The sequence below is a fragment of the Oryza sativa genome, chromosome 9 (genome assembly GCF_034140825.1).
Source record: "Oryza sativa Japonica Group chromosome 9, ASM3414082v1".
NCBI lineage: Eukaryota > Viridiplantae > Streptophyta > Magnoliopsida > Poales > Poaceae > Oryza > Oryza sativa.
Window position 1 is genome coordinate 20,981,886 of NC_089043.1, and position 67,972 is coordinate 21,049,857.

The following is a 67,972-nucleotide window of genomic DNA, read 5'->3' on the forward strand; positions in this document are numbered from 1 at the left end:
CTGGTCAGGTCTCCGTGGTTCAGGCAGATTCAAGGCGCGATGTTCCATCAACTGGTTGAATATATCTTTCACCAACTCCCGGCGGAAGATGTATTGCTTTTTGAGAAGATCTTGAAGCGTGGAGCGTTGCCTGCCCCCAACTTGCTCATTCTTTGCTCCAATCATGGGCACCTGTCCTTGAGGTGCGGTGGAGAAGACTTTTGTGGAATTAGCTTCGGTTGGAACTTTGGGTTTGTTCCCACTACCACTAGGCTTTGTTGCGTTAAAGCGTTTGGTAGGGTCAAAGGTGCTTGCATTCTTGTAAAGCTCCATTATCTGGGGTGACTTCTCAAACTCGAGCTTGGTTGCTGCCATGGCGGAACTGAGTGCGCTAAATGTTTTTGGTTCACGTCGAGACACTTCAAGAGACCAATGTTGTTGCATCCCATGAACGCACATCTCGATTGCGTCTTCAAGATGCATCTCCCTTGTGAGACGCACGAAGCTATTCTGGAAGCGGATGACATAGTCGTCGATGGCTTCATCTCTCCGTTGTCGAACTTGTGATAGTTCAACAATAGAGAAATCTTTCTTCATAGCAACAAAGTGCTTCTTGAATACTTCCTTCATGGTTGCCCAGTTTCCAATGGATCCCATGGGAAGGCGACTGTACCAGTGGAAGGCTGGCCCAGTCAAGGACCCCGAGAATTGACGGAGGAGGAGAGAGGGGTTGTTGGCGGTGTCGCCGCATGCAGCTTCAAAGTACGCAAGATGTTCTCTTGCATCTCCGGTTCCATCGAATTGACGGAACTTGGGTGGGTGCCACCCTGCCGGGAAAGGTACTAAATCGTGCCAAGCTTCATATAGCTTCTCAAGCTCACTCTCCATTGGTCGGGGTGTTTGCTCGATGGAGATTTGCTTCAGCCGCTTGTTCACCAGGTCTTCAACCATGTCATGATAGTCTTTCAATGTGGTGGGAAGTGGAGCAGAGGCAATAGGAATGTTAAGGAATTGAGGGCGAACGCTTGACGTCGACCGTCGCTGAACATCATGGGTTTGCGTTGGGTGATGTGCTATGGCTTCCACTTCTTCAATCTGTGGATCCTCGATGACCAGAGCATCATGGTTTTGGTTCTGGTTCGGATCAGGACCCGTCATGATATCAATGAAGCGATCAAGCTTTGCTGCTAATTGGTCTACCACTTGTCTTTGTTCTTGGACTTGTTCCTCTAAACTTAGAGGTTATCTTGATGTACTTGCTATGTTCCCAATGGACGGATTCTCACCACGTGGAGCGTGTTGTCTAGCATGTTGCCTAGGATCGATTTCTGCTGTCACATGGGCAGGTGCACTATCAAAGTTATTAGGATAACCCTCTCCGTCTGAAGGCAGGGATGGGTTGAGTTCATTATAGCGAGGGAGATCGAGATTCACTTCCAGCGATGACGATGAGGTAGACTCTAACTCATCAAGATCTTCAACTTCAACATGTTCTTCCAGGTCTTTTCTTGCTTGAGAAGGAGTTGTCTCAACATTCTTGATAGCGATAGCCTTCATGCGAGTGTTAGCACCAGGTCGACTTGCAACCTAAAGTAGCTCGCTTTGGTCATGGGGTAGGCGTGTCGTAATGTCGATGTAGCGACGAGGGGAGACATCTGACTGGAGTGCTTTGCCCCTATCAAATAACGATCCTTCTCCTGTACCGATAGGAAGACAAGGGGCCGAAGCTCTAGTTGCTTCTTGAGAGCAAGATGTGCTTCGTCTTGAACCCTCCGAGCTGAATCGTGGGTGGACTTGATCCAACTAAGGGAGGAACGTCTTGGAAAAATTTGCCCTTGGATTTGGCACGATCTCTTCATCAGAAGGGTAGGTGAAGTCGTGAGTAATCGGCGGGGGAACCCATGCGGCATTGGGCTTGGTTTCGTGGTGTGCGGCTAGTGCGCTGCACATGACAATGCTTTCCTTTGGATCTTCTATGTTCTTGCTTCCCGCCACCTGTTCAACTCTGGCTGGAGGCATAGAGGATGATTCCTGCTAAGGTAGAACATCAACCATAGGGTTAATGATAGCTTCTTCTTGTCGAGACGCCTTGTCGACTTGCTCTACTGGTGTCTGCTCGACTCCCTCCATCGGAGTAGATTGGTTCTTCTTGGACTGTCTTACTAATGTTGATGGCGACGTGCCCAAGGTAGCTTGAACTTGCCCCTTCCCTCGCTGCAGGATGGTTACGTGGCGAGATTGAGTTAACGTCTGCTCCCTATTCTTGTCAGCAACGTCTTGTGTTCTCCGGGGTTTTGGAGTTAGACGAGCTATAAGGTAGTTATACCTCGCATCCCTCTCCAAACTGGGGGAGATACGGAACACGATCCTTTCATCTTCTTGATGCACTTCTCCATCTAGACGAACACGAACTTGAGTGTGTTTTAGCACTAGGTCTTCAAGCTCTCTGTAGAGAGCGTAGCGGTTGTTACGACGTCGCTCTCGCTTGCGTTGATTCTCAGTAGGTGCATGCTGACGTCTTGGCGGAATTGACGGCGTCGGGAGAAGAAGTGGTGCCACCTGCCGTGTAGCTGGGGTAGGTGCGTTGGTTTCATGTTGCCTTTGTGTATAGACCTCTCGTCTTGGAGAAGATGGAACATGAGGCGGCACTTGAGAAGATGGAGCTTCTCGAACTCACCATTCTTGAGCGGGATGTGAAGATGTGGGATAATCTTGGCGTCTTGACCACCGGTTCCAGCGTGGAGGCAACGCTGTTTGTCTCTGGTGCATCACTTGAGTTGATGGAAGCGTACGTCGAGGAGCCAGCGTGCGGCGATCATGTTGAGGACGATAACTTGGCTGGTATCGTCTTGATCTGCCCCCAGCTTGTGTTGATGATGATTGTGGTGCTTCATGATCCTAGAGTCGTCTTCCAAGTTGGGCCATTCGGTCTTGCAGCTTACGAAGTTCTTGTCGTAAGTCTTCGCCTCGAGGAGCGGGTGCCTCAGACCGCAGGACAGCGAACCTGTTGTTGTTGTAGTCAGACGACCCTCCTACCGCAAATAGGTGGAGGCATGACTCCCACGTGCTCTGCTGGCGAGGGGTGTACGTGTTGTAGTCGAAGGAGATAGTTGAGCCTGGAAGGACGAGGTGCTCCCTATCACGCCGCTTCCAATACTCCTTCATGATGGCTCGTCTGACTTTCTCCTTGATCTTAGTTGGCTCACATGCCCATTCGTCAGGGAACAAGTCGTAAGGTGGCTCTAGAATGCTTGGGAACTTGAACACCTTCTTGATGAGGACAGATGTGTCAAGAGACCAGTCTTCCTCTGGGACGGAGCTCTGGGCGATGCGCGAGCTAACGAGTTGGTGTAGACGCTGCACCTTGCGATACTTCCTCCTATAGTTGCGCAGGGGATGAGGACTGTTTGCCCGTCGAGCATGCGAAATGTGTCGACGAAGATTGTCGGAGACAGCTTCTAGAGCCTCAAGCAGCTCCACCTCTGTGTGTTGCACAGTTGGGGTAGGCCGCTTTGGAGTAGCGGCTGGATCAGGGGCACGCAGGGATGCAGTACTTGAGCGCCTATTGGAAGCTTTGACACGCAGCTTCTGTGCAGCTTGGATGTCTCCCTTAATCTCAGCTACAACGGACTCCTTCAAGAGGGTCCGGGCTTCAAGCATGAGGGTTCGCCGCTCCTTCTTCGTCTTGGCAGAAGCACGCTTGCATTGCTTCTTAGACTGGGCCTCCTGGAATTGGGTCACATCTTGAGCTTGTTGCATGTAGACCTTGGAGCCATACTCGAAGAATGTCACCGGTGGTAGTGATCCAAACTGAATCACAAAGGGCGTCAGGGTGTTCTCGATGATGGAAAGTCCCCCTGCAAGAAGGAGCCTTGGTCAGGTACACTCCACGTTGAAGATCATCATGCAGCATGTTGGTGTTGGTTGGATGAACAGCGAAGACGAGCTTGACGACCACAGCATAGCGAAGATGGGAGGAGAACCAGGTCCCACTGGGCGTGCCAATTTGTTTAGGGTGGAAAATAACATCTAAGATCTCGTTTGTTTAGAGATACATATATGTGCGGGCGTGCCAGTGTACCTAAATACACAATGTAAACAAAACATAGGGAACATGCTCTTTATTAATCTTAAAAGATCATAAATACAAATTCCCAATGTAATATATATGTATGCGCGCTCCATAATCTGTCATTGGACAGATCTGACTTGTGCGATGTGGTCTCCTGGTTCCTGGGGCCTCGAGAAGCTCCCAGTTAATTACCTCCGCAGGTCTAGGCCTGCAAGAGAACCTCCGATTAAGCTGCTTGTGGTCGTCTCGTCGTCTTCGCTTCGCGTTCTTCATGCATGGTTGTGATGATGATATAGATGTGTGTGTGTGTGTGTGTGTGTGTGTGTGTGTGTGAGCGCCGACAGCGATCCATGGCCTCGTCGGTCCGTGCGCCTGTGTTGGTCGCCCACCCTCCGTCGTCTAGCCTCGTCGGTCTTGAATAACGTGTCGATGTAGATTGTTGGTGAAGACATGCATGGAGTTGCATAGCTTGAACGACTTGACGTCACAACAGTTGCGTCGAGATTATATTAGAGAAGAATTAGGGAGGAGTTATTGAAGATGGTTGATGTAGACGGCGGCCGGATTTAATCAAAGCTCGGCATCTCATTTGGGACAAATAAGAAAAACCAACAGGACTTCTTCAGCCCACGCATTGGTTTGTGCATGGCACTGTAGCAGCGATGACATGTCGTCCTCCGATTGGTTGGCCACGTTGCCACAATAATTAACTTAATCAACATGCATTAGCTAGCTTGTTGCCATCCAACAGCACTGGCTCGCCATCCTCCCGTCGTCCTTCCTCTGTACTGCAGCCATACTTGCCTCCATCGTCATCCGCTGGTTTCGACGCCATGCGTGATGCTTGACCTCCGGCATGAGAACTGATAGAAGTCTTGGCAGTCGGCGGCAGCTCCGGTGATCCTCGGCGCGCTCCGGCAGGGCGGCTTCCCGATGACCTCCTCCATGGTTAGCCCGCTCTAGTGCGGTGAAGCTTGCAAATCAAGGATGTCTGGTATCTCGGCGAGGTCGCAGCTTCGGGTAGATGCATCACCAACGGCTTGAATTAGCAGCGTCGAGTCCAGGGACAAGTAGCACTGCGTCGGCTTGAACAGACACCGGCATCGATGAGGCTTCTGTGGCACGTAGATGAATCGGCCACCGCGACTTCCCCGGCGACGACGATACGTGCAGATGGATCCCTATGCATAGATGTGTGCGTGCTGTTTAGATGAAAGAAAACGAAACAATCTTGCTAGCTTTTACCTGGACTAGCCATCAAGCTCCTCTCCTGCGCTTGCTGATGATCGGATCACCGCGCACGCCCTCTCCTGCCGGACGCCGGGACTCCGGCCGAAGTAGCTCGCCGCCGCCGGTGCGTGTCGTCGATGGATGGATCGCCGATGAGAGTTGATGGATGGATCGCCGATGAGAGTTGATGGATGGATGTGTTGATGCTGGATGGGTAGATGCGTTGATGATGGGTGGCTTGTGGATGCTAGATGCGTTGGTGAATGAATGTGTGGATGAGTTCGTGAATGCCCCTGGCTGCCGAGGGGTCGACGCCTTATATAGGGGTCTGGGGTCGGTGCTCGCCGCGTCCGCGCGCCGTTTCCTCCGCGTCAAGTTCGTTGCAGATAAGGCTTGATCGATCAGTTTGTTATTTGTTCATATCCTTATTTGATTTTATCTCTTAGCTTCTCCTGGCGTCAAATATCTGATTTGTAATTTGCTTTGTTTCTCTGCTGCTGGGCCACGGTCTGGTGATAAGCGCCTCACCAGCGCTCGCGCGAAGTAACTAACTAAATCAAGTTTGTTATAGAGATAAAATCAATTGGTTTGTTGGTTATCTCTTAATTCATCTGGTTTTATCTCTTCCGCATATTAACTTCTGAAATCTTGGCGCGTAGGCAGCTACCGTCTTCGGCCATGGGCCGAGCCCATGATTAATCACTCGGATATGCATAGGTTGCTTAATCACCCAGGCATGCACACACATACGACCGTCTACTGTAGTACATGCATGCATGCACGTGATTGCCTCACCAGCCAATCTTCACACGGCTAGTTATTGGTTAATTATACATGCATATATACTAATCCAAGTATATATATTCCCAGCTGCCTGTGCATGCATGTATTTGCGTGTATATACATGGCCGGGCATTGCGTAGAAATGATAAGCTAGCCAACTTACAAACTGCTTGTTTGCTTTGTCCATCATGAGTAAGTCTTGTGTACACATATAATCGCCAAAATACCATCAAACAGTTTGTCATAACTATTTCGTGAACAACGAGGGAATGTCTCCTCGAGAGTTTAGGATGGTTTCCGCTACATGTATGCCATTTCAAGAACTACCTCGTTCTTCTCCATCACAAAATAAAGGTAAAATAAAATGTAGCTACCTTTAACTACGTTGTCTATCTATTTATGCCACGAAAATAACAGCGGCAAAACTGCGAAAAGCTTCAGTTCTTTTTGTGGTCTGTGGCCATTTTTCGTGATGGAATTTAAAGCAGGTCGCCATTTAAATGGGAAAGTGTGCTTTTCGCGTTCGATCCATCGTCGTCGTCAATCAGGCTGTTGCCTTCGCGGCCGGCTGGTGAGAGTAGCTAATGCCTGCACTGCTAGCTAGACGTACGATCGTCCGGCTGTGTGATGCAACAGTTCGCGAACGGTATTTAATAGCCTGATAATCGCATATACCAAGAGGTTTTAATTTAAATGGTACGGATCCCATATATGCTGCCCTGATAGATAGATAGCCACATTTATCTTGGCTTTAGATCTCTCTTGTGCCACAACTACTAACATGCCCGGCATGCATGTCTTGTGCCACAACCACTAACAATAACATGCCGGCATGCTAGTTCGTTTTCAGTTGAAGAACTAACAACATCTAGTTGAACAGCACTGGTAGCTAGTGTAGTTGAGTTGGTTCTCTTTTGATGTAATTGATCCGTACGCATCACAAAACTGCAGAATATGGATTCGGTTTTCACTTAATTTGCACATAGTTCTTCAGTTTTCTCTCAGTGAGTCCACTGGATTGAGAATACAATAGGTTTTGGACCAAAATCTTAAGTTAGTTCACATGAGCTAGGCTCTAGCTTCCCTGGTTATCGGCCAAATCCTAGCCTTCATTCTCGTTATGTTCAATCAAAATTAAGAACTCAAGATTATTGTCCATCAGCACTGATATGTGGAAATCAAGTCCCTATTCTTTTCTTAATTTCTTATTTTGTCCCACCACTAATTCATAAGTCCAAACAAGTAGCTTTTCGTTGTGTCAAAATCCAAATTTTGTGTTGAAGTTTTCCAAACATCACCATCAGAAGAATATAATACTAATTGCATTTCTTTTGAAAACATAGTTGAATTGGCTTTCGTGTCTTCAGGACATGAGCAATGTGCACATTATGATATTATGTAGCGGGTTTGCACCTTTTGTGTTAGGATCAGAAACCCACGGGACATTTGATAATATGTTATATATCCTTAACATATGAGCGGCATATAATTTACCATTCTAACCTATATTTAGTGATGACTCAGATGATCTTATATGTCATGAGAGCGAAAATTACATTCTCCATAAGAATAGCAAATTATAAAGAATCCAAAACCCGGGGTTAGCAACATGTTACATATTTATATGTTGAAATCCCAAGGAGTATGTATGTGTCCTATTACGAATCCAATTATTGTGTGGCGGCTAGTGTGCTAACAAATTAAGTACTAGTTGTCTCACTACCATTACAAGATTTAAAATGGAACACCGAGATTTTTCTTGGCGTTGTAACAAAATTATTGTACTTGGTTCCAATAGGAAAAGGCATACATAACAAGGTAGCGGCCGATTTACACTACTGAGTTGAAAAGTGGACGGTGTTGATTGTGTACAGTTGATGTCATGTGTTGTCCCAATAGCAAATACGCTATATCACAATTCTTATTTTGCATGCGGTTCAAGTGGTTACGATAATAGTTTTGATCTCGATAAAAGTTTTAGTTTGACCCCGACCATGCGAATGTGACTACAACCGCGTTTTCATTGTTTTTTTTTTTTTGACCTTTTGTTCCCGTTCTCCATAACACAACCATCTATTTGCCAACATTCAAGAGAGAGACCTGCACCCAACAAAACTTAACATTGTTTCCTGATCGTACCATGACAGATGCACCAAACACATATAGAGCACAAAATGCAAAGCTTAAAACGCATCAAGATTATAAGAGCCAAGAGAAATTGCACACACTGCATTAAACACACTCGTTGTCAACCCTACCATCCCCAAACTGGTCCCGTTCGTTCCACTCCCCCACTCCGAACTTAACCCAACCCATTTGTTCTTAGCTAGAGCCACCACCACCATTGCCAACACACATGGCCATCAGATCACCTTGAACCTACCTAGCTAGCGAGCTAATCTCCTGTAGTTCAGTAGCTATCTAGCTAGCTTGCCCTAGCTACCTTGCCGGCGAGCTAGGCGGTGGCCGGCTGGCCGGCGATGAGCGAGCACGACGCGAAACACGTCGGAGACGTGCCGGCGGCCGCGGGCATCGAGTCGTTCTCGCAGCTGCCGTTCGTGCGCCCGAGGCCGGCGGCGATGGCCGGCTCCAGCCCCGCGTCGTCCATCCGGCTGTTCGGGTTCGAGCTCCCGCCCGACGGCGTCGTCTCCGCCGCCAGCAGCGACGTCGTCACCGCCGCGAGCACCACCGCCGCCGCCGCTGCTCTCGGGCAGGTGACCGCGTCCGGATTAGGAGGCGGCGGCGGCGGCGGCGGGCGCAAGTTCGAGTGCCACTACTGCTGCCGAAACTTCCCGACGTCGCAGGCGCTGGGCGGGCACCAGAACGCGCACAAGCGGGAGCGGCAGCACGCGAAGCGCGCGCAGTTCCAGAGCGCCATGGCCATGCACGCGCACTACCCGGCCTACCCTGCCTACGCCAGCTACTACGGCTCGCACCGCTTCGGCCCCTCGCCGCCGCACATGGCGCCGCCGCCGCCGCCGCCGTACCCCTCGTGGTCCAACCACCACCACCTCCCGCCCGGCGGTCCCGCGCCCATGGTGGCGGCGAGGTACTACGGCCCGGCGCCGCCAGGCTCCGTCTCGCACCCGATCAACGGCAGCCCGGTGGTGCCGGCCGCCGCTGCGCTGTGGCGTGTCCCCGCCGCCGCCATCGCCGTGGCGGCGGCCGCCGCGCCGCTGGCGCGCCAAGAACGGCAGCCGCCGCTGTCGCTGGCCGGTGGACGCGAGGAGGAGGACGCAATGGTGGAGGTAAGGAGAGGGAACGGGGTAGGCGGCGCCGCCGCCGCGGTGGTGCAACTGCAACCCGGCTCGCGGCTGTCGCGGTCGTCGTCCTCGTCGTCGTCGGCGTCGTCGTCTTCGCAGCATCACCACGAGCGCCGCCGCCTGGGAGACCTGGCAGAGATTAACCGGGAGAATGTGAGCTTGGATCTCACCTTGTAATTCTCCATGAGAATTGAGAGATGCGTGCGCGATTAATTAGCGGGTTCTTGCCTTCTTGGTAAGTGCGAATTAAGAGAAAAAAATAATTCTTTTTCTTTAGTTCGTGAATTCGTTTAGCTAGAGATGCTCACAAGAGAGGGATTTTCTTTTTCTTCAGTGCCTTTTTTGCAGTCCTTTTTCGCCGCTGCACTCATTCAATATTCCAACCTCGTTCTGTAACTTGTAACTTCTGTTCATCACATTAGATTTCTTTGTTAGAAATAGAGATAAATTCAAGGACAAGACGTATGGAGCATGAAAGATTGTGGTCTCATAATTAATTACTATCTCCCTAATTTTCTACTACCATAAATTAATTCATTACTACTTCCGTCCCAAAATAAGTGTAGCCATGAGTTTTCGCGCTCAACTTTGATCGTCCGTCTTATTTGAAATTTTTTTATAATTAGCATTTTTGTTGTTATGGGATAATAAAACATGAATAGTACTCTACTCGTGACTTATGTTTTTAATTTTTTTCAAAAAAATTTTCAAATAAGACGAACGGTCAAAGTTGGGCGCAGAAAATCATGGCTGCACTTATTTTAGAATAGAGGTAGTATTAATTATTTTATTCTGATTTATTGGAATATGAACCGATGCTTCTTCTGTTCCATTGGAATATTTGTCTGTTGTCAAGTTCTGTCGATGGCCAGCATCTGTCAAGTCGAACCAAATAATTACAAGTATCATTATTTCATTTTCTTCCTAAGGTGTCTATGTCCCATGATGCTATTCATCCACCACTTGGACTGACATGTCAAATTTCTGTATTTGACACATCTGAATTCTGACCTTCCCAAGATGCATGGCATGTTGGACTCAAGATATGGTGAAAATTAACAGTGCTACGGTTAGGGGGAAAAAAAGTTAAACAGTGCTAAAGCATATGACTGCTTCTTCCCAATTGGTATTCTGCAAATTCTGAAATCTTTTATACTTTCTCCTACTTTTTTATTAGACATAAATATTAAGAAAGTATATGAAATGAAATAGGAGAAGTTTCTAATTAGTTGACAAGAGAAAGAGAAAGTAGGTTAGAAAATTAAATAGAAAAGAATTATGATTGGTTGATAAGAGAATTCATGTGGAGAAGTTGTTATATTTTGGGACGGAGTGAATCTTGTATTAGCTTTCATTTTAAACCTACTCCCCAAGTCCACAAATATAGTGGATTTTGGAGGTCACAATTTGTCCACAAATATAATAAAATTAGGGTATTATCCCATCAATCACCCATTATTCAATTTCTTTCTCATCTTACCTCAATCGTCCTCCAATTCTCAACCACCCCTCTTTTAATAAGTGGATACTATTTTTTCTCTACATCCTTAATCTTTCCAAAAGATTCTAACATCCATATGATCCATTACACCCATTGTGGACGGAAGGAGCTGCTATTTTGGACAGTTAAAGTTAGGGTGCACTATTGGATTAAGTATTTTAAACTCTCGAGGAGATGTTTCCTATTTGTTCAAATGTCACCCAAATAATTGTTAAAAATTCTAAAAAATAACAACATTCAAACTCTCTCTCTCTCTCTCTCTCTCTCTCTCTCTCTCTCTCTCTCTCCACACACACACACACACAAACTACTCAAAAAAATCAAGTTAAAACTTAACTCACAAGTTGAGAAATAAAAAAGACAACCCAACATATATGAATAGTACTATTGCATATGTTGTGGTGAAGTGGCACATGTTACTTACTCTATATTGCCAATTTTTTGAAAATTATTTTTACAACTATCTACATTAATTTTGAGAGAAAAAGCTATACGAGTGGACATCTCCTCGATGGATTATAATCCTCTCCCGAACTATTGGATCCTGGTACTTTTTATTGCGGCAAAATAAACTTTTTATACAGTTGGTTGCATACAGCTACTGCAATATTCTGTACTTCATCAGAAAGTATATATAAATCTGAAGAAGCATAACAACATGTCCGTACAAGGACCTGCCCATGTACATCGTTTATGCGTGAATAAGAGAAGCGTTTCATAACCTTCATTCTCAATATGTACTATGCCTTCTCATGTACATCACTGGTGTACTGCCTTTTTAATTTATTGACAGCAAAAGTGTGGTTGACAACAATGATATACGAACATTTCTTCACTTTCAGTTAAGAAATATAAATTCAGAGGTCGCTCATGCAATTCTTTTCTCCCATTATATATATTGAAAAAAAATACAAGAGACAGATCCTCGCAAAATAAATGGTGTGTTAGCTTATATATATTGTGTCTTAGGAAAAAAATGCTTGATGGTATGTAATTTCATTTACGCCTGAAATATACATGCAAATTTCTAGCAAATATTTTTTTGTGTTTTTGCGGATACATACTTCTAGAAAAAGAAAGGCTCAATCGTGGCTTTGGAGAAAGGGTTCTTTTCAGTTGTAGGCGATGTACCCGTCAATAGTGAAACACTTGTGATGATTTTGTCAATCTGATGATAAGTTGGCTTAGTCTTTGAGGTGCTTATAAGATAGGGTTAAGTTCATATGGAGTGAGATATATATATGTATATGTATATATATATGTATATGTATATATATATATATGTATATGTATATATATATATATATGTATATATATATATATATATATATATATATATATATATATATATATATATATATATATATATATATATATATATATATATATATATATATATGTATATATATATATATATATCTCACTCCATATGAACTTAACCCTATCTTTTGCGTCTGTATTGTGTGTTTAGATAAATAATTATGCTTTTGGAAATGTGGCAAAAATAATCTCACCAATAATCCAAAAGGAAGGGGGCTGAGGCTGCGTTCAATTGAGCTTTAGATTAGCTTTTTACTTGAACATTTACACGCACTAGTATATGATTAAGTGAGTATTAATTACTGTAAACTTAAAAAATATATTTATTTGAACTTCTAATAAATTTATATATATAACCTTTTTAAAAGAATCGTATCGTTTAGTAGTTTGGGAAATGTGCTTGTAGAAAATGAGGTAATAACTAAAATCTATGTGTACATTTACTTAAAAAAAATCCATTGTCCTAAAATTTGCTTTCCTTGGCGTCATAACTGGATAGCAATGATGTTCAGTCTACTGCAGATTCATTTTTTTTATATGCAAATGAAATTGTTTGGTCAACAGAAACGTGGCTCTTTCTTGTGGTCACCCTGATTAGTGACGTGCAGGCTTGATAAAATTGAAGTTGGCAGCCCTTTTTTATAGGCCGGCCCATGATTTGATGCGTCAAACCTTGACACAAAATGGTGGCCCATTAGGTTTGATCGACAGTAGTATCGCTATATCATCAGCTTTGCTTCTCTTCCCATTTTTATTCTGTATTTGCAGCATGAACACTTGATTTATTCTCTCTTTTTTTTAAGTACATCGTCTTCACAATCACAACAAGCCGCTTAGCACACGTGAACCAGGGTCAAAATGGTCACAAGCAAATTATTGTTGTTTTTTACTCCCTCCGTCCCAAAATAAGTACAGTTTTGCACTATTCACGTTCAACGTTTGACCGTTCGTCTTATTTGAAAATTTTTTATGATTAGTATTTTTTATTGCTATTAGATGATAAAATATGAATAGTACTTTATGTGTGACTAAATATTTTTAATTTTTTCATAAATTTTTTAAATAAGATGGACAGTCAAACGTTGGGTACAGATATCCACGACTGCACTTATTTTGAGACGGAGGTAGTATGTGGTAATGGTTCCTAGTTGTAAGTTAGTAGTAGCTGCTATTCGCATGATTTGATTATCATCAACGAAATGATTTGACGTATGGGAGTAGTGTTGGACTTGGGAAGGGAGGCTCAGATATTTTGTGTAACTAGTAACATCTCCTGTGATTTGTAATGAGTCGGTCCATATGATTGAGAATTGGCTACCTAGGTGGATTGAGATTAAAGGCAAGGGCGAATGAGGGAGACTCGAGCGGACGATGGGGGAGGGGACGGAAGGACATTCCCGCTTTCACAGTAACGAAGAAATAACATCTTCACACGCTCTCCTCATTTAGTCACTTTGCAAGTCTATGTCATATATTATAAAAATGATGCATTGTAGCTTAAGTTTTATATGGGTTATACAGGTTGCCACTACTTTTTACAAACATATCTTTTTTTACACACGGACTAAAAGAAAACCCGTATGTAAAAAGATTTCAGAGGTACCGGGTATAAACCCGTAGATGAAAATAGGTCATAGGAGGGCCTGTTTAAGAAGCCCACCTACAAGGCCGACCACCCCTCCTTTCCTTCCTTTCTTCATCTTAAAATTTACTAAATCTTCTCTCCCTTATCCTTATCTACTCACCATCTCGTAGCTCCACTTCATTCTTATCATCTCGCCTTCTCTCTCTCTCTCGCTCATGGCACGTGGACGTGTAATAGCCCGTTCTCCAGAACCGCCAATCCAGCCCATCCGATGAGCGAGCTCACTTACATATGTCATCCCACTTACACATTTGTACTCGCTTCATGTAAAATGGTTAACCCGATGGTACTATGGTTGGAGGAACAAGCCCTTATTTGTTGGTTCCGTTTGTGCTAAACTAGAAATGTGGTATTAAGCATGCGCACATGGCTCTCATGGACCACACACGTATATAGGCAAATATTTAGGAGCACGCCCTCTCTTAACACATGTCCGTACGTCCAGTGTCAGCTCCATATGGCATGCCATGTATACTTTACACAGAGCCCACAAGCGCCATATGCCTACGCATTGACAAGTACGTGCAACCGTGAGACCCGGCTCTAATACCATTTGTAACAGCCAGCCCAGTCCATTCGACGAGTGAACACACTTACACATACTACCTCACTTACACTTTTGTCCTCGCTTCATGTAAAATGGTTAAAACAGAGGTGGTATGTTTAGAGGGACAAACCCTTATAAGTTGGTTCTACCATGCTAAACTAGCAATTGTGGTACTAAGCATGCGCACATAGCTCTTATGGGTCACATATGTCAAATCCTAATTGAGCCAGGATGTCACAAGACGCGAGTCAGCAATGCAGCGTGTGTCGACAGTGACCTCGGTAGCGACCGCCCTCCCTTGCCTTCCTATCCCTCGTGGATTTGGTGGCGGCGAAGTGGTTGGGAGGGGTAGTGGTGGACACCCCAGATCACGACGAGAAGGGGGAATGATGATGACAACAACGACAACAGCGATGGCCTCAATGGTGGCGGATCAAGTAGCGACGCCCTTAGGAGGTGCAGTCCGCCGCAAGCCTCTTCCCCTCCCTAGCACGTGGATCTATCGGCGGTGGTGACAGGAGAGGCGGATCTAGAGGCATCTCCCCTCACGCATGTAGATCTGTCATCAGCAGTGACGGGAGGGGTGGATCCGGCGGCATCTCCCCTTCCCATGTGGAACCAGAGGCCTCTCTCCATCCCTTGTGCGTGGATTTGCCTACGACGACGATGAGAAGGGTTGTTCTAGCGGCCTTTCCCCCTACGGCGACAATGGTGATGGGCCTTGGGAAGTGTGGATCAGGTAGCAGGGAGGGCGGCAGTGGATGGCCACTCCCGAGCTAGGTTCCTAGGATTTTTCTTTTGTTTTTTTTTGCCGAAAATTGTTTTTGCAGTCAGTCATATGCGAAAATCTCTTTTACATGCGGTTGTACAATCCACTTGGTAAAATTCCTATTTCTACATACACCACAGGTGCTATACCCATATGCGAAAATGCATTGTAGTCGTTTGGGAAAATTATTTGTGTAGTAATGTGCTAACATAGAATAGGCGTTTTAGAAGCTGTACTTGCTTAATTATCTGCACACACACTGCTCGCGCAGTTTACTTTTATCGTTCTGGAATGAATTAAAGGTTTCAACTAACCACGGACAATTAGCGGTAAAAGAGAAGGTAATTTACAAGATGGGGTTGACGACATTCCACGTGATCACAACCTCGGTAAATTAAAACACTGGTCATCAAACGAGTCTTGAGCCAGTTCGCAGTGTGCCACATTTGCCACTGTCCTACTAGATCTTGGTCTTATTTGAGAAGTAACATTCCAATTAGCTTGTGAGAATCTAAAGAAACTGAAAAATCTGTAGTATTAATTTCTTGTTTATTTTCTAAATTTTATAATTACAGCTTTTTAAAATTTAAATAAAATTGTATAGTTTGAGAAAGGTTCTAGCGGATGAAGATTCTAGAAGAAGCTTCAGCCGTCGTAAACTCACCAAACAGAACCCTTATCTCTTCAGGCGCCGTGACACCGATTCTACAAACCACTAAATGACACACACATTTGCTATCCTGTCTCCTGTTAATTAGACATTTTAGGCGTTAAGTAAGCAGAGGCTGCAGATCTTGCTTGCTATGTTTGGGCTTAAAAAGGCTGCAAATCCCAAAGGAAGAGTACAGATCCAGCTGCCTGACCAAGGCGGCAGCAGCAGCAGCGCATCACACCACACCACACACCGGCCAGCTCAGGAATAGGGGGCCCACATCGCACGCCTAATCACCCACTGGCAGGTGGGGCCCACCACCTGGCCGGCGCGCTTTGTTTAGCGCCGAAGCGATGGGCTCTGCTCGGGCTAAGCAAAGCGCGCGCGCCCCCTCCTCGCGCGGAGCCGTACCCACGTGCGCCCCACGCGTGCACGTGCCTACGTGTCGGCTATCCATGCAGTGGGGCCCATGGCGGCGTGGTCGGCCGCGCCGTGGCGCCCTCCGATTGGCCGGAGACGCGACGCCGCCCGATGGGTGACTGCCACGTGGCAGCGATGCTCGGCTCTATAAATGAGCGCCGAGTCGTGCTCGATCACCTCCATTGCCAGCTTCTTCTCCTTCCTCTTCTTCTTCACCTCGCAAGCGAGAAAGTTCGATTCCAACGATCCGATGGGGAACTCGTACAGCAACGGCGGCTCGCCGGCGGCGGCCGCGGGGTATGTGCAGGCGCCGGAGCTGCCGCTTCACCTGTGCTTCTTCCTGGTGGTGCTGCTCGTCTTCCTCGGATTCTCGTGGTACACGAGCTACGGGTCGGCGGCGGAGCGGTTCGCCGACCAGGCGCGGCTGCTGCTGATGGCGTCGCCGCTCGCGCTGCTGCTCGCCGTGCGGCTGCTGTCGGGCGGCGGCGACGGAGAGCGGCGCGGGGTGGACCAGCTGCGGCAGCTGTCGCTGCCGATGCCCGAGCGGGACTCCATCCACCGCGCCGGCGGCTCGCCGTGGGGCGTCGGGGTGCTCCTCGCGCTGCTCGTCGTCATGGTGTCCTACCAGTCCAACTTCCGCGACAGGTGGTTCCCCCTCGTCAGCCGGTGACCGGCCGACCAACGCCGCCATGGATGCCATGAGAGATTGAGGCAAAGTTGCAAACATACTTCTGATAATTGCAGTAGTATGACATTGCCAGCGACACGATGATGCGATCGAGTGGTGTTCTTGATGGTTTTTTTTTTGTTTTGTTTCTGCTCCTTTTGTCCATGTAAAAGTGTAATTTATCGCCTTGAAAAATACATGTCTGCCACTCTGTCGATTGCCAAATTCAATGGGAACAAACGAATCAATTATTTGGGCTAGCTCGTGCGAATCAGCTGCTGCTCTGTTCTCTCTGCTCCGTGCACGATCCACGACAGGCCGAATGGGCCCACAAATAATGGCCCAATAATAAGTAGGGCCCAATGAGGCCCATTGGTCGAACATGATCGCGAGAGACGTATAGCCCAATAAGGCCCATCAATCGAGCATGATCGCGAGGGACGTGAGGCCCAACAAGGCCTGAAATGGGGACTACGACTCTACGAGTCTGCGACCTATACGTTGAAATTGGAAAGCGTCGTGTTGAATTTGTCTTGGTCGAAAGTAACGTGACGAAATGCACGTGAAATAAAGGAAAAAAGGAAAAGCCTCCACGAAAGACGAAATGCAAAATAAAGATAAAAGGCTCCCTCTCCAAGTAAAGTTTGCACGCTTAGAAAAGTGGTGTTTTTTGGGGACTCAAAATCAGATTCCCGGCCATGTGTAGAGAGAATACAGAGGTAGTAGATGCCAAATGTAGGAAAACCGCTTTGTACAAAAGTACAATGCTTGTTATTCTTTTTCAAGCAAAGTAAAATAAAGCATCCTAGGTCTACTAGCATTTTAGATATACAGCTAGAAACCCTATCGTCTGGAGTATTGTTAAACAAAACGACCATGATTATTACTACCTCAATGTTCAAAATAAAAATACATAGCATTGTTAACTTTTGGATATAATATTTGATCATTCGTGTTATTTCTAAGAAAAACTCTTATATAAGTACTACTTCATCCGTTTCACAATGTAAGTCATTTTAGTATTTTTCACATTCATATTGATGTAATGAATCTATATAGATATATATGTCTAGATTCATTAATATCAATATGAATGTGGGAAATGTTAGAATGACTTGCATTGTGAAACGGAGGGAGTAGCATCTTGTTGTTACTTGTTATACTATTAAATGTAATTTTGTATACCTATATTTCTCATATTTGAAACTTTTTTTCAAATAAGACAAATGATTAAACATTATTTCCAAAACATAACAATGTAATATATTTTAAAACCGAAGAGAGTATAATTACTAGTACTGACTATTTCTTCGTGCGGTCACAAGCTAGAATTCAGAATTCAGATGCTTTTTCCCGCAGGAAAAAAAAATTCAGATGCTTTGCAATGCAAATCAGATCTTCACGAGCACTAACCGCTAAACTGAATAATACCTTACTTTACACACTGAATTCAAGAACAAATTTCAACTGAACTGAAAAACTTGGACAAAGAAGAAATGATTACAAGAGAACATGTAAACATAAAAAAGCTCCGGTTCTTTCACATGGATGTCAACCACCGAGCTCACCTCATTTTCGGCCCATGTCACGAAAGAGAAGGCTCGCACGCACTTGCACGCAGGGGAAAGGCCCGTCACGCAATGATGGGTGCATATATTCCCGACAAGAGGCAGCCTAACACTCAGTCACTCTCTCACTCTCACTCTCACTCTCAGCTGAGCTACAAAGGACAATTAGGGCCTTTAATCCCAGCCTTTGGTAAAACTAATCAGCCCCTGCTTTGGTGCGAAAAAGATGGGGGAATGCTAGCTATCAGCTGTTGCTAGCAAAAACTGGTCTTTTGTCTGGATGGGAGAATCCTATGCTTCTTCGGTTCTTCGTTCAAGATTGATTCCCATGAGACTGCCACATGTAAACCAAAAGTTTATCATGTATAGAAGGTAGTAGGTACAGTAATAGTACTGTTTTACAGGTTTATCTGCACAGTAATGCACTCGAGTGCAGTGACATCAACTCATTAGGTGTGGATGTCCATACTGTAAAAACCAAAGTGTAGTAAAAAAAATCCTAATAGAATTATGCCTGCTGTACATTTGTCAGGGAGTTCTTCAGCTGGAGTGAGGTGTGTATCATCTTAACAAGCAGTGCAAGAGAAAATTCCAGATTTCCAGTTACTGTGTACCAGTTACCAGGCCAGTGAGAAGAAGGGAGGACACATAACACATTGTGTTGGTCAGGTCAGCGATGCCGCAAGCAGCGGTGGAGGCAGCTCCTGGACAGGTCGGGTGGGCGTCCGGGCTCCGTCGCTGCCATTTCCATTGCCGTTATCTGTCGACGGGTATAAAAATCAGTCGGTCACCCAAAAACTAGTAGTTCGGGCTTCATGGTGATGCTGGCTCCGCCACTAGCCGCAAGAGAACATTCCATGTGCGGCGAGGTGGATCATCCTTCCCCGTGGCTGCTGCTCATAGTTCCTCTTTCCACGCGCACGGGCCGGCCGGCGGCGCCACCACGCCGGTCCCGGCTTCCGAGGCACGCGCCACCGTCCACCCTGTCATAAAAGATGAGAAAAGAGCCGGAGAACGTGTGCAAAAGAGGAGCCGCACCTTACCCTCTCCTCCTTCCTTTCAGGTCCTTTTTTTTTCTTTCCTACCCCCTGCGTGCAAAGCTGAGCAGACGCAGCCGAAATATTCTTCTTCTTGAGCTGAAGAACTATTGCAGATGGACCAGCAGTGATGCTGCAGCATATGAAAAAAGAAGAAAAGAAATTAGACTGGCCCTGCTTTTGTGAGTTGATGCTGCAGACATAAGGGGGACACAATGTCATTTGAGCCTGCGGAAACTATTGTTTATGCACTAACAATGCAGCCTTGTGGCCTTTCTTGGCATATGGATTGATGGTTTGATGATATATATCAACAGGGGAACAAAATGTCTGTCAAGACTCAGTCTGATGTGTCTGATGATTCTTATTAGTATCAGTTCACCGTTAGAGATCAGTAAACCTAAACCATCTGCAGTTGCACTCTTTCACTGTATGTCCGCATCAAGGACACGTGTTGTTTTCACTGTTTGGCATGCTTGTCTGAATGGAACCTACAGTTAAACAAGTAAAAGCATGAAACCTGAAAAATGAAAATAGATGCATGGAAGTGATCCTTGTACCTATGTCTATTGTCAAATTCATGCTTCAATTCGATGATTATGGTTTGTGACCAACACCGTTATGCTTGTCAACTAATATTCTAATTATCCACATTATCTCCTTTTTATGCAGCAAAGCATGCATGCTGATGCCGTCATCAAGGCTAATAAACAATCTGTAACAGTGGCCACCTCCTTTATCTTCCTCCCCTCTTTATATCCGGCGTTCCCTCCATGCAACGGCAAGACAAGCCAAACCCAAAACCACACTACACTGCCCTCCAGCTTAGCAGCTCAAGCAGTAGCTGAGCAAGAAGCTAGCTGAGCTCCAAATTCGACGGCAATGGAGTTCTTGTCGCAGATGTGGTCGCTGCTGGGCCTCCTCACCATCCTGCAGAACGTGCTCCCGACGCAGCTACTCTCCCTCCTCCACTCGCTGTGGCAGTCGCTGCAGGACTCGCTCACGCCGTACTCCTACTTCGACGTGCCGGAGTTCCTCGGCTCCGCCGCCGTCGAGCCCAACGCGTTGTACCGCCATGTCCAGCTCTACCTCCACCGCTCACTCCTCCTCTCCTCGCCGCCGCCTCCCCGCCTCACGCTGTCGCTGCCGCGCTCCGTCGCCGTCTCCGGCGGCGGAGGTGGGCATGACGCGGGAGCGGCAGCGGCGGCGGCGACGCCGTCCGTGTCGCTCTCCCCGAACCACTCGGTGGCTGACAGCTTCGACGGGCACCGCGCCGTGTGGACGCACCACGCCGACACGCTCCAGGACTCGCTCGAGGAGCGGCGGTCGTTCTCGCTGCGGCTGCCCAAGCGGCACGCCGCGGCGGTGCTCCCGGCGTACCTGGCGCACCTCGCCGCCGCGGCGGACCACCTGGAGCGGTCGTCGCGCGCGCGGAGGCTGCACACGAACGCGGCATCCCCGCGCGGCGCCGCGGCGTGGTCGTCGGTGCCGTTCTGCCACCCGTCCACGTTCGACACGCTCGCGCTCGACCCGGAGCTCAAGGCGCGCCTCCTCGCCGACCTCACGGCATTCGCCGACGGCAGCGAGTTCTACCGCCGGACGGGGCGGCCGTGGAAGCGCGGGTACCTCCTCCACGGCCCGCCCGGCTCTGGCAAGTCCTCGCTCATCGCCGCCATGGCGAACCACCTCCGGTACGACGTGTTCGACCTCGAGCTCACCCGCGTCGCCACCAACGCCGACCTCCGCGCGCTCCTCATCCAGACCACCAACCGCTCGCTCATCGTCATCGAGGACATCGACTGCTCCCTCCACCTCACCGGCGACCGCAAGAGCAGACGGAACAAAAGACGCCGGCTCCTCCACGCCACCGCCGCCTCCGACGACGACTCGTCGGACTCCGACTCCGACGGCGGCGACAACCACCGCTCCAAGGTGACGCTGTCCGGGCTGCTCAACTTCACCGACGGCCTGTGGTCGTGCTGCGGCGAGGAGCGCATCATCGTGTTCACGACGAACCACGTCGACGGCATCGACCCGGCGCTGCTCCGCCCGGGGAGGATGGACGTGCACGTGCGCCTGGGCGCCTGCGGCGCGCACGCCATGCGCGAGCTGGTCGGCCGCTACGTCGGCGTCGAGGACCACGAGATGCTGGACGCGGCGGAGTGCTGCGTCCGCGGCGGCGCCGAGATGACGCCGGCCGAGGTGGGAGAAGTGCTGCTGCGGAGCAGGGACGACCCGGACGCCGCGGTGACGGAGCTCGCCGTGGAGCTCAAGGCGAGGCAGAGCGCGGCGGCCGACGAGCTCCAGTGGGAGGACTCGGCGGCGGAGCTCTCCGACGAGTCGCCGAGGAAGAAAGGGTTAGGGTGGGAGGGCAAGGTTAGGATTCTGGGCCGGCTTAGGAGCTTGACCAAGTCGGAGTCCGGACGCCGAGGCGTTTAGTTTGACTTTTGTTGACTTGATGTTTTAGGTCAGGTCTCCGTCAAAGTTTGACCTAATGTTCAAATCTCAAGATTGTGTTCTGTTAGGAATCGAGTGGGCTGCCAATGGGCCTGTACAACCATTCATTCAAGCTGGCCCAAGCAAACCCAAGGTAAAGAACAAAAGCAACAGCATCGGTTCTTTCAGGGGAGGAAAAACACAGAAAGGGGCAGGACGGCGACCAGCCTGAGCGGCTTGGCGATCGGCGGCAGCGGCGGCGGCTTGGATCCGGGCTAGATCCTCGTCGAGTATCTATTCCCTCCTCCACCTCCCATTTCCCTAGCTTCTAGAACCTTCCAGAACCCCTGTATTTCCTCGTCTTCCACCTCCAAAAACAGCACTGTTGACTGGATAGTTGTTCGTGGTGAAATTCTTGTTGTTTGGTGATTTGGTTGCTAACAATATGGTATCAGAGCCGCTGATCCATGGGATTTCAAGCATGGAGGCAATGGGGAAGTACCGCTGCGGCGTCCCGTGCAGTTGGTCATTGGATTTGGGCAAGGCTACTGCTCATGGCACCAACGCCCACAACCTGTTCGGTGAAATGTCAAGCCAAGGAGAGGTGTCCCAAGAAGATCTCAAGATATCTAAGGCCGTCCCCATCAATTCCCCCATGAACAAAGAGGAGAAAATGATGGATGAAGCTCTGGATCAGATATTGGAGAAGCTTGAACAAATGAAGACCAAGCGTAGGTGCAATGAGAAGATTGATCAGATTTTGGAGAAGTTGGACGAGATAGAAGCTAATAGGCGCTATAGTTGGCCATAAGGCCCGAGGCCCGAAGGCCCGGCCCACGGCACGCCTTTTTGGCCCGGCCCAAGCACGGCACGGCCCGACTTGGGTCGGGCCCGTGCTGGCCCGGCCCGACCGTCGGGCCGTGCCTGGGCCTCCCCACCGGCACGCTGGGCTGGCCCGGCACGGTCGGGCCGGCCCGGCACGATGGGCCGGCAGGCCAGGCCCGGTACATAAAGTATAGGGACTAAAAATAGACATATAAATGTAACTGTCTAAAGAATAGGGACCTTAAATAGACTTATTTTAGCTATTTATATACCCCAGCCCAAAGAAGAGGGAGGTAAAATAGACTTTTTGTGGCTGTACATATGTCACAGCCCAATAGGAGGGAGGAAATTTAGACTTATTCTGAGGAAAAGCATGACGGCCCATCGTGCCTTCGGGCCGGCCCGGCACGGCCCGAGGCGTGTTGGGCCGTGCCTGGGCCGTGAGTGCGGCACGTGGGCTGGCACGGCACGGCCCGGTGCGTCGGTCGGGCCGTGCCGGCCCGACAAGCCTCGGCCCAGGCACGGCCGGGCCTGGGCCGTGCCGTGCCGGGCGGCCCACATGGCCAACTATAATAGGCGCAAATCATTCGAGGAGACAACTAACATCATCAAGGCGACAACCTCCATCTTCAATTCTGCATCATCTTCAACACCCCCGACCTCGCCTACTCCAGTGCTCGCCAAGTGTTCGTGGGCGTGTTCCAACAGTGCCAGTGCGTACACGACAACAAGTGCAAGCCACAACATTGATGTTCCTACTCCGACAGTCGCCATGGGCTTGCAGGTGAGTTTGAACCATGGCATTGGTACTACAACAGTGACGCCCACCAAGTGCTTGGTAAATTGCTTCGACAATGACACCGGTGTGAATCATGCCATTCTTGAGGAGTCGTTTGCTAGTACCACTGCTGCAGCCACCATGGAGACAGTGGTTAGCGAGGACAAGGCCTGCTCTATTTTCATCAATACTACTGACCTCACCAAGGTTATGCATTCAAGGTGTACGACAATCAGCCTCAAAGACAACATCGGTACTATTCAGGCCGAGGTTGCATTCCCCTTTCCGTTTCACACACTGAACATGATTGCAGCACCAACGGAGCCCATGCTAGTCATGGCAGAAAAGCTGGATTCCATTTTCTGCATAAAATTGGTGATGCCCAACGGGTGTTTGATGAAATGCCTCAAAAGTGAAAAGAGGCTGCTGGCGGGGCTTCCCAAGAGAAAACCTTGGCCACTTCCTTGGTCAGGTGGTGTGGTTAGAGGAGGGAATGTGTGGCATGTTCCATGGTCTGCATTTGATTCCGTTTGGACAAGTGTATGTCTAATACCACCATGGCCACCGCCAATTAGACTTAAGCAATGCAGGTCCTGGAAAATTGGAGTGGCAATTAGTCTGTTTGCTTGGAAGGCACAGTGGGATTTCGTTAGTTACAGGAGCTGCACCGTTGTTGAAATTTCTAGAATGCATGAGCTTGCCTTGTTGGTGCTATTAACTGAAGACCCAAGTGATGATAAAAGAGATGACTTGCTACCGGCATCCAAAAATCCATTCACCTCCTATATGATGGCACAATATTTTGAGGTTATTGAAAGCAGGCTTATTAGTGATATAAGCCACTTGGATGGCAACAATGTTCAGGATACTTGGGACTGCAAGGGAATTCTAGTTATACTAGAAGATGGTACCAGCAAATGGAGAATGCAAGGGATCAAGCCAAGTGCAAGCAAGAATATAATTTCAGCATGGAAGAATGTTTTTATTCCAACCATCAAATCAGTCTTGGAAGGTGACAAGCAATTCTGCATTTACAAGCCAAATATTAGCACTTATTTGCTATGTCATGTTGCTATGCCAACTATTCTTGGAAGGCTGAAAACAAGAGGCACAATTGTTAAGCTTGTGGTAAAATATGAGCACTGTGAAGAAGGCATACTAAGCTGGAGTGGAATATTGTCATTACTCATTACAAGGAAGGGCAATAGTGATGGGAATGACTTGATCATTTTGATTATCCAAGAGCTACAAGTGCCATGGGATCCGGGTGGTTTGCATTTTCAGAATTTTAATTGCCATCGACTTGCGGACAAGTCGAATTTTAAGAAGAGGGGATTGTTAGGAATCGAGTGGGCTGCCAATGGGCCTGTACAACCATTCATTCAAGCTGGCCCAAGCAAACCCAAGGTAAAGAACAAAAGCAACAGCATCGGTTCTTTCAGGGGAGGAAAAACACAGAAAGGGGCAGGACGGCGACCAGCCTGAGCGGCTTGGCGATCGGCGGCAGCGGCGGCGGCTTGGATCCGGGCTAGATCCTCGTCGAGTATCTATTCCCTCCTCCACCTCCCATTTCCCTAGCTTCTAGAACCTTCCAGAACCCCTGTATTTCCTCGTCTTCCACCTCCAAAAACAGCACTGTTGACTGGATAGTTGTTCGTGGTGAAATTCTTGTTGTTTGGTGATTTGGTTGCTAACATGTTCATCTTGATAAGTTAATGCATGGTTTTGTTAATGCAAGCCAAAAAGGCTACAAATCGGATTAAATTTACTTGAACGAAACAGATTGAAAAAAATCCGAACACAATGCGGAAAAACTAAACGCCTTTTGAACTCGAATCGGATCAGTATCCTAAAGCCTTCTTATTCTCTTGGCCTGATTATGTCCAAGGCCAGTTGCAAGCAACGTCTCTCTTCTGCATAGCCACCATGGGAGGCGGCGACGTGTGCACCATGGCCGACGAGCGAGATGATGGCACGGGCACGGCAGCATCCATGGCGGCGACGCGGCTTGCCGAACTCTGCGCCATGATCGACGACCACGCCGCCGCGGGGACGATGAGCGAGAAGAGGGTCGCCACCATCTGCGCCATGATAGAGGAATGCAACGACGACGTGGAAGAAGCAAGCCGCCGGCGGAGCAGCCGGAGGAGATCAGGCAGGTGGCGGCGGCGCGTCGGCGGCACCAGCAGCACCCGGTGCTACAGGCAGATCGGCAGGATCAGCAGCGGCGGCTTCGGCGTCGTCGTCAAGGCGGAGCACCGCGACACCGGCCAGACCGTCGCCATGAAGACCCTCTTCCGCCGCCGCCGCTCGGCCGACGACGACGCCGCCGATCTGCTCCGGGAGGCATCCTTCATGGCGGCCTGCCGCGGCAACCCTTACCTCGTCGGCCTCCACGGCGTCGCGCGCAACCCTCGCACCAAGCAGTACAGCCTCGTCATGGAGTACGTCGGGCCGAGCCTGAGCGCCGCCCTGGCCGAGCACGTCGAGCGCCACGGCGGCGAGGGCTACGCGGAGGCGACCGTGCGGCGGATCATGCGCCAGCTGCTCACGGGCGCCGCCGCGATGCACGAGCGCCGCATCATCCACCGCGACATCAAGGCCAGAAATATCCTCGTCGGCGGCGACGGCGACGTCGTGAAGATATGCGACTTCGGGCTGGCCATGTCCACGGCCGAGGCGGCGGCGCCGTACCGCCGGGTCGGGACCGACGGGTACATGGCGCCGGAGGTGCTGCTCGGCATGCCCGACTACGACGGCCGCGTCGACACGTGGTCGCTCGGCTGCGTCATGGCGAAGCTCCTCTCCGGCGAGGCGCCGTTCCGGGGAGAAGGCACGAGCGACCAGCTGTACCAGATCTTCGACATGCTCGGCGTCCCGGGGAACAAGACACGCGAGGCCTTCAAGTCCAAGTCCGAGCTCCTAGCCTACGAGGTCCGGCGATGGCAAGCGCTGCGGCGGCCGCAGCCGGAGCAGGAGGCGCGCGGCTGGCTGCCCGAGCTCTTCCCGGAGAAGTTGCTGTCGCGGGACGGGTTCGACGTCCTGAGGGGGCTTCTCACGTTCGATCCCGGCGAGAGGCTGACCGCCGCCGCCGCGCTCAGGCATCGGTGGTTCGCCGGAGCTGACGCTGATGAGTCCGGCGTCGCCGCGTTGCTCAGGAAGACGGCATCGATAGTAGCTGGTGCGGTCATCAGTGCTGGGGCATTTGTTGGAACTTGGATGATACCTTGGTGCGACTGCAGGACGGCAGGCACCGAAGCATAATGAATGCATCAATGTGTTGTATACTTGTATACTCAGGTAGTGTTCTTTTCCTCTGAAGATTAAATTTTTTACGCAAAGTGATGTGATATTAACGTATAATTGATTGAGTTTTAATTATTATAAACTTGAAAAATAGATTAATATGCTATTTTAGATCAACTTTCATATAGAAAGTTTTCGCATAAAATGCACCATTTAGCAGTTTGAAAAGCGTGCCACGAAAATCTTAATCATCCAACTATTGTTGGAGAAAAAAGGAGACCTCAATCAATGCCCCTAATGATGTACTCCCTTCATTTCCATATTATAATCATTTTGAATTTTTTTCATAATCATTTTTTTTAGGTTTAACCAAGTTTTATGGAAAAGTTTAGCAATATCTATCATACTAAATTAGTTTCATTATGTTGAAAATGGTACTATATTTTTCTATAAGATTGGTTAAACCTAAAAATGTTTGACTAAGAAAAAAGTCAACAATTTATAACATGAAATAGAGTACACTATTTTTATGCATGAATTATCGATTTATCGATGCAATAATATTATGCTTGAATGATCGATTTATCGGTGTACATGCTATTCTCATCCTTCATAGACAAGTAGCATTTGCCCGAGAAACAAAAAAATCGGAGGGAATTGAACATTGTTCTTCCCATAAATTAGTCAAACTGCCAATTTTCATAAAAAGGGTTAATTTAAACCTGTTTGGTACAATTCCAGTTCTCAATTCCACGGTAGATTTGAAGTTTTTATGTTAAAATATAGTGGTTTAAAATCTTAAATTTCATCTATTCAAACAAAATAATTTATCCAAATGTTATCGACGTAATCGTGGATTTAGATCCATGAATTTGTAGAGTTGGGAATACCGGCTCCCAAAAAAAAACAAGAGCTATACCAAAGAGGGTCTTACTGACTTTTTTTTTTCTAAAAAAAAAAACATCGGTTCTCTGTACCAAATGTCACCAAGAACCACTTTGTAGCATTCGGTGGCTGGAGAAAAGGGGCATTTAACTATTTGCCACTTTTAAGACGTGGCATTTAATAATTTGCTGCTTATAGTCTATGACATCAGGGTCCAGAGGCAAAACATTGTTCCAAATCTCGCACACATATCAGACAAAACAGGACGGAATAGATGAACCTATGAGGCAATGAATATTTAAGAGAGTGATTTTTCGTCTACAGGGTTTAGCAGAGTAGCCAAGTGTACTGTAGTACACTACACATACCACAGTCTGAGCAAATTATAGGAGTGACAATGGGCAGGCTTGCGCAGAAGAAAAATGTAGGAGCTAATCATCATGTCGATACCTGATTCTTGAACCCTGGTAGTAACATCTACATAGAGGAGAGAACAATCAATTGACGATTCATAAGTATATGAGTTTGCCTCAAAAGAAAAACACATATCCAATATTTTAGAGTAAGAAAAAGAAAATTGCATAGTTTGATTATTACGATAGAAGATATACAATGCCCAATACAGTTGATAAGAGAAATGCGGCAAACTGAAGTATTAACTATCCTAAGTTGGTGAATTACACTAGTCAATTAAATTAACTAAATCTACCTGAAAAACCAATTTGAAATTTTTCAGAAGTTTTCACCCCCTAGAACAGACTGTTGTCTGAAAACATGTATGGCAATCAAGCCAAGTCTGAGTTTAATTGAGCTTTATTCAAAGTTGACTTGCTATAGTTCAGAAGCTATTTTAAAATCAATTAACAGCCCCTAGTGATCCATCACAAACAAGTTTCATGTGCAATAAACCTATTTCAACATTGAACCAATAAATGAACTCAACTGAACAAAATTTAACAAAACCAAACCAAATAGTGCGCCAATTCCCGAATTTGTGGTGCCATGTTTCAACATATGGAATTACATAGGTTTGCATGCCTCAATGTACCCCCTTCTTGTTATCACGAAGCCATGTTTCACGAATCAATCCAGAGAGACTAACTACATATCCCTAATTTCCTCTATCAACACCAATCACCTGGGCTTCCAACTATAAATTGTTATGTTGCAGAAATGGCCCACCAAAGAACAACAGAGTTATTGATATCTTGTAGATAAGCCCAAAGGTTAAAGGTGGCTTGTTATCATGCTGTTGTAACTTGTAACTCCTCAAGATTTGCATGCCAATAAAAATAAAATGGGATTCTAAGCTCTCAATAGCTACTGATATTCTGTTCAATTTATCTTTTGATCTACTGTTAAATTATTGCAGAATGTAAATTCTTTGCAAGCCAATTATACCTATCAATGCAAGTCCTACAATGTTAATATAGATAACGATTAGTAGCTTCTAAAAGCAGTTGTGAACTTGTGATACCAATAAAGTTGTGGATTCACTCAATTTCAAAGGCCAGAAGTATAGATAGCAATCAAAAGAACTAAATCAACACATATCATAAGCATTACCAATTTCACTTGTGAAAGGAGTTCTAATAGCGGTGATTCGACCAAAATGTTCTGACGATAAAATTACAAACATTGTATTATGCAAAGGAGAACCTAGACAAAAGAAATTCTCTGGAAATACACAGGAAGCAGACTAGAAGCGTGTTCGTTGCAGATCAGACTGGCAAGATCCGCTTACCGTCGGTCAGCGGCGTGCGGACCTGTACCCTAGGGGAATGGCGGCAGCCGCAGCACGGCCTGCTCGGTCTCCACCGGGTCCGACCGAGATATCTGCAGAAATCACAACACCGAACAGATTAATGGGAAGGAACCAAATCACCCCATGGGTTCTGAGATGGGGAGGGGAGCGAACCGGGTCGCGGAGGACGGGCTTGGTGTCGTCGGCGACGGGGCGGAACGGCGGCTTCTTCTTCTTTTTCGTGGGCGCTCCGGAGGAGGAGGACGGGGTCCTACCCGCGCTGGTGGTGGTGGTGACAGCGGCGGAGGAGGAGGAGAGGATTGAGCCGGAGAGGATTGAGCCGGAGAGGATTGAGCCGGAGGCGGAGAAGAAGGCCCCCGACACCGGCGAGGGGCTCGCGAAGGCGGCGTGGGCTCTTTCGCTTCCGGCTGACATGGCCGCCACGGGACAGAGAGGCTCCACTCCGGTCTGGAAGGTTTCTGTTTTTTTCCCCTTTCTGCAGAGTCTACTTCTACCTCTCCATCTAAACTCTCAGTTTGAAGATATAAATATGAAGGTCTTTTAATTTGTTTATTTAGTAGTATTAAAATTAGATCAAAATATTTAGTACTCCGTATCTTTTAAGTCACTTCAGTTGTTAGTTTTAAGATTTTGAACGGATCAGATTCCCTTTTGAAGCATCAAATTGACCTGGTTTCACTTAAAATTTAAGTGTTGTGAAACATGATAAATTAGTAAAAGAAATTCTTATATTGTGATATAGAATTTGATTTATAGCAATTCTTATACTGGTACTTTAATTTTTCTTTCGCTTTTACGCTGTTGTACGGGATACCATTCCGAAACAACACGATAAATATCAAGTCTTATACTATATGCATAAAAAGTACCGAATCTGATTGATATTGAGGTACCAAGCAAGATACATATGACTGAGCATCGCTAGTTCATCGATGCCTCGATGCATCCATTTTGTAAAAAGCATGCCCCGGTCTTTTGCTACCATTCTTGGACGACGGAAACAAGTTCCCTTATCATCGAACCACGGTGAAGAAGCATGTCTACCGATATCAGCACAAGACAAGTATGAAGCCAACGAAGACACTGCATGTTGGTTAATGCCGTGCAGCATTGAGCTTGTTGGCAAGCATCCTGTTGCACATTGGGACTAGTGGTGAAGGACAAGAGCAACATGCGCTCGTAAAACGACTCCTTTACTGCAACATTGCATGTCGACGAGGTTATCCCTAACATCGACTAGTGCGGCTACCTTCGCAAGAAGGTGCCAGCCATGCTAACGAAGTTGCCCCCGACACGGATTGGATACAATCCACCTTGCACCATAAAGTCGCCCACATCCGCGAGCCTATTGGAGGCGCAACCAGTAACAACACCAACTAGTTGTAACCATTCACATATGATATAGTCCAAACCAAAGAGGATGGCTCCAACACGGATTGGTGGTATAAGCAGGATTTCTTTGATTAAGATGATTGTGAAAGCTTGTCGAGGCTGTAATTGATTCATGGGCTAGCAATCGAAGGAGCCCATACTTGTTTCGTGCATATCTCTTTTCTCATGAACGGGTTGAGAAATAGGAGAAGTTGTACACATGCTGCTAACTTGCTCGAAGTAGGAGAGGTCTTGTCAGGTGTATGGCGTGTGTATCCCGTTCCAGCTTTTTCTTTGCAGGAGTTTTATTTTAATTTATAATCAAATTTTTTAAAATTGTTTTCCAAATTCCACTTGAAGTCTGTTTTTCTGTTTTCCTAATTCCGCTTGAAGTCTATCCTCCTCCGTATTTGATAAAATGTTGGAGAGAAATTTGTAGGGCTGAAATGCAACTTTATTTGTTGATCCCGATCATCTCTAATCCAAACCGAGCTTATTCTGTGCACGGACGATTTTAAATTTCTGCTCATCACTCATCAGCAGTACAACTCACAAAAAGAGGAACCAATGTCCCACCTGGTGGTGGTCCCGGGCTTCGCTTTCTCTGCGATTCACGCCACCTACAGTGGGCCACACCAAAAAAAATCGCATCCCCACCTCGAAACTCCCGGTCCCACCTAGCAGTCACACAACCCTCACCCTTTTTCAAAAAAGATTCCTCTCCCCGCCCAAAATTACGACCAAATTCAGCACAAATCCAAAACCGAAAAATTACAAAACGAGGAGAGAGAAACGAAACGAAACCACTTCGCCTCCCTCCGCAAAATCCCCCAAACCAAACCCCCCCCCCCCCCCCGCTCGGTGGAATCGGTTGCTCGAACCCTAGCCCCTCCAATGGACGACCACCAAACCCAGGATCTCGTCAAGGAGCTCGTCCACCGCCTCATCTCCGCCGAATCCGGCGGCGGCGGGAGGGATGCGGGGGGCGCGCTGCGGTTCGCGCACCGGCTGCTCTCGAGCCGCCTCGCGCCAGCCGTCCTCCCCGACGAGCACGCGCTCGCGGAGTCCGTCAAGCGCCGCCTCGCCGCGTCGGGCCGCCCCGACGACGCGCTCGCCTTCGCCGACCTCCACGCCAAGCTCTCCGCCAGGTCGCGCCCGGCGTCGCTCTGGCCGCTCCTCTACCTGCTCGACTCGCTCTCCTCCCACCGCCGCGCCGCCGCCGCCGCGTCCTGCCTTCCCAACCTCCCCACGGCCGCGCCCCCGCGCGCCGCGGGCTCGGGGGCGGCGGCGGCGGCGGCGGCGGCAGGGGGGAAGCCGGCCTCGCGGGCGCCCGGGGCCCCGCCCGGCGGCGTGGTGCTGGTCTCCAAGGATCCCGACAACATCCGCGAGATCGCGCTGCGGGAGTACACCGAGCTGGTGCTCGACGAGACGGAGGTGTCGGAGGCGGCGCTCGTGCGCGACGTGCTGTACGCGTGCCAGGGGATCGACGGCCGGTACGTGCGGTTCGACAAGGGCAGCGACGCGTACGACCTCCCCGACGGCGTCCGCGTGCCGCGCTCCACGCGCACCCTGGTGCGCAAGCTATGCGAGCTGGGGTGGCTGTTCCGCAAGGTGCGGGGGTTCATCTCCGACAACATCAGTCGCTCTCCCTCCGATGCTGCCACCGAGGTCGGCACCGTTGCTCAGGCCTTCTGCTCCGCTCTACAGGAGGAGCTCTCTGATTACTATAAGCTCCTCGCCGTTCTCGAGTCTTACTCGCTGAATCCGATTCCTACGCCTGGATCTGATTCAGGGGTGTCTGGTAATTACCTCTCTCTGCGGCGTCTTGCAGTTTGGCTAGCTGAGCCTGCGGTGAGGATGCGCCTAATGGCGGTTTTGGTTGATGGATGCCGGGGTTTGAGAGGTGGCGCAATGGCTGGTGCGATCCATGGGCACGCACAGCATGGGGATCCCACCTTCCAGGATTTTATGGGCCGCTTGCTGCGGCGGGTGTGCTCACCGCTGTTTGAAATGGTCCGAAGCTGGGTGTTAGAAGGGGAGTTGGAGGATGTGTTTGCAGAATTCTTCATTGTTGGGCAGCCAGTCAAGGCTGAGTCTCTGTGGCAGGAGGGCTATCTTCTTCAGTCTGATATGCTTCCAGCTTTCATTTCTCCAGTACTGGCGCAAAGGATTCTTAGAACCGGGAAGTCAATCAACTTTCTTAAAGTTTGCTGTGATGATAATGGTTGGGCAGATGCTGCTACTGAGGCTGCTGTCTGTGTTGGCACCACAACTAGTCGAGGTGGGCTTGGTTATGGGCAGATTGATGCTTTGGAGGCACTAGTGGTTGAAGCAGCCAAGAGGATTGATCGGCATTTGATGGATGTGATCCATAAGCGGTATCGATTCAAAGATCATTGTCTTGCGATTAAGAGGTATTTGCTTCTTGGGCAGGGTGACTTCGTCCAGTATCTGATGGATGTTGTTGGCCCTGAGTTGTCAGAGCCAGCAAATAGGATTAGCTCCTTCCATTTGGCTGGGTTGCTTGAGACTGCGATCCGAGCATCTAACGCTCAATATGATGACCGTGACATCTTGGATCGCATAAAGGTAAAGATGATGGATCATGGAGATGGTGATCGTGGCTGGGATGTGTTTTCCTTGGAGTATGATGCTAGGGTTCCTCTGGATACGGTATTCACAGCTTCTGTCATGAAGAGGTACCTCAAGATTTTTAACTTCCTGTGGAAGCTTAAGCGTGTAGACCATTCATTGACTGGAATCTGGAAGACAATGAAGCCTAACTGCATTGTTTCATCTCCATTTTACAAGGAGGGAACAAACATCAGGTCTCAGTTTGTTTCAGTTCTTCGCAAATGCCAAGTTCTATTTAATGAAATGAACCACTTTGTGACCAACTTCCAGTACTACATTATGTTTGAGGTCCTGGAAGTTTCCTGGGCTCGTTTCTCAGAAGAAATGGATTCAGCAAAGGATTTAGATGATCTTCTGTTGGCACATGATAAGTATCTCACATCGATTGTGGAGAAGTCTCTCCTTGGTGAGAGATCACATGGAATTCTGAGGAATCTTTTTGCACTTTTTGACATCATTTTGCAATTCCGGAGCCATGCTGATCGGTGGTTTGAGCGGATATATGAGTTGCAACTGAGGTTAGATTGTTGCATAATTAACCAATGCCATCTCTCTCCATCTTATTACATATATGCTGTTTGATTTACCTCTTCTTTTTTTTACTGCAGGGGAAAGGGTAAGCCAAAATCAAAAGCAAAAGCTAAATCCAAGGAAGTGGATTCATGGGTGGATGGTGGGAGGAAAGCCATGATTCAGCTGGCTGGGGAACTTTTCCGGAAAATGGGTGAAGATTTGGATAGCATCGCGAAAGATTATACTTCTTCACTTGATGCATTTATCGCTCAGTTACCTATGCAACAGCATGTTGATTTGAAATTCCTACTCTTCCGCTTAGACTTCACTGAATACTACAGTCGTGTTTCGTCTAACAAATGAAGATGTGTTCCTGATGTGGAAAAAGTAGGGAGTTAGATTTACTCTTTGGTTTGGGGTTTGTGAGGCATTCTTTTGTACACCTTAGCCCTGCTGATTGATATTTGGTCATTTGAAAGGCATGGTCTGCCACTTTCATTTGTCCTGAACCTCCTGTTGAATTCACCCTTTAAGGTAACTTCTAGGGCCAATACAACTATCCTCATTTTATATGTGTTTCCCGATGGTAGAAGTGTTTATGTTGATTATTTGGTTTTTCTGCAGAGTTTGCCCACGCATGCCATGAAGTTGGAGGCTTGCTGCCATGCATTCTGAACAACTATAGTGTACAAAATTGATGTAAGTTTACTTTGGTTTTCACTTTTAGATGAACTGGTGTACATTTCATGCACACATTTTCCACCCTGATTTTTTAGAGTTGCATTGTGTGGGGGCTTCTCCTTACCAGTTTGTATTCTTCGGTTACAGGAGAATGAAAAATCTCATTTTGCTAGTTGCTGTTCTTTATCTGGTCATCAAAATTGTTGTTAAGTAATTCAGGATGCCTATAATTCGTTTGTTTGTATGAACCGTATCATTCGTTTCCAATCTCAAAATGGCTGTGCGAAAAGTCTGCACATAATGTGAGTTATTCGAGTCCAATATAAGAGTGCTGATTGCACATGGTGTGGGAACCTTCTGCCAATCTTAATTTCATAAGGAGACATAGACTCGGTTCTTTCGCTCAAAATTTTCTACATTGGGAGTTCAGTTACACAAATATTCATCATGTGAAGAAACCACAGCTCATTTGAATGGCTTCGACTGCAGTTTACCTGCTTGCATTACGGTTGCAACTCTTTCTTCAAGTTTGTACTAGTAATTCAACCTACTTTGCTGTCTTTTGTGGGTTGCTCATGTTGTGCACCTGGCTGCCGGCTTGTACATCAGATATAGTTCTACGTTCTCTTGCCTGATAACCTGTGGAGCCCGATCTTTTTTTCTTTTCGGTTCGAGGCAGGTTGCGTCGCGGATGGACGGAAACACTTGTTCTGCACTTCTGCCACGTGTTCGAAGCGTGGCGGTTTTCATCGCTTGTTCTTTTTTTTTTTTTGAGGGATCACTTGTTCTTTGCCATCGGGTGAACGTATTGTGGCTGAGGAGGCAGAAACTTTCTTTCTGGTCTTCCAAACAAATAAAAAAAAAGCAGAAACTTTCTCGTCCACGGATTCCATTAACTTTGATCCCGTTTCTTCCGTTGGTGCTGGAGAGTGCATCTGTGCATGGTGACATCTCTTGATCTATTTTTTCGAATAAAAGACATGGGTCAATCGTGTATGAGTCATCCCTGATGAAAGCTCGTGCATGCTACGCCGTCAAGCTTCCATGTAGTCCTCCAAAAAGAGTACGGACCCAGCACCACCGGTGTTAAATGTATGTGTTACCTGTATTTTCAGTTCAGTTCCTGAGTGTTAAAAGGCAGAGGGATCTAGGCAATACAGGTCGGTTAGAGACTAGTACTATTTTCGTACTACTCTTCAAACAACAAAGGCCGCAGCCATTAATAAACACAAATATTTGTTTTCATTGTCTTTTTTTCTTTTTCCTCATTCTCATACAACAAATTCTCCTTTTATAAACACTAACAACCCTTGATAGATGCCAAGTAAGTACTTCCTCAGTCCCATCCTATAAAGGATTTTGAGTTTTTTCCGTCCTGTCATATAAAGGATTTTGAGTTTTTCTTATACTGTTTGACCATTCGTCTTATTCAAAAAAATTTAGAATTATTATTTATTTTCTTTGTGACTTACTTTATTATCCAAAGTACTTTAAGCATAACTTTTAGTTTTTTATATTTGCACAAATTTTTTGAATGAGACGAGTGGTTAAACATTGCAAGTAAAAACTCAAAATCCCTTATATTATGGGACGGAGGGAGTATAACTTAACTGATTAGGGTTTTTATGCTGAAATTTGCTCACCCAAGTTTAAATTCTAGATTTAACATATGTGTTCGTATTTACAGCTAATTATTCTTTCAATGATAGATGATTGTACCCATCGACAATAAGGCGTCCGTAGTGAGTTCATTAATCTCAAGATATGCCTAACCAGTTTCTCAGAGGTGCTTATAGATGTGAGTATGCGTGCGTTGTGAGCTCTTGCACGTTGACATCGAGATGTCCATGGTGACTTCAATGGTGTTCTTTTCTTCTGAAGATGAAGATAAAAATTAAGTTTTTTTACGCAAAACGAGGTGGTATTAACGTATGATTGATTGAGTTTTAATTATTACAAACTTGGAAAATAGGTTAATATGATATTTTAGAGCAACTTTCATATATAAAGTTTTCGCACAAAACATAGCGTTTAGCAGTTTGAAAAGCGTGCCACGAAAATCTTAATCTTCATCTAACTCTTGTTGGAGAAAAGAACGGGACCGGATTCATCAATCTTAATATATGCTGGACCAATTTTTCAGAGGTGCTTATAAAGTTTGGTATACGCATATGTTGTGAGCATGTACATGTTGACTGTGAGGCGTCTGTGTTAACTTCGTCAATATCAAGATATACCGAACAATCTTTCGGAGGTGTTTATAGGGGTAAGTATGCGTGCATTGTGAGTGTCTACATCTGTATTGTGTTTATTCGAACAATCATCGGTAGACTTAACATCAATATTTCTATCTCATCTCCTCTTTTTTATGAGTGAATTTGCATATTCCATCTATCCCATAAAAGATAAACCTAGTACATTATACGACATATTACAATAGTGTGAATCTGATGAGATGTCACGGTATTAGAAATTTGTTTTTTTATAGGACGAAGGTAGCGGTTAGTAAGACTACGCACAATATCTGTCTTGTCTCTTCTCTCTTATTAGGAACAGTCATGCATAGGTTGTACCATATCCAAGGGGGACTGCTAATGCGCGGGTGATCGCTCCCAGTGATCACCCGCACTCCCCTCCCTCTTCTCCCCCTTCCTCCTCCCCTTCTTCTCTTCCTACTACAGTATACTACAAATTTTTTTTAAAAAAACAAAAGTTAGAAAAATTTATGTATACAAATACTATATATAAAAAATTTGAATTCAAATTCAAATTTGAATCGGGTATGTAAACTTTTGACTTATAAACTTTGGATCTATAAACTTTAGGTGTATAAACTTTAGATGTATAGAAATACTATATATAGAAAATATTTGAATTCAAATTCAAATTTGAATCAGATATAATTCAAATTCAAATTTAAAACGGGTATATAAACTTTTGACTTATAATGCGGTGCCAAAAAAGGAAACCAGGTGGAGGGAGGGGGGGGGGCGAATTGATCGCTACCCAATCCCCCTAGCGATCGATCGCCCATCAGCATTTCCGATATCCAAGAGGTTAATTACAGGTGTAGTACTCACGTAACCAAGAGGCTTTACTTTTATTCGTCCACTCACGCCGAAATTTTTCACGGTTAAGTCACAAAAGCGCGCGAGGACGTTCGTTATCCGACGCGGAAAAGATTAAAAAAAAGTAAATTTCACTTTGGATCATCTTTTATTACCGGTGTTTCACTTTGGGCCATCCTTAACTAATGTTTTAACATTGAACCGGGTAATCTTACATTTGTTTCACTTTGGACTACCCCGACTCTCTTCTCATGCATACGAACGACCTCGAGTACGCCAGTTCATATTCATCAATAAACCTAATTCACACCAAAATTAGAAGTTTGATTGAAATTGGAACGATGTGATAAAAAAGTTGGAAGTTTGTGTGTGTAAGAAAGTTTTGATGTGATAGAAAAGTTGGAAGTTTGAAGAATTATTTTAGAACTAAACATGGCAGATGGATGAGAGAGTTGAGGGGTAGTCCAAAATGACATAATGGTAAACTTATCCGGTTCAAATTGAAAATATTGGTTGAAGGGTGGACTAAAGCGAAACACCAGTAATAAAAAGGTGGCCTAGAGTCAGCCACACTAAGCAAAGCAAGCAACGAGAGTGAGAGATTACAAATACAAATGGAAGCCAGCAAGAGGCAGTGCTGCTCCGGCGTCCATTGCTCGCGACGCATAGATATAGCGCGAGCCGAGAGGAGGCGGAGCACCTCGTCGTCGTCTTCCTCGGTCACGATGGCGCCGCCTCCGCCCTCGTCCGAGCTGCCGCCTCCGCCGCCGACGAACGCCGCCACCTCTTCGTCGGCTATGGCTGTCCCGTACTTCTGCCGCAAGCACGTCGCTCTGGCCACGTACGAGAGGCCCCCGTTCCCGCTGTACTTGTTCAAGACGAGAGGGACCTCCCGAACTACCGCTCCGCCGGCGGCGGCGGTGACGACGACGGCTCTTTCTCCCTGCCGGCGCCGGCGGCGACGCCCTCGACTCGGACTCCGCGTACGGCGCCGTCGCCGGTGGACTCGTTGGAGTGCGTCTCGTTGTTCAGCTCGCGTTCCTCCACCGTATGGACCGTCGCAAAGCAGACCGGGCTGAGGAGCGTCACCGTCGGCTCCGACACCGCGGTGGCCTGCGCCGTCTGCACCGACGACCTCCCGCCGGCGGCGACCGCGTGCCGGCTACCCTGCGGCCACCTGTACCACGCCGACTGCTTCGTGCAGTGGCTATCGCGGCGCAACTCCTGCCCGGTCTGCCGCCGCCGCGTCCCGTTGTTCCCCGATCATGGCGCCGCCTACACCGACGAAGACGAAGACGAAGACGAAGAAGAGATCGCGCCATCGCCGCCGCCGCCTCATGGTCCGGAGACGACGGCGACCGACGACCACCGGCCGCGGTCTCTGCCGGGAGCGAGCTGGATCGGAAGAATCTGCCGCAGGTTGCTTGGCTACACGGAAACGAGCCACCCGCGTCAACTGAACCGATGCAGCGGCGACACGACGCAGCAATGGTGATTTCAATTGAGACCAGTCAGCAAGTAATTTGTGATCAAACCTGGTGTGTGATTTGTCAAGAATGGGTTCTTCGATTAGTGTGGTTAACATTTCGTTTTTCTTGAACTTTGTTGCCTCAAATCCTCGATTGAGAGCTGAATTATATACCTTTTTATTTCTACTACCTCTATTTTAAAATATAACAACTTTTGGTTATGAATCTAGATATATAGTTGTCCATATTTATAGAAAAAATACTTATATTTTGAGACGGAGGGAGTAAATGGAGCTAACTATATCGATCCTCATTTCGAAAGGCAGATGCCCCAGATGGCAAGGGTTTCTACTGCAGTTTATGTTCTGGCTTCAAATTTTCTTGTACACTAAAAATTTTCGTCAAATTTCTGTAATGCAGCCAACTTTGCTACCCTTTTTTTTGTGGGTTACTGATTCCAGACTACAACCATCCGAGTCATCTTACTCCTACTTTAATTGTTGTTTTGAGGAGTCGGACTGTCCGAGTCTTTGAGCCTTTGAGCAGGTCGTGCTTGAACTAAACGCTTTTCTGCCACGCGTTGAAACCGTGAAGTGATTTTTTTTTTGTGTGCAGAGATGCTTCTTGCAAGTACTCCCTCCATTTCACAATGTAAATCATTCTAGTATTTCTCATATTTATATTAATTTATATTAATGTTAATAAATCTAGACGCATATATCTAGAGAATTTCTATGGTCCAACAAGTAGTATCTTCAGATACTGGTACTGCTAGGTACCAAATAAAATCCAATCGTTGAATAAAAGGGGCATGATGGGAAAAAAAAAAGAATCGATTTGCCCTGCGCCCCTGCTTCTGAACTGCTTGTTCATTCGCCATCGTCCTCGAATTTCCGCCGGCACGCCGCCGCGTGAGTGTTCTTCGACGGCATCTGCTCTGACACCACTCCTTGCCGCCAGCGCCACCTGTGTGTTCTTCCATAGTACCACTACTAGTGCCACAACCTTTATTCAGCTAGTGCCCGGTGGCTGTGTTGTTATTTCTCGATCTGTCGCCGCCGGCGATTAACTGCTCGTTGCTCTACGCGATGCCGACTAGCATGGATGGAGGAGGCCATAAATCTTGTGATAATGAGAGGATACCGTGATTGAAAGGGGTGAGAGGAAAAATCAGTGCAGATGGTTCCGCCATGGACTGAGTAGAGAAAAGAAAAAGGGAAAAAAGAAGGATGAGAAAAAAAAAGGCAGATTGTTCCGCCATGAACTAAGTTGAAGAAAAAATAAGACAAGAAACGAAGGATGAGAGGAAAAATCAAGGTAGAATGGTAGATGGCTCCATCGTGGATGAGTCGAGAAGAAAAAAAAAGCAAAGAAAAAAGGCAGATGGTTCCACTTCCGGCATGGACGAGTAAGAAATGTCAAACATACGACTGCTATGAATACATGTTGTTTTGTTAACTGGCTTGGCGGGGAGAAGCGCCGTGCGGCGAGGATGCCGGTGACGGGTTGAGTTCCTGTTGTCGAGTCGAGGTGGGAGATGAGGCTGTTCGTTCCTCCTGGCTGCGAGAAGAGAAGGGGAAGGAGCAGGGGAGCACGGTCCGGCGAGCGCATCGAATCGGGATTCCAGCGAGAGGGGCACAACTTTGAGGCTAAACACAAAATTACGGTTTTACCCTTCGGATGGTTAGTACCGGGAGGGGTGAGCCCTGGTACCGCTAGGCAGGGGTGAAAACGGTACGGAAACGGACGGAAACCATCTTTATCGTTTTCGTTTTCATATTTTTTTTCAAAATTGGAATTGGAATCGGAAACCCCGGATACGAAAAATGGAATCGAATATTATCGAAACCGAAAACGGAGCGAAAACGAACCGACGCAAATACAGTAACGAAAATTTATCGGAATAAAAAAACCCCTCAAACTGATTAATCCAATTCTCAAATCTCAACTGTCAACGATTCATCATAAAACACAATCATATAAGTCCAATTATTAAGTATTAACAGTACATCACAAAACACAATCTATAAAATAAATTATCTATATTTAAAAGAGTAATGATGTTGGTAAATCCCAATGAAGGAAAAAAAATATTCTTATGTAATTTTAGATTTGCATAACAAATATTTTCAAGAAAATAACAACAAAACACCATGGTATTCTCTATTAAGTGCTTAAAAAAAGAACCCAGGGTATTTAGGGTATTTTAGTTACAAAATTTCTGGGAATTCCGAAAAAATTTCCGGAAAGTTTCCGACCGATTCCGAGTTCCGACGGAAATTGCCCTTATCATTTTCGATTCCGTTTCCGAGAAAATATTTCCGAATTCGTTTCCGTTTCCCAAAAATTCCGAAAAAATTCCGACCGACAAATTCCGTTTTCGAAAATAGGTCCGGAATCCGGAAAGTTTCCGTACCGTTTTCAGCCCTACCGCTAGGTACCGGATGCTTGACAGCCGTCCGATCATCCTGGATCGACGGACCAAATTTGGTACCGCTCTTCTCTGCTGGACGATAAAAAGTCTCGTATATCTATGTAGATTCACTAACATCAATATAAATGTGAGAAATGGTAGAATGACTTATATTGTAAAACGGAGGAAGTACTAGCTAGGGTTCACAAATCACAGTATCGCCAGTTACCGCACGGTAACAACGACGACTAAGCTTATGCCCGAGGTGTGCTAAAGATTACCAGGCGTATTGTTCAGTAAATTTTGTTTCAGTTCAAATATAATTTATATATTTTATATTCTATACATTTTCCTTTTTAAAAAATCAAATTTTATCTACGATTTATATGAATTATGCTACATTTTCTCTGATATTCAGAACTCTATAGTTTCTCACGTGCTAACCCCTTCATGTCACGTGATTATGAAATTATCTGGTTTTACACGGTTACTGAGCGTCGCGATTGCCGCGATAGCAGCTGGTTAATGGTAACCCACCATCAAACTGTATAGCCGCAACTTTTTTTTAAAGGGAAAACAGCATGAGAATGTGCCTTTTTCATTAAATATAGTGGTAGAAAAATACAGCCCCTAGAGGCAAGGGAAAGGAAAAAGCTCTATACACTATATAGTGTATGGCAAAAGTTCATGTAAGTGTTTTGCTCCTGCCATTATCCATGTCCGCACCTCTTCCTCGATTTTGGCAAAAAGGAAACACGACATGGCCTCATTATACTTGAAGATTCGTTGGTTCCTCTCCTTTTAGATCTCCCAAACGGTAAGGAGGATGAGAGTACGCAGTCCCTTTTTTGGAACTCCTGCTATGTTTGCTAGAGCTTCCCACCGGTCTTTTACGGTCTGGGTCATCTCCCATTGTCCAAAATCAAGCTGTTGGTAAGCCACCTATATAGCTACCATGCTTCATATTCTTTTTGTGTATCTGCAACTGACAACGAGCTGTAGAGCTGTATCACCTTGTCTACGACAGAGGGGGTAGAGCCCATTATTTTGTCATCCTCTAAATAGTGCGCCGGCCAGAGGTACAAACCTTGTTTTGTATGACTTACCTTTGGAATTCATTCCTATATAATATCTCAGATGACATAACATATATAAATCAAACTGGTTAGAATTCTGAACACTGCTTCCAATTTTTGATTAGTCAAGCGCCTTGCATGGTTATAAACATGCATATCAACATGAGGTAGCTGAATGATGTCACTAGTAAAAAAAGTGTTTACAATATTACTTTGCTCAATTGAACTTAAAAGGTTACAGGAACTTGAAATATCAGCCAACAACATTGTTTGGGCAATTGCGTGCATCATGATCCACTACTTGCTTACACTTTCGACACTTCCGTTTACTTGTACCCTTACTTCCACTTCCAGCCTTCTTCTCCTTGCTCTTCCTAATTCTTTTGCATCTCCCTTTCGATTTGATATCATTTGGTGGATGTATATTGATTTCATTTGGAATTTTACTACCAAGGAAAGATTCATACTCATCCTGTTTATTAACTCTCGTAGCAGGCGTGATCTTTTGGAGAGGTTCTACTAGGTTGGACAAACTAGAATGTAAAAAGTCCATCCCTTGTTCAGAATTCTTGGCCATTTGGATAAGATCTTCAAACTTGTTGCGTGAAACTGAAATCTTTTTCTGCATTGCCACCTCCATAGGATCTTTAGGCTTTTCATCTAGTAGGTTTCCTTCATCATCAAATAATAGTTCCCTGGCAAACATAAAAGGAAAGGAAAGTTGGAGTATTGGTGAATAGAGAAGGAAACAAAACAACCACATAAAAAAAAAATACAATACACACATTTTACATCTTTTCTCCCATCTCTTTATAAGATAAATCGATGGTATCTCATTTTGTTTCTCGGCTCTAAGCACTTGTATGATATGACGACACGGGATGCCATAGGACTCATATAATTTACAGGAGCACCTACCAAACATGTTTGACTTATTCATCTGAACCACTCGCTCTTTTCCAGATAGGCTGCTGATGGTGACAAATTTTATATCTTCACACTCTGAAATACCTTGAATAATGCAATGGTCTCTTGCAGCTACGATTTCTTCCTGAAATTTACTGAAAACTTCATGTGTATATATCACACTACATTGCTTCTCCATGGCCCATGGTGTCATCAATTTAGGAGTGGTGTGAAGACTTGCATTGTCGGCTTTCAACTCCTCTTGGCGCTGGCACTCCAAAGCTGTGTCAAATCTTAGCCAAAACTCAACAAAGGTCAATTTTCTATGAATGAATCGGTTAAAAAAAGAATTTGCACTCTCCGATCATGATGTAGTCCTAAGGATTCCTGCTAGAGGTATGTCCATAAAGTATACCAGAATCCATGATTTGCGAATGGCAAACCTTGTGGAAAACCAATCATTTCCCATGAGTCCAAAATCTGTTATGATAGAGTTCCATTGCGACTCAAAATCATCTGAATTCTCGAAGCCCCAAACACACTTGTTTAGTCTATCCCAAAACTTTTCATCCTTGTTCAAGGTGGGCCCGACCTTCTCAGGTACCTTTTCCATTATATGCCACATGCAAAGTCTATGAGCTGTATCTGGTAGAATCTGAGCAATAGCAGCCTTCATGCTCATATCTTCATCTGTGATGATTAGATGAGGTGCTACTCCACGCATAGCCTTAAGAAAGGTCTTAAACAACCATACATATGACTCGATCTTTTCATTTGCTAAGAATGCTGCCCCAAGGAAAACACTTTGCAAGTGATGATTGACTCCAGTAAATGGCACAAAAATCATGTTATACTGGTTAGTGGTATATGTTGAATCTACTGAAACCACATCACCAAAAACACTATAGTTTTTCCTGCATAAAGCATCTGCCCAAAATACACGAACAAGTCGTCCTTGTTCATCCACCATAAAGTCATAAAAGAAGGCAGGATTTACTTCCTTCTTTCGCTCAAGTTGTGCCACAAAAATTTGTGCATCTGCATCCTTGATTTTGGTTCTAAGGTCACGGTAATAGTTTTGCAAATCCCTCTTCGTGCACCCAACATTCTCAAACCCACCCTCACTAACATGGAGAAGTCGATATGCCTGTGAGGTGCCAATGCTAGCCTTATGACAACTGAACAAAGTACTCTTTGCCCTCTCACTAACATTACGGTTGGATCTTAGCAAATGCCTCTTATCTAGCGACACAAAACCATGGTTGTGCTCCTCAACCATTGAAGATATTCTATACTTCTTGTCACTGCCAAGCTTGACAACAATATGTGCTTCACAGCCACATCTAGTTTCCATCACATTTGGTGACTTTCTTTTTTTTCCGGATTCATCATTAACTTTTTTTACACTCTCCTGTCTGTACCCTTCCCTTGAACAATAATACCGCTTGAATAATATTTCCTCATTTTGCTTCTAGTGCTGACCAACACGAACAGAGAAACCAGCTTTATGTGCATATGATTTGTAAAATTTCTCCACATCTGTGAGTGTATCAAAGATCATTCCAACCATAGGCTTCAAATGTTCTTTCCAATGTGTGTTGCATGTGTCACTTGTACAAGAGACCTATAGAAGTGTAAAATTGTATGATCAACAAATCAGGCAGAACTAGTTCGACATGTTTACTATGGAAAAGGAAATGTATCTGCACATTTCATTCAAATGTTCCAGAATAAATGCATTAGCCACTCATGCCAAATACCCTATGAGCATATGATCTGAATTCTTTGCAACTTACTGCTATACTCACAGAAGATTTTGGTTGTGGTGTGCTTGGATGTTCAAGGTGGGCTCCAACTCCGGCGTCGACGGTGATGATGACATGATCCAAGGCAGCAGCCTCAACAGAGGTAGAATCAACGACGACTACAGGCTCACCGTCCACTGCATGCAGGCACGCTAGCAATCAGATTAATTTCTATCAAAGTTAAGATGAAAGTCTTATAGTAGAAACTAACGATGGCATGAAGGGCTGCCGCTGCCAACGCCGAAATGCGACTCCATGGCGTCGCGCGCGCCGGACTCCATCACGGTGGCGGGCGGGCAACGGCTGATGGCGAGGTCGGCGACTCGCGGGCGGGCGGCGGCGGCAAATCGCGGGTGAGGTCGGCGGTGACTCACGAAACGACGGCGTGCGGCGCACTCGGCGGGCCAGCGACGGCGTCGAGCCGGCTGGGCGCCACTGCGTTCGCGGCCAGGCGAGGGAGCGGCGACTAGGGCGGCGGCGGCGGCGTTGCCAGACGAAACGACCAGACGAAGCGATGGTCGTTAATTGTAAAATTGGGTGGGGTGATTTGCAAAAAAAACATGATTAGTCTGGCTAATGGCGGGTGGTAAAGTGTAAAATTAGCCCACCTCTGTCCCTAGCCATCGGATGAGCATCCTGTGGTCTTAATTGAGAGTTTCCAAGTTTGCACAGGAACCTAGTTTTCACCTTATACGTTGCCTTCTAGGTGATCCTCGGAAAAAGATAACTAACTCGTCACTGCCGGTGTTAAACTGTTAAATGTGTTACTGTATTTTCATAACTCTACTCCAAGATTCAGGTAGTAGTAGTACAATCATTATCCATTCATATGGGCAGTATCATATTCTAGAGGTTAATTACAAGTGCACCCATCAACCATGTAAGTACACGTAACTAATTAAGTGGGATTAACTTTTGATTGGCCATTCACGTCGAAGTTCTTCGTGATTAAGTCACAAAAACGCGGGAGAGAAAAAAAAAAGGGCGCGAACCAGTCACCCGTATCGTCAGCAGCAGCAGCACAACGCGCAAGAGAAAAAGCAAAGCAAAAGCCAACGGGGAGAGGATTCTAACTCAAGTGGACGTCCACCAATTTATTTTATGTCAACTAGATGGTTACGAAAAATTTTCAAAAAATTTGATAAGATAGATTAATATATAATATATTACTCCACAAATATACAAATTCAAATTCAACTTCTACAGCAACTTCTATAGATTACTGTAGAAGTTAAATTTTACGATTGATATATATTACATATTGATCTATCTTATTTATATATTTTTAATATCTTTTATAACTATTTAGATGACATACTATAAACGGGTGGACCACTGGCTGCTAAAACAGTTTACCAAAGCCAACGAGATCGATCCCCTGATATACAAGTGGAAAACCACCATGTCCACCTCCGCCGCCATGGCCAGCCGCTCGCCGCCGCCTCCGCCGCCGCCGCCGCCATTCCCGGACTTAGAGACATGGGATTACTTCTTTGGCCAGTACGACCACCCCTCGTCGCCGTCTTCCTCGGCCACGGCGATGCCGCATCTGCCACTCTCCCGCGTATCGTCGTCGTCATCGTTCGTCTCCACAGAGCTGGAACTGCCGCCGCCTCCACCCCCGCCGCTGCCGACGCTTCCGGCAAAGCCACTACTCCGGCGGCGCGTAGCCTCGCCGTCGTCATCGTCCTTTTCCACAGAGCTACTGCCGCCGCCGCCGCCGCTGCTACGGCGGGAACCCTCGTCGTCGTCGTCGTCCTTCTCCACTGAGCTGCTGCTGCTGCCGCCTCCTCCTCCGCCGCCGCCGTTTCTCTCCTCGGATTACTTCATCTCCTCCGATCCTGACACGCCGCCGCACGCCGGTGGTCCACCGACGTCTTCCATCCACGACTCCTCCTTCGTGTCAGGCCCATCGTCGTCTCGACCGGCGCTGGCCACGGTGATCACTGTCACCGTCTCCGACGACGCGGCGGCGGCGGCGGCCTGCGCCGTCTGCACCGACGCCCTCCAGCTCGCGTCGCCGGCGTCCAGGCTCCCGTGCGGCCACCTGTACCACGCCCACTGCATCGCGCAGTGGCTGTCGCTGCGAAACACCTGCCCGGTCTGCCGCCGCAGCGTCCCGATGCGTACTGAGGAGACCGCGCCGCCATGGTCGCCGCCGACGGAGACCGACCAAGAGGCCGTGCCATCGCCGCCGCCGACGACGACGACTGCGACCGATCACCGGCGGCGGTCTCTGCCGGGAGAACGCCGGATCAGGAGGATTTGCCGCAGGTTGCTTAATTACATGGAAATCAGCCGTCAGCGGCAGCAACACACTGATTGAGTCGTGACTGGTGACAGGCACAAATTACAAATACCAATTGCTATATTGAGGCTGTGTTTAGTTCCTTTTAAAGTTGTAAGTTTGGGTTGAAATTGGTACGATGTGACTGAAAAATTATGTGTTTATGACAAGTTGATGTGATGGAAAAAGTTGAAAGTTTGGATTCAAAGTTTGGATCTAAACACAACCTAAGGTCAGTCAACAGTCTGTGATTAAACAGATTTGGAGATGGGATTATTACGATTTGTCAAGAAATACGGATTCTTTCTTTGATTAGTGAGGCTAAGCATTCGTTGTTACTCCTACATTGCTGATATGCAGGTAAATCTGCAGCTTTTTTTCTCGAACGCAGGTAAATCTGCAGCTCATGAGTTAAGCTCACAGTTTGGGTCGTCTAGGCCCGACTCTACGAGCATATGATGCACCTATCACTATCTCATGAGTTAAGTACACATCAAAATGTTGTCTTTGACCTTGGATCTCCTAAATCAACGCCCTGCCCCTAGATCATTTTTGGTTCTACCACTTGCAAACATTTCGTAAGTTATTTCGACGGGAATCGAATTCAAACTTCAAAGAAACCTGACCATACAAATAAAGGAAACTATCATTTACTAACAGTATTTTGTCTTGGTTGGAGCTTTGAAAGTTATTCTACCAAACACCTCTGATCTATTTTGATTTGGATCAGATCCCAGCTGACTCAGCAACGACACGGAAAGTTTTGTGTCCTACTCGTACTTAGCTTTTACTTTTCACTGCACGTGTAACCGCGTAAGTGACTGTGTGCAGCAATGATAAATAAATTAATGAGGGGTTTTACAATGCTTGGGAGGTACCTGGGTACCTCCTAAGTCAATTAATATCAACCGTTGATTCTGAAAGGATAATTTAGAAATAAAAAATATTGTTAACTAGGGTAGATTAGTAATTCCTCAACCCCCGTACCCATCCGCTGGCCAGTGGCATCCTGTGCTGATGCTGAGCGCCGGTGCATAGGGCGTACGGCGGTTGATCTGATTGTTGTTGAATGTTGCGTAATGTTGTTGTTGCTGCTGCTGCTGGACTCTGGCCATTGCTGATGATTACAGAACGCTGAAGCATTGATTCATTGTTGTGAAGCTGTTAAATGGAATTGAAAAGATTGGAGTAATTGATTCCTTGCGAAATTGATGCGCTTAATTTCTAAGCTGCTAGCATATGATCGAAGAAGATATTTTGTGGCTAATTGTTGAGCATTTAATTACGCAGATCAGCCACGTTGAGAAACTAATTAAGCACCATGCCGGTGCATGCTAATCTCATCCGACTAATCGGTGATTAATCAGTTGCAGCCTCTACTAAACTCAACCCGAGATCGAGGGATCAGGAAACGGACGTGAACAGGTAGGTAAAAGTTGTTTGTATGTATTTGCCCTTAATGGTACAAATAAACCATGAAAATCAATTACCATTTTAACCTTTTACCTTCTATACCTGGTTCACCTTTTAAGTACCTTTTCCATCATACCTTTTATCCTGATGCATTGGATTAGAGACGATCAACGGTCGTAATCAATTCCCAGCACGGATGAACCTCTCTAAATAAAAACGTTGAGCTCTAGAGGCAAATGGAAAAAGCTATTTTGCTTAATCATTTGCTTATGGGAAGTTCGGTTCGAGGAATCAAACCGTACGTCTAAAATAAACAAATTGATCGATCAGTAAATTATTTCACAGTTTTTAGGAAATGACCAATAACTTTTTTCCCCGTTAAGATGTGTTTACCAAAGATAAGTTGACAAGGTACCAGCCCATTTATTTATTCCTCAATCAACCATTATAAAATTGGAGGCATGCATGTGCATGCATGACTCCAATCCAATAGGTTTTAAACCCCAATGACTACGGTCTACGGATATAGATGGCCATAAGACCCGAAGGCTCGGCCCACGGCATGGCTTTTTGGTCTGGCCCAAGCACAGCATGGCCCGACTTGGGTTGGGCCCGTGCCGGCCCGGCTCGACCGACGGGCCGTGTCTGGGCCTCCCTACCAGCACGCTGGGCTGATCCGACACGGCACGATGGGCCGGCAGGCCAGGCCCGCCACATAAAGTGTAGGGACTAAAAATAGACATATAAATGTCATTGTCCAAAGAATAGGGACCTTAAATAGACTTATTTAGCTATTTATATACCACAGCCCAAAGAAGAGGGAGGTAAAATAGACTATTTTTAGCTATATATATGTCACAGCCCGATAGGAGGGAGGAAAATGAGACTTATTCTGAGGAAAAGCACGATGACCCATCGTGCCTTCGGGCCGGCCTGGCACGGCCCGACGCATGTTGGGCCGTGCCTGGGCGTGGCACGTGGACTGGTACGGCATGGCCCGGTGCATCGGTCGGGCCGTGCCGGCCCGACAAGCCTCAGCCCAGGCATGGCCGGGCCTAGGCCGTGCCGTGCCGGGCAGCCCACATGGCCATCTATATCTACAGATATTGCACATATGTCCAAGCCAGCTCCCATATTGATTAGGAGGCAAACCAGGCTTTGCCATTGCGTTTCTACTGCCGATTGCTAATGAAGTTTGGATACAGTGGCAGGTCACTGAAAATCGCTATCAGTTGTCCGAGCTTGACAATACCTTTTCAATAGGATTTTAATGATGCTAGGATTTGACTATGGTTTCCATTTCTTTAGCATGTTGTCAACGTTTGGAGATAGTGGCTGGCCAATCGAAGAAAGTAGCAGGCCACTTAAAAGACTATTAATTATCTAGTCTCCACAACGCCTTTTTCAATAGGATTTTAGTGATGTCAAGATTTAATCGTGGTTTTCATCTCTTTGAGTATATATTGAGGGGGTACATTCATAGATATGTGAAAACAATTGTGCACTATATAAAGTTGCTTGGACAATTACAGACGATTTTGTAAACTACGATATTGTTGACTTTTTCTCTCAGAGTTTAACAAAAATATTTATTCACTTAGTTATAAGTAAAGTGAAAAGAGTAACATTAGATCTACTACACCAAAAGTACCCTTCAGCATGTCTTATACATTTGTTTATTTTTTATACGAACAGTCAAACAAATTTAAAAAATAAACATATATGCCAAAAAGGTACTTCCTCCGTCTCTAAATATTCGACGTAGTTAACTTTTTTAAATATGTTTGACCGTTCGTCTTATTCAAATTTCTCTTTAAATATGTAAAAATATATGTATACATAAAAATATATTTAACAATGAATCAAAGGATAGAAAAAGAATTAATAAAAAAATTAATAAAATGAACGATCAAACATGTTTAAAAAATCAACGGCGTCAAATATTACGGATGGAGTAGTATTTTTCCCCTGCATTCTAATCCCAGTGACAGGGAGGACCATTGACCCGCGAAACAACCACCACCGGCTCACGTAGCGAGTTCACCCGTGACGGCCGCGCCAAACTCGATATACTTTTTCACCGAACGCGTGACGACGACGCGCACCAATGCGAACTCGTGCGCACGTCGAACACTTCAACTCGCCATCGCCTTGGAAGCATCTCTGCACACTCTGAACGCTCGCCTCCGGCCTCCGGCCACGGTCAAACCCGGCGACCGTACGTCGTCGATCGACGTCTATATATATAAAGCTTCAATCCGATCCTCCCCCACACAAATCAATCACACAAGCATCAGCAGCAGCAGCAGCAGAAGAAGATCGAAGATTCGGTTGATAAGTTGATTGATCTGCTCTCGCACTTGTTGCGTACGTTTGTGTCACCGGAGCTCGAGAAGAAGAGTGTGTCCGGCAATGGAGGCGGCGGCGAGCTCGCACGAGGCGCTGGTGAAGATGTGGGTGTTCGTGCTGGTGCAGGCGCTGGTGTACCTCATCCTCGCGCAGTCGTCGGACGTCTTCTCCAGGGCCCAGAGCCTGCAGGGCGGCGGCGCCCCGCGGCGGCCGGCGCGCTCCGTCAGCGCCGTCCGCCGCATGCTCGCCGCGCTCTCCGACATGCCCGCCGGCGGGGAGCCGTCGCCCGTGGTGGCCGTCGTCGATGGCCGGAAGAAGGATTGAGAGAGGAGAGGTGCCAGTGTTTGAATTGATTTGTTGCGACAAGTACGCGGAGCTAAAATGGATGATATATTGCTCCTGTTGCTTGCTGGATGTTCACCATTCTTTGATCCGATTCATTTCGTTTGATTTGTATGCATGTCAATACTACATAGTGAATTTTGGTTGTTATTTTTGTTAATGGTACTGTAACATTTTACATTGGCTCAATTTGCTCAGTACCATCGAGAACGTTGGGAGATAAAAAAAAAGATTGCCGTATGTTGTTGATTCGTGAGGCTTAATTCTCAGATAGTACAATGATATTTCTGAAACTTCTATTTTGAATTTTATTAACAAATTTAAATAAATGGTTCTTTATGTTTCTTAGCCCTTATCGGTGGGATAGAAGTAGAACAGCCCATCGAACGTCAGATCAAACTGTTAGGCCTAACTTTTCAGTTGGGCTTCACCAAGGAAAAAATTCAGAGTAAACCAACGGGCCTCATTGTCCCAAGATCCAAATCGCCCGGATCAAACGGCATGAGTTGACCAACTCGTCTGGTAATGCATGCCATGGACCATGGCATCCCTAATCCAGGATTAGAAAAAGAAGGCGTCTCCCTATGCATGGAGCATGGTTGGCTAGCATTTCTTATCTGCCTCAATGCCCTCGTGAATGAACCCCTAAACCCTTCAAAACCCAGGGGAATTGACCTCCCCAAAACCTCAAAATCCAAGGGAATCACGCTTACAAACCAAGCAAAACGGACGTGGTTTGGACCACTCTCTACCAGATTGTTCGTCCCATTACTTGCTTTTTCTTGAGTGTGGTTGGGACATGAGATCCTCTTTTTGTCACAGCAAAATCCAGAGATGATGTGTCCTACAGCTCACTGATCATATCAACTCCAATGCAGTTACAGGCTTACAGCAATGTTCAACGAAGACAAGAAGAGAAAGGGAAAAAAGTTCCTTTTTTTTTTCTTTTCACCCACTGCATTACGTGCACGCCAGTAGAGTTTTTTCACATGCAATGTTCATGAACTGTTCCCAAAATCTCAAGCAAAATCACCTATAAAAAGAGCACACACTTGGCTCTTTCAAAAGCCCCAATCTTGTGCACGCATCACCGTTTGCAACCCAGCAACAACATCATCATCGCTCACATCCGCATCTCCACACAAAAAACCCTTATCTTCTCCTGTGGATTGCAGTCCATTTTCCATCCAACCAATCCAAGATAAGAGCAGCCAAAACCCCTGCCATCCTCCCAAAACCCAGATCCACAACTCCCGAAGAATTGGGGCTGCACAGGAAGGGTATAAAGCTCAGTACAGTGAGAAGTGTTTCTTGGTGTTGGCCCCAAATATCTTGCAGTGAAAAAGGTTAGGAATTTGAGGGTTCTTGGTAATCTTGAAGTGAAAAAGGTGGGATATTTGAGGGGTTTTGTGGCTGTATTATTTGGGGGAGGTGTTTGCGTCATGGATGTGTCTGTCCCACCAACCAATTATCCGAAATCTTTATCCTCGATTATCAAATGCCATCGTCGTCGTGCGGCAATAAACAATTGCCATTCAGTCGTCTCGCATCCGCCGCTCTCGCACTCGAACCACCACCACCGCTCGCTGCGTGTGAGATCCAGCGCCGCCGTCGCGCCGCCGCTGCCGCCGCCGCTGGTGGTGCCGATGACGACGCCGAAGCCGAGCCCGACGATCCGGAGGCTGGACGTGGCGTCGCCGGTGCCGGCGGACATCGACATCGCCAACGCCGTCTCGCCGCTCCCCATCGCCGACATCGCCGCGGAGCTCGGCCTGCGCCCCGAGCACTTCGATCTCTACGGCAAGTACAAGGCCAAGGTGCGTGCGCCGCTTCCAAAGATGCGGATTGGGTTGTCGCGCGATGCGATGCGATTTGTTGATGATTTTTTTTTTCGCTTGTTCTTTTTTGCAGGTGTTGCTGTCTGTTCTTGATGAGTTGAAAGGGCAGCAGGATGGGTACTACGTGGTGGTCGGCGGCATCACGCCGACGCCGCTCGGGGAGGGCAAGTCGACCACCACCGTTGGGCTGTGCCAGGCGCTGGGTGCGTTTCTTGATAAAAAGGTGAGAGGCTTTCCATGCCACTTTCGCTTGTTCTATAATCGACAGGGTATCTTGGTTACTTATTGGTTATAGATAAAGTTTGTGATTGGTGTTGAGGTAAACAATCAGTTTGCTTGGCACAATAGTATCAGCCTGTGAGCTTTGTTGATTAGATTTAAGTCTTTTTATGCTGTCGTAGTAGCACACTAGCACCTGTATATTGGATGCAGGCACTGTCCTTTTTAAATTCTGCAGTGGTCTAGTGGAATCAAGAATTCTGTCAGTTTGGTTTGATTTATTTGTCAAACTTATTAATATCAAATCTTCATTGGTGCATTGTCAGAACTCCATGGTAGAACTGAACTCTCTGTGTTTATTTATATTTGCCTGCAAGAGTCATGTTGATAAATTCTCTCTCACCAAGCAATTTTCAGGAAAAACAAAATCCTAATGTTTAAATACTTGATACAATGCTCTGTTCTGGGGGTCTGGGATGACTTTATTTGTTTCTTGTAACAGTCATGATAGACTGCATGGTTCTTTATATGTCTCTAACCATCATGAACGTAGTATAAGTGGCGAATGTTGATACTGATACATAGAGTATATTATGCATTCCAGAGCATATTGAAACGATTGACATATCGATGTACATATTATGTTTATTTTTTTATAGAGTATATATTATGTTATTGATATGCTTTACTACTTTACTCAATATTAATGTTGCTATTATAGGTTGTCACTTGCCTCCGTCAACCATCACAAGGGCCTACTTTTGGAATCAAGGGGGGTGCTGCTGGAGGTGGCTACAGCCAAGTCATACCCATGGATGAGTTCAATCTTCATCTTACAGGAGATATCCATGCAATTACAGCTGCAAACAATCTTCTTGCTGCTGCTATCGATACAAGGATTTTCCATGAGGCTTCACAATCAGACAAAGCGCTGTTCAATAGACTATGTCCGCCAAACAAAGAAGGAAAGAGGCGCTTTGCTGATGTAATGCTCAGACGCCTGATAAAGCTTGGAATCTCAAAGACAGATCCTAATGAGCTTACTCCAGATGAAGTTAGACGCTTTGCAAGACTTGACATAGACCCTGAATCCATTACTTGGAGACGGGTCATGGATGTAAATGACCGGTTCCTGAGAAAAATCACTATTGGACAAGGCCCTGATGAAAAAGGTATGGTGAGAGAAACAGGCTTTGACATAGCTGTAGCTAGTGAGATAATGGCCGTATTAGCTCTTACAACTTCCCTTGCTGACATGAGGGAAAGGCTTGGAAGAATGGTGATAGGGAACAGCAAGGCAGGTGAGCCTATTACTGCTGATGATCTTGGTGTTGGGGGTGCCTTGACTGTCCTAATGAAAGATGCCATCCATCCAACGCTCATGCAAACTCTTGAAGGCACTCCTGTGTTAGTGCACGCTGGACCTTTTGCTAATATTGCTCATGGAAACTCTTCGATAGTTGCTGATAAAATTGCACTGAAGTTGGTTGGGAAGGGTGGATATGTAGTTACAGAGGCAGGTTTTGGTTCTGATATTGGAACTGAGAAATTCATGGATATAAAGTGTAGATATAGTGGATTAATGCCTCAGTGTGCTATTATTGTGGCCACAATTAGAGCTCTTAAAATGCATGGTGGGGGCCCTGATGTTGTGGCTGGGAAGCCTTTGGATCATGCATATGTGAGTGAAAATGTGGCTCTTGTTGAAGCTGGATGCGTCAATCTTGCTAAACATATCGCAAACACAAAGAGTTATGGAGTTAATGTTGTAGTTGCAATCAACAAGTTTGCATCAGATACTGAAGCAGAAATGGACGTGGTGCGAAATGCGTCTTTGGCTGCTGGTGCTTTTGATGCTGTTGTCTGCACTCACCATGCGCATGGTGGTAAAGGAGCGGTTAGTTTTCTGTCATTGCATTAATTATTAATCCAGTCATGTCTATACATCTTGACCTATTTTTTAACTAAATCTTCCACTCTTTATGGGCAATGTTTGATTGTGAATCAGTAAATTGTGTTCTGGTACTTATGTTTTACCTAATTATGTTTACAAACTTTGTGACTTTGCTCTTTCATGCCTAGCAAAAATTTGCCTCAAAATAATTGTGCTCCTGGCAGGTTTTCCAGTTTGCTTAAGTTATAAACTGTGGACAGTGTTATGATATGTGACGCCCATGCATCTCTTATTTTATTTCTCCATTATTGTCTAGCATATTGTTTTAATGGGAATTCTGTGCTTATTTCTTCCATCTACGAAGAGTGTGAAGGTTGAAATCGTCAGCATTAAACTGATGTCTGTTCTACCATTTAACTTGTTTTCAGGTTGATCTTGGACTCGCGGTTCAACGGGCATGTGAGAGCCAGGCAGACCCTCTGAAATTTTTGTATCCTTTAGAATCTGGCATAAAGGAGAAGATTGAGTCAATAGCTAAGTTCTATGGTGCTAGCGGCGTTGAATACTCTGAACAGGTATCCTTGCTACTACCTCCTATTCTGATTACTGTGTTTGAGATTGTATCTACTATCTTTCTCCCATGCCTTTCATTTCACACTGAAAGAGGAATCCCCTGATGTTCATGCTTTTGACACTGATGAACATGCTGTGGGAATGGCATTAGACAGATACACTGAACACATAACATTCTGCTTTATTCTGCTGACTGACTGACTTCCGTGCAGGCGGAGAAGCAGATTGAAATGTATACCAAGCAAGGCTTCTCAAACCTCCCAATATGCATGGCGAAAACTCAGTACTCGTTTTCGCATGTTCCATCCATGAAGGGCGCGCCGTCTGGCTTCGTGCTTCCTATCAGGGATGTGAGGGCCAGCATTGGAGCCGGTTTCATCTACCCACTGGTTGGCACCATGAGCACAATGCCTGGTCTTCCTACAAGGCCCTGCTTCTACGAAATCGACGTCGACACAGCCACTGGCAAAGTCATGGGTCTGTCATAAGCGTTTCTGGAATGGATTGCAATTTGGGGCACAATTGTGTAGTTGCAAATTTTGGGACATTCCCTTAGCTGAATAATAGCCTCAGTGGCTTCCTGCAAGTGCAGCAATACATTTTTCTTTTTGAGTTTCTTGGTGACTGTAAATCAGTAAATGTGGTCGAACCATACTGTTCAGACTCTGTTCCAATGCCCCATGTTTCAGCTTAACATGCTTTCTCTGATTCTTCCTGTCTTTTGCTGAATTTTCTTTGGTTCACTTAAAATTTTTGTTTAATATTGAAACAATTGATTTCCCTATTATGTAATAGTCGACGAACTGGTGGCAACTGGCAAGTTATGGCTGCACAGATCGCAAGAATGGCTTTCTATCCATCCCATCAGGCCGGGCAAGAATTTCAGAATAAAAATTGTTGCAAGCTGACGCCAGAAAGTAGAAGAGCAATGTCGAGTAAGAAATGAAAATGAATAATAACGCACAAGGCCACCTCCAATCCAATTCTCCATCGTCTCTCACTTCGGATTGTAACTTTTTTTCTAACCATTTTAATTTTTAATTTTAAAATTTAAATTTAAAAAATGAGCACTCCCAAAACTTAATACAAATCCAAACCTTTTGAAATACGAACCTTTTTTTAAAAAAGTTCGTATTTAATTTTTGGGAAGGTTTATTTTTAAAATTAAATTTAATTTTAAATTAATTTTAAATTTTAAAATTGAGCACTCCCAAAGCTTAATACAAATCCAAAAATTTTGAAATACGAACCTTTTCAAAATCTTCGTATTTAATTTTTGTGAGGGTTTATTTTTAAAATTAAAAATTTTAAAGGTCCAAAATTTTTTTTAGAAAGATCGTCGGATTGCAGCTCTGCTTGTCTGCACCAATAAAGCCCACGATAGGAATACAGCCCACCCCGGCCCAACCTGCCACCCGCCACCGCCACCGCGCCTCGCCGGCGGCGATCGCCGACATCTCATCCCATCGCATGGCCAGTCGCGAACCCAGCGAATCGCGCGGCAAAGCAAACGAACCGCGAAAGAAGAGGTGTGTCCTTCTCCTCCACGGAATCGGAGCCCGTCTCGCCTACGTACGGCTATCCGATCCGCCCTAGGTTCCGGGACACGCCGCGTCGCGCATATCAGGGAACCAATTTCCTTACGCCGGCGGATCGTGGGGCAATGGATCACTCTGAGCAGAGCGTGCACGCGGCGGCGCACGACATGGCGCTGATCGAGCGGCACCAGCCGTGGGAGATGCTGGACGGCATGGCGCTGTCCATCATCGACGACGCGTACGCCGCCGCGCTCGGCATCGTCGGGCGCGGCGAGGAGGGCTACCACGGCGGCGTGGTCGAGATCAGCGCCGCCGACCCGGGCTCCCCGATGCTCACCGTCCACGCCAGCCGCGCCCACTGCCTCGTCGCCCTCAACGACAGCCCGCGCGGCGGCGGCGACAGCCTGGTTTGCGCGTACCGGAGGTACACGTCCCCGAAGCAGAAGTGGCGGCCGCGCCACCGCCTCGGCCGCGCCAGCGTCAGCGTCTCGCCGGGGACGCTCTACCTGTCCCGCGCCGACGGCGGCGCCGCCGCCGCCGTCCCCAGGGGCCACGGCGACGCCGCGGCGGCCGGGGGCGGCGTGCTGGCGATACTGGACATGATCGTGGCCCGCCTCGGCGCGGCGATCGGGCTGGAGGAGGCGCTGCTCGCCATGGCCAGGACGAGCAGCTACGAGGGGCCCAAGGTGGATGAGATCCTCCGGGTGCGCAACGCGCTGGATGAGATCAGGAGCGAGATGGACCTCCCCGCGCTGATGCGGAGGCTTCTCCACAAGCGGCGGGGTGTCACGGAGATCACCACCTGCCGGCCAGCCGCCGGCGCCGGCGCCGCCGCGACGGAGCAGGACCAGGCCGACGAGACAGAGAGGTTGATGAAGAAGATGAGGCTCAAGTGCTAGACTAGTAGGCTGACTGAGGTTGCAGACAGAGGCGCGCATCAGCTCGCCGGTGAAGCTGCAGAAACCAAGCTTGAGATCGAAAGATGGATTAACCTCCACCCGTTTCTTTGCATATAAACTAAATAATTAAAAAAAATAAATTCAAATTTGACTAATACAAGTTATTAAAAAATAACAAATTAAACTCTAACTAGTATATGTATATTTATAGTTAAATTTATTATTTTTATAACTTATAAATAGTTGAATTTGAATTTACAAGTTTGTCAAGTGATATATTACATACGAATCTATCTTGTTTTTTTTTAAAAAAATATATAACCATTCAATTGACATATAAGAAATGGATTGTTATTTTTTTAAAAAAATATAACTATTTAATTTATATATAAGAAACGGGTGAATGTCCCCGAGTGATTAAAAGAGTTTACCCTTGAGATCGACCATGCACAGGACAATGCATCGTTCTGCAACATTGATCTCGCTTATTTCATGGGAAAAGGTATATTTGTCTTTTGAGGAGATATTTCTAGTTTTTCATTTAGTTAAAAAAAGTCAAAGTGATTTTCTGCAAATAAAAATTGGTGGGATAGATCAACATAACGTTATCACTTCGCAAACATGAGTCCAAATTTAACCTATGCATATAGAAAAATAAACGCGGGAAATTAGTAAGTATCACCACGTAATTTGGCCGGACGAATTAATTTTGTTACAATTTAGGGACACAGTTTGACCAAGTAATCTTCACGAGAATGAGGCCGGACCAACATATATTTCATTTGTTTTACACCCGTATTTCTGCGCTGTCAACGAACACGCGACTTCTTCAGACCTCTCGGAGCCTCGTTTCAGCAACGAAAATCTCAAGTGCAACAAGCGATCCAGCGTCACAGCGACCACAAACCTTCTCAACCCACATGGCTCACCAATGTCGCCATGAAACAGCTCAAACTCTTCAGCTAATCCACTGGCATAAGAGCTGATGTACAGATCGAAGCAGCTGCGAACATCTGATATGATGATCGAGCTCAACCGTGGCTTCCACTGCGTTGGGAAGAATTCTATGGACATGTCGACTGCGCCACAATGTCCATCGATGCGACCCGTGAATCTTCTGCAGCATTTTCTGCGTAGCTAGCTCATGGATGCCTAGTACTCCATCGATCAGCTGCTGATCGTCTTCTTGCTTTCCTGCTGACTTGATCCTCATGTCATCCTCAATCAGGGCAGGATAACCCATTGCGATTCCTCGTTTGGGGCTAGTCATTTCCATAAGAGAACCCTGCGAAATATCGTGGTATTTATTTTTAGCACTGATTCATAGCAAAGTCAGAAGGTGAGATATCGATGTAACGGAAGAAAAGCATTATTGCATTTTGGATCGGTGACTTTGCTATTAAATTCTGAAATATCATATTATAATTATAGTATAATATTTCAAAAATATCATACAATGTTTATAATATGATATTAAATTCAGTGATTAATACTTCCTCCGTTTCACAACATAAGTCCTTCTAGCATTTTTCACATTTATATTGAGTTAATGAATCTAAATAGATATATATGTCTAGATTCATTAATATCAATATGAATGTGGAAAATGTTAGAATGACTTACATTGTGAAACAGAGATAGTAGTAAAATTTGGACAAAAATTCTGAAATATCATATTATTAACATAAAATTGTATGTTAATAATATGATTTTTTAGAATTTTTGTCTAAATTTTGGAAGTTTTTGTCTCAAGGGTATTTTGGTCATTTGAATAAAATTATATAATACTAACGGAGGCTAACCAGATGACGATGATAAATTGTAGAAGTTAAGCAAAAGTCGATGGCATATTGGTAGGCTTGTGGTAAACTCGGTGGCATATAATGAATTCTCTCTAAAACTAAACCCAATGTCATAAGCAAATACAAACACAGTAAATAAAGCTACCCACGCAATGAGCTACCTCACTAGTTTTATTTGATTTAACCGAATTTTAATTCACTTAAAAATCAAACATATTTTTTCCTCCAGCAAGTGATATTGGGTGAACTGTTTGCTACTGCTAGTAATGGCCGAATGGCTACACAGATCACAGCCCAAGATCACATAATAGCTTTCTACCCATTCCATCATATTGGGCTTCCGGCTAGAATGTCAACAAAGAACAAAAAAATCGTTGCAAACTGACACCTGAAGAAGCAACAAAATGGGAGCAGAAAAAAATCACCAACTCTCCAATCTCCATCACGTCGGATTGCAACCCTTGCTCCTCTGCAAGAAAAAGCGCGAGAAAGCCCGGGAGACCAGTGGCCGGCCAAGTCGAGAGCGGCGTACGATCGAGCCACCACACACGGGCGAACACGCCGCCGGAATCCGTCAACACAAGGCCCTCGCCGACAGGGCGTCGCCAGTGGCCGGAAATTGACCCGGGCTCACGTGCCCCCGTGTCCTGTTTCCTCGAGCGGGCGCATGCATGGTGGTCGCTCGCCGTCGCTGTCGCCGACGACCGGGAAAATTCATCGCGGGCCTGTGGCCGGACGGCCGGCGGAAGAAGGTCGCAATGGCAGTAAAGGCGTTTCCCACCGGTGCAGGTACCGATCGATCGATGCAGGCTGTGTTTAGTTCACAGTAAAATTGAAAGTTTAGTTGAAATTGGAATAATGTGACAGAAAAGCTGTAAGTTTATATGTGTAGGAAAGTTTTGATGTGATGAAAAAGTTGGAAGTTTAAAGAATTAGTAACTAAACACGGCGGCAGACATGGCAATTGCTGTTCAGTCAATGCGAAGGAAATTATTGGCCGCGTCATGGCAGTGACAGCTAACTGTGGAAGGCTTCGTCAGATCTGAATCATCTGATGCATACCGTTTAGGCGTTTACACGCCTTGACTTTAAAAAGAATCAACTTCTTCTGATTTCAATTTCAGAAGTTGGTTTATTTGGACAGGGGAAGGGGAAGTAACTCGTAGGGCCATGTGTCTCATCGTTTTGGCGTGTGTTATTCACTTGGGCACAAATTTTTCCTGTTTTAATTTCAACTGTACAAAATGAATAGTCCTGTCTGAAATAAATTGTTTATTATATTGTTAGAGAGGTTTTACGGTGTTTGCATTTAAAAAAAAGGTAAAAATCTAACGCTCCACAATAAAATGTATCAATTAAAAGATATTTAAATATTAGCACAGATACTTAGGTAGTAATGGTACAAAGATAATTTTATAGGAGATAGATAAGCGTATAATTGTCTTAAGTATTAGTTCTAAGTACATAGATAGGTACAGTTAGTTATCATCTCTAGGACATTATTTACGTGTTCTTTTTTATATTTATTTTTTTCTTAAGAACAGATTCGCATGGTAATCATTCATTTCGTTTTTTACATGTTTTTGTAGAATTCACTAATTAACAAAATTTTATATGTCTTAGGGAATTAAATAACTATTTTATAATATTATCCATACACTTAGATTTTAATATTGATTCCAAAATAACAATATCCCTGATTTACCTCATATCTAATAAAATGGAAACCACCTCTTGATTGGATGTCCATTTATTGGGCATATATGTGCATGCATGCAGTCCACGGATTGCATGCCACATTAAAAGGCCTGCAATTGCCCTAAAGTCTGCACCACAGGGCCAAATATCCAGAGACATTCGTTGTAGATTGCACAAATGCTCAACCAGGATGACTGTGTCTCCATGCGAGTGCACCTATTCAAAAACTCGAAGAAGAAGAATAGGGGAGGAGAACTCATTCCAGTCTCTTATATGAATGAAATTGTGAGCTATATAAATCACTAATCAACTGCATAAATGGAATCTTAGCGGATGCGCTTCGCCTTGCCATTGACCGGCTGACCTCATCTCCGCTTCAATCCTCAACCATGTTGACAGTTCTCCCTTTTTTTTTCTAGTGAACCAATTCAAACCCCAGTAAGAACGAAGTGATGTGGGAGAAGAGAAAGAAGACACAACCTGATTTTTTTTCCGTGTAGATCTAATCGATGCCTAGGTAGATTTACATTTTCTCTATCGTACATTAACGATCAACAAAGCAAGATATTCAATTCAGTAATAATGGCAATATTTCACTAGTTAATTACTTCATTACCATTGATTATGATAATTTTTATTCCATACATTGCCCCTCTCTTGATCAACAGTCTATATTACTCCAGCTCTCAATACCTCTAAGTACCTCACAAACATAGTAAAACCTTTCATATTATTAATACAAATTATCTGCTTGATTATAGGATAAATTAAATATTTTAAAAAATATATTTAAAACAACTTTAGAACAAGTAGTTTAAGCCGTGGGGCCACATCAGTGGATCGCAAGTGAACTGTGAAAGTTATGTTTGGCTGCTGCTGCTGCTACTACTACAGATTACAGAACGCAACAAACCAATGATCAATAACCCTGTCCTTGCTTGTATTATTGCTCATAACGGACAGTCATCAGGCTGGGTACTTAGAACAAGCAATTGCATGCTGGCACTATCACCAACAGTAATACTGATACACACATCTCATGGACATCATTACATGGACGTGATCTGAATCGTCTTTGAGCACTTTATCACTGGTCTGCTAATGTGCTGGACCTACCATAATGGTGTGCTTCGCGGGTCGCCTAAATGTGTACTAAACTGTCCCAGAAAAAGGCTTGATCATTGTCGGCATTTTTCTGTGCATGGCCATGAGTGCGTGCCTGCATGCTTGCAGTACTACCAGAGTAATTTTATCTGATAGCCATTACGTGCTTCTTAACCAATCAAATCCTGAAATAGATCTCCTTGTCTTTAGAGTAGAAATGTTGATTTTGCACTTGTAAGACTGAAGTCCATCGACCAATACGGGAAATAACTGCCTCCGTTTCTCACTAAATAAAGTTTTTTTAACATTTAGGCATAATGTTTTATTTTTCATCTTATTAAAAGAAGTTAACTTTTAAACCTAACTAGCTGGGTGGCCCGCGTAATTGCGCGGCTAGCACCCAAATAAAATCATATATTTTTTTAAGTATAATTTTACTTAAAATTTATTAAATAGCTATCTCATTGTCTTAAGACTTTAAAAGACCAAACCTTATCATCCTCGTGTTTCTAACTATATATAGTTTTAAAAATTCACACCAGTTGCTATTCCTTACGTCATCTTCTTTTTTATTTGCTTACTCGATCTACCACTATTTCTATTCATTCTTCTTAAAACCTTTAAAAATTGGATTTTATAGTTTTTAGAGTTTATTGTCACGATGGGTTTCGTTTTTATAATTTCTAGATGTCCCGTCAAACGTTGCTATTATACTCCTCTACGGCCCGTCCACTGTTTCTTCTCTTTATTGTCATTGAGATTTTAAAAATCGAACATAATTATCGTTTGGGTTCATTTTTACTTTCTACAAGTCCGGCTAAACCATCAGCGGCTTTGCCATTATACTCCTCTACGGCTCGCCCGCTGCCTCCCTTCTTTATTGTCATTGAGATTTTAAAATCGAACATAATTATCATTGGGTTTTTTTTTACTTTTTGGAAGTTCCAAACCTTTAAAAATTGGACTTGCAGTTTCATTTTTTATAATTTTTAGAAGTCCCATCAAACGATGCCACTATACCCCCTCTACAACCCGTCCGCCGCATACTCTTTATTGTCATTGTGATTCTAAACATCTAACATAACTATCGTTGGAATTCATTTTTTATTTTCTAGAAGTCCTGTCAACCGTCGGCGGCTCTGCTTCTCCTTTTTATTGTCATTGAGATTTTAAAAATCAAATATGATTATCAATGGGGTTTATTTTTTTTACTTTCTAGAAGTCCTAGCAACTGCCTTACTTGTTTGCTTCACGGCCTGCCTGACGTCCCTCCTTTTAATCATTGTTAGGATTCTATTTGGTGTTTTATTAATATTTTTTATATGTCGTATCAACCGCCACCCCTCTACTCCTTTATAGACCTGCTACTTAATTTATCTTGTCATGTGTTTTAGATGGTCTTTTCTTTCAATAGTCTTTATTTTTATCACAAATTTTAGTTATTTATAAATTGTATTCCTAATTGAAGTATTATTTTTCTTTTTCTAATTTCAGAATTTATTTTTTGAGTAAATTTCACAAAACTACAGGTATTTTGACCAAGTTATCACAAAACTACAGATTTAAGGAGTTGTATCACAAAACTACATATTTAGCACCAAATTTATCAAAAAATTACAGATTTTAGATTAAGTATCATAAAAATGCATATTTAATATTGAACTTATCACAAAACTATAACTTTTGGAGTTTAAATCCCTAGCACCATTGTTATGGTGGAGCTATAAACATCAATACTTTGTGATTAAATTGATTCTAAACCTGTAGTTTTGTGATAATTTAGTTACTAAATATGTAGTTTTGTGACACTTCATCTTAAATGTGTAGTTTTGTGATAAATTTGGTGTTAAATGTGTAGTTTTGTGATACATCGAGTTAAATCTGTAGTTTTGTGATAATTTGGTCATAGTATCTGCAGTTTTGTGAAATTTACTCTTTTTAAAAAAATTTAGTTAATACCGTATTATGTTCTTTTAATATTTGTATTTTTTATTTCAATTTCAGTGGTTTCAAAATTGTATTCATACTTGAACTCTCTTTTAGTTTTTCTAATTTTGGATATTATTTTATTTTTTATTCAAAATTTTAATTAATCTCGTATTGGGTTCTTATATGGATTCTTCTTTCAATATTGTTTATTTTTAATTAAATTGTATTCCTACTTAACTCTTCTTTTATTTTCTTTTGCTAATTTAGGATTTATTTTTATTTTTATTTCAAATTTTAATTAATCTCATATTGGTTTGACTCTTCTTTTAATATTCTTTATTTTTAATTCCAAATTTCGGCTATTTTTAAATTGTATTCCTACTTGGACTCTCTTTTTCTTTTCTAATTTTGGATTTTATTTTATTTTTATTTCAAATTTTAATTAATCTCGTATTGGATTCTTATATGGAAACTTCTTTCAATATTGCTTATTTTTAATTTCGAATTTCAGCTATTTTTAAATTGTATTCCTACTTGGACTCTCGTTTCCTTTTCTAATTTTGGATTTTTTTTATTTCGAATTTTGATTAATCTCGTATTGGGCTCTTATATGGAAACTTTTTTCAATATTGCTTATTTTTAAGTTCGAATTTCAGCTATTTTTAAATTGTATTCCTACTTGGACTCTTCTTTCCTTTTCCAATTTTGGATTTTATTTTATTTTTATTTTTAATTTGGATTAATCTCGTATTGGGTTCTTATATGGAAACTTCTTTCAATATTGCTTATTTTTAATTCCGAATTTCAGCTATTTTTATATTGTATTCCTACTTGGACTCTCCTTTTCTTTTTTTTTCTTTTTCTCCGATTAATGTGAAAATTTCTAGCCTTCACAGCGAACGTGGTGCCTCCTTTTCGAGCTGTCTTAATAATATAATAGATAGATGTTCGATTATTCGTTTTATTTTCCTTCTAAAAATATTCATTTTATTAAGAAAAACTAGGTAAGTATCTTTTTTTTTCAACTTGTTTTATCATAAACGTATTTTAAGCATAACTTTATATTTTTATATTAGTATTGAATTTTTCACCAAGACTAATGATCGACATTTCCTAAAATCAATGACGCCATATATTCAAAAATACAATATGTAAGAGTACCATCGCAAAGATTTCAAAGTTGAAAAATATCATCACATGTGTCAACGACCTATGGGTCCCATGTGGTGGTGTTTTCCAACTCATACATCTCGCGTGGTATTTCTCAAAATTTCCATTTAAAAATGGACAGAATAAGGCCATTTTGGCTCTAAGCCAAAATATTCCCTATCAAATTGTTGACATTTTAGTTATTACTTTTGCTAATATTTGGTTCGTCATCAAAATGTGCCAACAACACACACAAGTTGTCCAAATTTGCACAACGAAAAAACTTGTCTAGATTTTAGCATCATCGACATTTTATCATGATACCAAACCAAACATACCCTAGTACTTTAATTATCACATCGACTAGTGCACATAAATCAGCAATGAGAGAAACTTTAGGGCATCACATCAAGCCACTCACGTTAATTAATTTCTCGTTATCCAGAGACTCTCTCCTCCCAAACACAAACAGCAAAAAGGCAGATATCAGACAGGGAAACAGCCACCCTGACCTGTCCAAAATCCAACCTGTCACAGTGAGTAACTAGCAGAGTAGCAGCAGCGGATCAGCAATGGTGGCCAAGAGGGAGGCAACAGCAAGTGGCCGTTGCTGCAGCTTGCGATCGATGGAGCTAGCTATATAGCAGTAGCAGGGGAACATCTCAGAGAGGGGCAAGGAGACACGATGCAACTTCCCAATTAGACTGCCTCCCCCGAGGGACAAGATGGAGATGATCAAGGGGCCCTTCTCTCGCTCGCTGCTGCTCGTGACTGAGTGAGCCTTTTTTTTTCTGAAGGATTGATGGTTTCCTGATCATCAGTGCGTGCCACTTGACGACGTTGTTTTGGCACTTTGGCCTGGCCGCAGCGGACACACTATTCACTGTCACTGGCCAAGCTGCTAGCTACTATGCTGCATAATTATTGGGACAGCAGTGAGAGCTCTCCTGTGGCCAGTGGGCCGGGTTTCAAAGCTGCAACGTACAAGTGTAATACTCATAATTTCTACATTGTTTAGCATACTTAAATCAAAGAAGAAAAGTTTCTTTTTAGTCATTCCAGTGATCAAATTAATTATAAATTTTGAATTGCTTAGACTGTTGTAACCGCAGCGGCGTCCTGGTTAAACTGGGGCCGTGTTTAGTTCACCCCACCTACCCCAAACTTCCAACTTTCCATCACATCATATCACATCCAAAACTTTTCTACACACATAAACTTTTAACTTTTTTTTCCAAACTTTTAACTTTTTTCAGAAACTAAACATAGCATGGGTCAAATTTTTCCATGTGAATATGAGATGTTCGGTTGAGGCGTGATGAGAAAACAGACACCATGTAGTCATGTACGCATCTAACATTACATCGTTTATCTTGACACCTTGTAGCTGCCTAATCTATGTTTACTAAGTAGGAATTTGTGGAATTTGATCACATACAGTGCCTTCAGCAGAGCATGGGAGACAGGTGGTAATCGGCGCCCTTGAGAGCAAGGCACACGTCGAGATCGATGAGATTAGCGCAACCGTTAGTGTTCACCGAAGCTTAATTGCAACAAAGACCTCCTAATCAAAAGCTAAAGGTTTCCAAGTAAATGCAGAGATCAGGAGAGCCT

At 45.1% G+C, this 67,972-nt stretch overlaps 9 protein-coding genes and 1 pseudogene across 9 annotated transcripts; 8 read left to right on the forward strand and 2 right to left on the reverse strand.

Annotated features, from left to right (window-relative positions):
- The first annotated feature begins 8,291 nt into the window (after window positions 1-8,291).
- On the forward strand, window positions 8,292-9,786 carry LOC4347197 (zinc finger protein 8). Its single transcript, XM_015755891.3, has one exon. The coding sequence runs from the start codon at window positions 8,545-8,547 to the stop codon at window positions 9,502-9,504; it is 960 nt and encodes a 319-aa protein (XP_015611377.1). The 5' UTR covers window positions 8,292-8,544; the 3' UTR covers window positions 9,505-9,786.
- A 6,576-nt stretch (window positions 9,787-16,362) lies between these two features.
- Window positions 16,363-17,108, forward strand: LOC4347198 (uncharacterized). The gene has a single exon (XM_015755910.3). It carries the CDS (start codon window positions 16,432-16,434, stop codon window positions 16,849-16,851), a length of 420 nt encoding a protein of 139 aa, XP_015611396.1. The 5' UTR covers window positions 16,363-16,431; the 3' UTR covers window positions 16,852-17,108.
- A 3,110-nt stretch (window positions 17,109-20,218) lies between these two features.
- LOC4347199 (uncharacterized) lies at window positions 20,219-26,771 on the forward strand. Its single transcript, XM_066303985.1, has 4 exons — window positions 20,219-21,891; window positions 22,370-22,624; window positions 23,423-23,699; window positions 25,326-26,771. The coding sequence occupies exons 1-4, from the start codon at window positions 20,336-20,338 to the stop codon at window positions 26,754-26,756; spliced, it is 3,519 nt and encodes a 1,172-aa protein (XP_066160082.1). The 5' UTR covers window positions 20,219-20,335; the 3' UTR covers window positions 26,757-26,771.
- A 1,123-nt stretch (window positions 26,772-27,894) lies between these two features.
- LOC4347200 (uncharacterized) lies at window positions 27,895-29,848 on the reverse strand. The gene is made up of 3 exons (XM_015755461.3): window positions 29,542-29,848; window positions 29,368-29,459; window positions 27,895-28,100 (listed from the first exon to the last, which is right to left on the reverse strand). The coding sequence occupies exons 1-2, from the start codon at window positions 29,800-29,802 to the stop codon at window positions 29,397-29,399; spliced, it is 324 nt and encodes a 107-aa protein (XP_015610947.1). The 5' UTR covers window positions 29,803-29,848; the 3' UTR covers window positions 27,895-28,100; window positions 29,368-29,396.
- Window positions 29,849-31,622: 1,774 nt separating this feature from the next.
- Window positions 31,623-34,759, forward strand: LOC4347202 (gamma-tubulin complex component 3). The gene is made up of 3 exons (XM_066304001.1): window positions 31,623-33,911; window positions 34,002-34,440; window positions 34,531-34,759. The coding sequence occupies exons 1-2, from the start codon at window positions 31,654-31,656 to the stop codon at window positions 34,267-34,269; spliced, it is 2,526 nt and encodes an 841-aa protein (XP_066160098.1). The 5' UTR covers window positions 31,623-31,653; the 3' UTR covers window positions 34,270-34,440; window positions 34,531-34,759.
- A 3,621-nt stretch (window positions 34,760-38,380) lies between these two features.
- LOC112936350 (probable E3 ubiquitin-protein ligase ATL45) lies at window positions 38,381-39,160 on the forward strand. The gene is made up of 2 exons (XM_066303927.1): window positions 38,381-38,496; window positions 38,688-39,160. Exons 1-2 carry the CDS (start codon window positions 38,381-38,383, stop codon window positions 39,148-39,150), a joined length of 579 nt encoding a protein of 192 aa, XP_066160024.1. The 3' UTR covers window positions 39,151-39,160.
- Window positions 39,161-42,866: 3,706 nt separating this feature from the next.
- On the reverse strand, window positions 42,867-45,605 carry LOC136351717 (protein FAR1-RELATED SEQUENCE 5-like; annotated as a pseudogene).
- A 990-nt stretch (window positions 45,606-46,595) lies between these two features.
- On the forward strand, window positions 46,596-47,905 carry LOC136351730 (uncharacterized). The gene has a single exon (XM_066304002.1). The coding sequence runs from the start codon at window positions 46,634-46,636 to the stop codon at window positions 47,648-47,650; it is 1,017 nt and encodes a 338-aa protein (XP_066160099.1). The 5' UTR covers window positions 46,596-46,633; the 3' UTR covers window positions 47,651-47,905.
- A 3,231-nt stretch (window positions 47,906-51,136) lies between these two features.
- On the forward strand, window positions 51,137-51,904 carry LOC107278616 (uncharacterized). Its single transcript, XM_015755916.3, has one exon. The coding sequence runs from the start codon at window positions 51,437-51,439 to the stop codon at window positions 51,695-51,697; it is 261 nt and encodes an 86-aa protein (XP_015611402.1). The 5' UTR covers window positions 51,137-51,436; the 3' UTR covers window positions 51,698-51,904.
- Window positions 51,905-52,787: 883 nt separating this feature from the next.
- On the forward strand, window positions 52,788-56,958 carry LOC4347204 (formate--tetrahydrofolate ligase). The gene is made up of 5 exons (XM_015756624.2): window positions 52,788-53,532; window positions 53,627-53,776; window positions 54,494-55,669; window positions 56,095-56,241; window positions 56,452-56,958. The coding sequence occupies exons 1-5, from the start codon at window positions 53,158-53,160 to the stop codon at window positions 56,725-56,727; spliced, it is 2,124 nt and encodes a 707-aa protein (XP_015612110.1). The 5' UTR covers window positions 52,788-53,157; the 3' UTR covers window positions 56,728-56,958.
- Window positions 56,959-67,972: the final 11,014 nt, after the last annotated feature.

Coding starts and splice junctions, on each gene's coding strand:
- LOC4347197 (XM_015755891.3), top strand. CDS start 8,545: ATGAGCGAGCACGACGCGAAACACGTCGGAGACGTGCCGGCGGCCGCG.
- LOC4347198 (XM_015755910.3), top strand. CDS start 16,432: ATGGGGAACTCGTACAGCAACGGCGGCTCGCCGGCGGCGGCCGCGGGG.
- LOC4347199 (XM_066303985.1), top strand. CDS start 20,336: ATGGAGTTCTTGTCGCAGATGTGGTCGCTGCTGGGCCTCCTCACCATC. Junction 21,892..22,369: donor TCCGGACGCCGAGGCGTTTA/GTTTGACTTTTG, acceptor TGGGATTTCAAG/CATGGAGGCAATGGGGAAGT. Junction 22,625..23,422: donor CAAATGAAGACCAAGCGTAG/GTGCAATGAGAA, acceptor GTGTTCCAACAG/TGCCAGTGCGTACACGACAA.
- LOC4347200 (XM_015755461.3), bottom strand. CDS start 29,802: ATGTCAGCCGGAAGCGAAAGAGCCCACGCCGCCTTCGCGAGCCCCTCG. Junction 29,460..29,541: donor AGCCCGTCCTCCGCGACCCG/GTTCGCTCCCCT, acceptor TGATTTCTGCAG/ATATCTCGGTCGGACCCGGT.
- LOC4347202 (XM_066304001.1), top strand. CDS start 31,654: ATGGACGACCACCAAACCCAGGATCTCGTCAAGGAGCTCGTCCACCGC. Junction 33,912..34,001: donor ATATATGAGTTGCAACTGAG/GTTAGATTGTTG, acceptor TTTTTACTGCAG/GGGAAAGGGTAAGCCAAAAT.
- LOC112936350 (XM_066303927.1), top strand. CDS start 38,381: ATGGCGCCGCCTCCGCCCTCGTCCGAGCTGCCGCCTCCGCCGCCGACG. Junction 38,497..38,687: donor AAGCACGTCGCTCTGGCCAC/GTACGAGAGGCC, acceptor CTCGTTGTTCAG/CTCGCGTTCCTCCACCGTAT.
- LOC136351730 (XM_066304002.1), top strand. CDS start 46,634: ATGACATACTATAAACGGGTGGACCACTGGCTGCTAAAACAGTTTACC.
- LOC107278616 (XM_015755916.3), top strand. CDS start 51,437: ATGGAGGCGGCGGCGAGCTCGCACGAGGCGCTGGTGAAGATGTGGGTG.
- LOC4347204 (XM_015756624.2), top strand. CDS start 53,158: ATGGATGTGTCTGTCCCACCAACCAATTATCCGAAATCTTTATCCTCG. Junction 53,777..54,493: donor GTGCGTTTCTTGATAAAAAG/GTGAGAGGCTTT, acceptor TTGCTATTATAG/GTTGTCACTTGCCTCCGTCA. Junction 55,670..56,094: donor CGCATGGTGGTAAAGGAGCG/GTTAGTTTTCTG, acceptor ACTTGTTTTCAG/GTTGATCTTGGACTCGCGGT.